Source organism: Neoarius graeffei, chromosome 3 (assembly GCF_027579695.1).
Source record: "Neoarius graeffei isolate fNeoGra1 chromosome 3, fNeoGra1.pri, whole genome shotgun sequence".
NCBI classification, from domain to species: Eukaryota; Metazoa; Chordata; class Actinopteri; order Siluriformes; family Ariidae; genus Neoarius; species Neoarius graeffei.
Genome location: NC_083571.1, coordinates 1,958,302 through 2,021,585, shown reverse-complemented (window position 1 = coordinate 2,021,585; position 63,284 = coordinate 1,958,302). Strand labels below are relative to the sequence as shown.

At 45.3% G+C, this 63,284-nt stretch overlaps 1 protein-coding gene and 1 long non-coding RNA gene across 2 annotated transcripts; both read left to right on the top strand.

Annotated features, from left to right (window-relative positions):
• Positions 1–4,966: 4,966 nt before the first annotated feature.
• LOC132882668 (uncharacterized) lies at positions 4,967–22,999 on the top strand. The gene is made up of 3 exons (XR_009654213.1): positions 4,967–5,072; positions 22,675–22,774; positions 22,859–22,999. It is a non-coding gene; the product is annotated as an uncharacterized LOC132882668 (long non-coding RNA).
• A 28,306-nt stretch (positions 23,000–51,305) lies between these two features.
• Positions 51,306–52,048, top strand: LOC132882478 (fatty acid-binding protein, brain-like). The gene is made up of 3 exons (XM_060915595.1): positions 51,306–51,368; positions 51,796–51,897; positions 51,998–52,048. Exons 1-3 carry the CDS (start codon positions 51,306–51,308, stop codon positions 52,046–52,048), a joined length of 216 nt encoding a protein of 71 aa, XP_060771578.1.
• Positions 52,049–63,284: the final 11,236 nt, after the last annotated feature.

Sequence of the window (63,284 nt, the reverse complement as noted above, 5' to 3'; positions counted from 1 at the left end):
TTCCAATCACCTGTTGACATCACCTGTTTCAAATCACATCATTATTTAATTGTTTTAATTATGGCATGATGGTGTAGTGGTTAGCACTGTTGCCTCACAGAAAAAAACATTCCGGGTACGAACTTCATAGCCGACGGGGGCCTTTCTGTGTGGAATTTGCATGTTCTCCCTGTATCTGCGCGGATTTTCTCCCACGTCAAAGACATGCAGATTTGGTAAAAATAATAGTAATAATAATTTACTTGTTGTACGTCACTCTGAATAAGAACATCTGCTAAATGCCTGTAATGTAATGTGATGTTTTACCTTATTACTCGCTCTACATTGCCCCATATTAACTTTTTTTGTAATGTGTTGCAGGCCTGCAATTAAAGAATGGATGTATATTAACAAATTAAATGAAGTTGACCAATAAAATATGAAATATCTTGGGTTCATTCTACCTGCAATGAAATACAAGTCAAAATAAATTTTGACATCACTACTTTCTTTTTGAATTTGCATTTACCGTCCCAACTTTTTCTGATTTGTGATTGTATTATGGTAAGTCATAAAGAACCCCAGGGTAACATCTACAGACCTACAGGCCACTCTTGCATCGAGTAATGTCAGTGTTCATGAGTCCACCATCAGACAAATGCTAAACAAGAGCATGACTGGATAGCTAAGAGGAATCCACTACTCTCCCAAAAGAACACTGCTGCCTGTCTCGGGTGTGCTCAAGATCACATGCACAAGCCAGAATCCTATTGGAAGAATGTTCCATGGACAGATGAATCCAAAATAGAAGTTTTTTATTTAAATGCAAAGCTTTATGTTTGGTGAAAACCAACCACTGCATTGTTGCAGAACAGTCTCATCCCACACGTGAAGCATGGGGGTGGCAGTATCATTGTTAGGTGCTGCTTCACTGCCTTGGCTCCAGAATGGCTTGCTATTATTGATGGACCTATGAGTTCTGGATTGTACAAATCCTACAGGAGAATGTCAGGCTACTTGTCCCTGAACTGAAGCTTAACCATAAGTGGGTTGTGCAGAACGACAATACCCTGAGTACACAAGTATGTAGACACAAAAACACTAAAAGCAGAAGAAACCTAACATTTTGGAATGGCCAAGTCCAGACTTTAACCCAACAGAAATGTTGTGGAAGGACATAAAAGAGTGACTCATACAAGGAAGCCATTGGTAAGACTGCCCAAATTCTTGATTAGAGTTAAATTAGAAAGGCATAATATTTAAAATTTACATAAAACATGGCTCTGGCTCTGGCACTGGCTCTTGTGCTGGCTCTGGTTCTTGCTCTGGCTCTTGTGCTGGTGTTGGTTCTGGCTCTGGCACTGGATCTGGTGCCTGGTTCTGGCACTGGCTCTGGCTCTTGCTCTGGTGCCCCCCCCCCAAAAAAAAAAAAAAGTACTGGTGCTCATCCTTTTCCAGAGACTCAAATAGATACCAGAGCATGATGTGAAGTGACTGCCAGTCATGCAGGCAAGGATGTTCCACTCTAAATAATCAGCCCATTGGCATGCTCATCCCATGAGCCAGTGAATCATACAGCTGACCCAGACTGGCTCTGGAGGCTTGGGCTCCTCCAGGTCAGCATAAAAAAAGCACATTGGAAAGGGAACCCCCTTGGGCGATATTCCCGTCCATCTGTTCATGACAACTGCAGTCCTACAGTTGTCATGGCAATTGTAGTCCTCAGCCATCGCAGCAAAACTGTTTGTATTACGTGTCTCAAGCCATCTTCTAAGTGTACCTTTTATATTAAGTTGGTGTCTCCCATTTGGCTTTGCTGAAACTTACAACTGTGTCCTATCAGCCTAACAGTGGAAGCTAATACCATGCTTGCAAATAAGAGTTACTGTGTAATCAGAGAACTTACTTCTTATTTCTAACTTACTATGTGGTCCTTGTACAAGTACTTCTGTCCTGTGAGACTTAAGTCAAAGGAAGTTAATAGGCATCCAGTATCTAATGTCTTTCACACATTCCTCACATTTATTAAGCTGGTGTCTTGCACCTGGTTTTGCTGAAACATGAAACTGTGTGTCATCAGTATAACAGTGGAAGCTAATAACATGCTTATGAATAATATCACCTTGTGGAACACCAAACTTTACCCCAGTATGTATAGAAAAATCACTGTGTACATCAACAAACTGATAGTGTGTAGACTTAGACAACCTTTATTGTCAATCAGTATGCAACAAGTGTACACTGAATTAAATTTTCTTGCAATTTGGCTCAGCACAGAATTAAATATGAAATGTATTAAATTAAATTATGCAGCAGCAAAAATATTATAACGTGCAATAGTATAAAGTAACCTGTGGAATTAGGAATGTTCAAGTTATAAATAGAAGTTTAGAGTTTGGATTTGGAGTTCAGCAGCCTGGTGACCTGGGGGGAAAAGCTGTTACAGAACCTGGTGGTCCTGCAACGAATGCTGTGGAACCTCTTTCCAGAGGCCAGAGGGGAAAACAGTCCATAGTGAGTAGCACTGTGAGAATCACATTCTTTGATTTCTACAGTGCTTTTAACACCATTCAGCCACTGCTACTGGGGGAGAAGCTGTGGGTGATGGGTGTCGACACCTCCATTGTCTCCTGGATCACTGACTATCTGACAGGCAGGCCACAGTTTGTCCATCTGGGTATTGTTCTATCTGACATGGTGGCTAGTGGTATAGGAGCTCCACAAGGGACTGTGCTGTCTCCTTTCCTTTTCACCTTATACACCACTGATTTTCAGTACAACTCCAGGTCATGCCACCTGCAGAAATTTTCTGATCACTTGGCTGTTGTTGGGTGTATAAGTGAGGGACAAGACAGGGAGAACAGAGCTCTGGTAGACAACTTTGTGGAGTGGGCTGGATGGAATCACCTGCACCTGAATGTCAACAAGACCAGAGAGATGGTGATTGATTTCAGGAAGAAGAGGACGGCTTCACAACCACTGCACATTCTGAGAGAGGGTGTGGAGGTGGTGGAGGACTACAAGTACCTACTGTAGGTGTTCCCATCAACAACAGACTAGACTGGAAATCCAATACTGAAACTGTATACAAGAAGTGGATGAGCAGACTCTACTTCCTGAGGAAGCTGAGATCCTTCAACATGTGCAGCAAGATGTTGGAGATACTTTATCAGTCTGTTGTGACCAGTGTGCTTTTCTTTGTGGTGATTTGCTGGGGGAGCAGCATTGGAGCCAGTGACACCAACACTCTCAATAAACTGATAAAGAAGGCTAGATCTGTAATTGGCTGCAAACAGGACACATTTGAGGCTGTGGTGGAGAGGAGGACTCTGAACAAACTTATCCATCATGGATAATCCTGACCGCCCTCCCCACCACACACTGAACAGACAGCAGAGAACCTTCTCCAAGAGACTGTTACCACTTCGCTGTCCGAGGGACCATTACAGGAAATCTTTCCTGCTCCAAGCCATCATACTCTACAATAACTCACCTCTGTGTGACAGAGAGAACTCTGACCTCTCTACTGTATAGTCCTCTTTATAACCCTGGTCATCCTGTAATGTTGCACCATCAGAGTTTAATTCTTGTTTTTAGCACTATTCATGCACATTAACCTGTACAAAGCATATCATCTTGTCTCATTATCTCTAACTGCTTTATCCTTTTCTACAAGGTCACAGGCAAGCTGGAGCCTATCCCAGCTGACTATGGGTGAGAGGCGGGGTACGCCCTGGACAAGTCACCAGGTATATATATATATATATATATATATATATATATATATATATATATATATATACCTGGTGACTTGTCCAGGGTGTACCCCGCCTCTCACCCATAGTCAGCTGGGATAGGCTCCAGCTTGCCTGCGACCCTGTAGGATAAGCGGCTACAGATAATGCATGTATGTATGTATGTATGTATGTATGTATGTATGTATGTGTGTATATATATATATATATATATATATATATATATATATATATATATATATATATATATATATATATAACATTTTTATTTGTATATTGTGCAGTTGGCTTGTTCTTGGGATTTTTAAAAAAATTCTATTTTATGTTGTACAGTGTGTCTTTTTTTTCTTTTCGCATGTCTGACAACTTGCTGCTGTAACATAATTTCCCAGATTGGGATCAATAAAGTGAATCTATCTATCTATCTATCTATCTATCTATCTATCTATCTATCTATCTATCTATCTATCTATCTATCTATCTATTGTGATCAATTAAATAAGACCTGAGCCAGGAGAGGGCTGTTCCACTACATTTTCTCATCTATCCAGGAGAATGGTATGATCAATGGTGTTGAAGGCTGCACAAAGGTCAAGCACCACAAGCAGGAACGCACAGCCCTGATCAGATGTCAATCGTAGGTCATTTACTACTTTAACCAGGGCTGTCTCTGTGCTATGATGAGGTCTAAATCCCGACTATGGCCATTCATGAGCAGTACCAGATAAAATAATATACTGAAATGTAAATACTGAGTAATATTTGCTGGGGTTTTTTCTCTATGATTTTTCTATATGTACATTAATTTTGTTGGTTTTTACTGTCACAGTTTCAGGGGTTTTACTGGTGTGAAGATTTGTCATTGCCAAAGGCCGTGAAGTTTAATACATTGGGAAAGACACAGTGACAGAAATGATGTGGACGATCTATATATATTTTTAGTAAATATTTAATACACCTACTTTATTGTCTATTTGTGCAAAATGCCATCATGGAGTAAAATAAATGCTTTCTTGTTTTCTGCAAGAGGTTTTTTCCTCATTTGACCAGTAGAGGGCAGAAAATAATCCATCAATTCAAGATATTCAATCCTTTATCCAAATGCATTTCCTTAAATAAACCAGGAACGTGGGAAAATCCAGGAAAGACTGATTTTATTCCCACAAGCTGGGGTATAAATAAACTTCTCCCACACATCACACTGTGCAGTTGACTGTAGAATCAGTGTGTATTCTCACTAGACATTAGTTTAATACTACATTATAAACATGGACGCCTTTTCTGGAAGCTGGAAACTTGTGAAAAGTGAAAACCTTGATACGATGATGGCAGTACGTGGTAAGTTGTTTTTTTTTCTGTGTTGAAATTCTTTTTGTAGTTTTTTTCCCTCCAAATTTCCTGTCCACTTTTACAAGTATTAAAGAGGAAGTAAGGCAAATCGTAGATGTGGTGAAACCAGTCATCACCTTTTCCCAAGATGACGGCAGTCTGGTCTATAAAGTTGACTCTGTCATTCTTGAGACAAAAAGCAGGTTCAGATTAGGTGAAGAGTTTAATGAAGAAGTCTTCCCTGGCATATTTCGCAAAGTAAGGATCTAAAATACATTTTATGATTTTAGTCAGCATTTTATTAAGTCAAAGTTCAGGCTGCATTTGGTAAATTTATACCAGAGTGTGGACAGTGATGAGAATCTGTAGTCTGAGTGTGATATTAAGCATTAATAGAGAATTCTGATTAGTTTTGTCATGCTCCACCCCGGACATCCACTCTGGAGATTACGGATCTCTCACGCCAGTGCTGATCCGGATCCGGGATGGGAATTCCACCTCACCTGTATTCACTTCCTGGTTTTCACCGCTGCCTATAAACATGCCGTTCTCAGACTCTGACTTTGCCAGAACGTCTTGTTTGCAACTCTAGCCGTTTCTGTGCCTTTTTGCATCTCGTGGTTTTTGCTCTAGCTGTTTTTCTGGTTCATGTTTTTTTGCACTAAGGTTTTTTCTTGTTCATGATTTTTTGCACTAGCGTTTTTGCCCTTACCTGTCTCATGTCTTTGTCAATTTTTTTGTCTCTTTTTTCCCTGACTATTTTTGCCATTTGTTTTTTTTTTTTGTCCTGTTTGTTTACCTTTTTGCCACACCTTTTTTCCCTGGATTAAATCATGTTATTTATTGGATAACTGTCTATTTTCTGCTTTTGGATCCTATCTCACCACACCTCCACCACCCCTAACAGTATGTTCTGGCCAAACATGGATCCAGCAGAACTCACCCATCTGAGAACGGCCATCTAGCAGCAAGGGACTCCCCTCGGGACCCATCAACAAGACCTCCAGCAGATCACCCAGAACCTCGCCACCCTGTCCAACTCACTTGACCTCCTCACCACACAGATGCAGCACTATCAAGCCGTGCCTACCCCTGCCCAGTTGTTTCCAACTTCAGCTCCTGCCACTGCCTTTCTCCGCGAACTGAGACTCCCAGCGCCTCAGCCCTACGATGGAGCCAGGTACTTGCAGATTGTTCCTATCTCAATGCTCACTGATCATGGAGCTGCAAGCTCTGACCTTCCCCACAGAATGCTCCTGGGTGGCATATATCATCACACTCCTCACCGGCAAGGCCAGGGAGTGAGGAACAGCGGTCTGGGACGCCGATGCTCCCTGTTGCTCCAGTTTCAAAGATTTCTCTGAGGAGATGGGGCGAACTTTTGATTGCTCTCTGTCTGGCTGGGAGGCGGCTAGGGAACTCATGGAGCTGCAGCAGGGGTCCCAGTCTACCTCAGACTATGCCATCAAGTTCCGGACATTGGCGGCATCGTGCGGTTGGAATGAGAGCGCCCAGATCGACGCGTTCCTGCATGGCTTGTCCGACGCCATTAAGGATGAACTGGTATCACGGGAACTGCCGTCAGACCTCTCCAGTCTCATGGACCTTGCCAACCATATCGATGTCCAGTTCCAGCAACGGAGGAGAGAGAAGACCCACCCCAGCTTCACCTCCTCCTCACCTCCCGCCTCGTCCGTTGAACCCATGCAGGTAGACCAGGTACGGGTATCAGCGGAGGAACGACAGCGCCGGCAGAGCACAGGGGCCTGTTTCTACTGCGGTCAATGAGGAACCATCTGCCGAGCCTGCTTGCTAAAGGGAATGAGGACACCAGCGACTCGAGGGGCCCTGGTGGGCAACGCTCAGAACCAGCCCCCTGCTGATCGACTGTTACTTCCTGTCATTGTCATCCATGACAACCAGCATCACCATCTCCAGGCCCTCATCGACTCAGGGGCGGACAGGAACCTGATCTGCTCCGCCACCACCAAGCGTCTGGGAATCCCGCTACTCGCCCTCGACGTCCCTCTCACAGTCCTGACACTCAATGGCACCAGCTTGACCACCATCACCCACCTTACTGCCCGCTCACCGTGAGGATTTCCAGCAACCACTCTGAAACCATCCAACTCCATGTCAGGAACAACCCCCATGTACCCATCATCCTAGGATTACCCTGGTTAACGCAGCACAACCCCCACCTAAACTGGGCTGATAGCACCATCCTAGGCTGGAGCCATTCCTGCCTAGCTTCCTGCCTGAACTCCGCTCTGCCTCCCACCAAACCACCGCAGCCTTCAGCCAGTGAGTTTCCCGACCTCTCTCACGTGTCTCCGGAATACCTGGACTTAAGACTCGTCTTCAGCAAGACCCAAGCAGTGTCCCTCCCTCCTCACAGACCCTATGACTGTGGAATCGACCTCCTGCCCAGGACGGTGCCACCCAAAGGGCGACTCTACTCTCTCTCTCCCATTGAAAGGCAAGCTATGGAGAAGTACATCTCCGAGTCTCTGGTAGCTGGGATCATCTGCCCTTCCTCCTCCCCAGCAGGGGTGGGATCCTTCTTAGTGGAGAAGAAGGACAAGTCGCTCTGCCCCTGCATTGACTATTGAGGTCTCAATGCCATCACAGTCAAGAACCGGTACCCACTACCGCTCATGACCACGGCCTTTGAACTACTCCAGGGAGACAAGATATTCACCAAGTTGAACTTACACAATGCCAACCATCTTGTCAGGATCAGGGAGGGGGATGAGTGGAAGACAGCCTTTAATACCACCACTGGCCACTATAAGTACCTTGTGGTCCCTTTCGGCCTGACCAACACACCCGCAGTCTTCCAGGCACTCGTCAATGACATTCTAAGTGACTTTCTTAACATCTTCATTTTCATGTACCTGGATGACATCCTGATCTTCTCTCGCTCCCTGGAGGAACATCAGGGCCATGTCCAGTAGATTCTCCAGTGCCTGCTAGAAAATAAACTGTTTGTCAAGGCGGAAAATAACGAATTCCACCAGAGCTCTGTCTCATTTCTGGGGTTCATCATCTCCCCGGCTTGGATCCAGATGGACCCCATCAAGCTTGAGGCAGTCGCTGACTGGCCCACTCCTTCCTCGTGATGAGAGCTTCAACATTTCCTGGGATTCATCAATTTCTACAGGTGCTTCATCTGCGACCAGCATGGTGGGGGGAGGAAGCAGGGAAAGCCTTCTCCATGCTCAAGCACAAGTTCACCACAGCACCCATTCTTACCATACCTGATCCGACCAAACAGTTCATCGTGGAGGTTGATGCTTCCGAGTCCGGGGTCAGAGCCATTCTCTTCCAGAGGGCCAATGATAACAAGGTCTACCCCTGCTCCTTCTCTCGCCGGCTGTCCCCTGCTGAATTAAATTATGACATCGGTGACAGATTGCTGTTGGCCATCAAGCTAGCCCTGAAGGAGTGGAGGCACTGGCTCGAGGGGTCGGATCCCCCCTTACTTATCTGGACCAACCACAAAAACCTAGAATACCTCAATTCTGCCAAACGCTTTAACTCATGACAAGCCTGATGGTCTCTCTTCTTCTCCCAGGTCCGATTCACGCTCTCCTACTGCCCAGGCTCCAAGAACGGCAAACTCGACGCCCTGTCAAGGATATTCTCTGCCCGCCAGGAGGAGTCTAGTATGCCTGAAACCATTCTCCCTCCATGCTGTCTGGTGGGGGCTGCCCTACTTGAGGTAGAGACATTGGTGCAGAAGTCCCTGGAGAAGGACCCCGGAGAAGGTAATTCAAGCAACATACCACCTAACCTGTTTGTTCCCTGTTCTGTGCGAACCCAGGTGCTGCAGTGGGGTCATGGCTCCAAGTTGGCTTGTCACCCGGGAGCTGCTCGAACCCTGGCACTCCTCCAACAGTGCTTCTGGTGGTCATCCATCAAGGAAGACATCCAGGAGTTTGTGGGAGCCTGCGACACATGTGCCCAGAACAAGACAGCCAATCAACCCCCTGCCGGCCTGCTAAGACCCCCCCCCCCCCGATTCTTCATCGACCCTGGTCTTACATCGCCCTGGACTTCATCACAGGACTCCCCAACTCAGGTGGCAACACATGCATCCTCACAGTTATTGACCATTTCTCCAAGACAGTCCAATTCATCCCTCTGCCCAAGCTTTCCACAGCTAAAGAAACTGCCAAATTACTCATCCTTCACATTTTCTGCATACATAGACTCCCCACTGATATCGTCTTCGACCGGGGTCCTCAGTTCACTGTGCAGTTCTGGAGGGCCTTCTGCAAACTCATTGGGGCCTCCTGTAGTCTCTCTTTAGGGTTCCATCCTCAAACCAACGGCCAGGCGGAATGGGCGAATCAAGATTTGGAGGTGGCACTCAGGTGCATGGCATCCAGGGATGCCGGTTCTTGGAGTAAGTACTTACCTTGGATCGAATATGCTCACAACACTCTCTCTTCATCTGCCACAGGTCTCTCGCCCTTCCAGTGCTCCCTAGGTTACCAACCACCACTCTTTCCCAACCAAGAGGAGGAGGTCGCCGTACCCTCAGCCCAGACCTTCATACACCACTGCAGGAGGACATGGGCATTGGCCCCGGAGAAGACTCATTCGTTCTGCCCTAGTATCCAAGAGGCAGGCCTACAAACACCGCTCTAAGGCACCCACCTACCGGGTGGGGCAGCGAGTCATGCTCTCCACGCGCCATCTGCCACTCAGAACTGTCTCCCACAAGCTGGCCCCCAGATACCTTCGACCCTTCCTCATTGGCAAGGTAATCAATCCATGTTCCATCAGACTGGCATTACCACTCACTATGCGACGTATTCACCCCACTTTCCATGTGTCACAGCTTAAACCTCTGGTCTCTAGTTCTTTGTTTCCACCCTCCAAACCCCCTCCCCTTCCCAGGCTCATTGATGGTGGTGAAGCCTACATGGTCAAAAAGCTGCTGAAGGTGCAGTGGTAAGGCAGAGGACTCCAGTACCTGGTGGACTGGGAAGGTTACGGTCCTGAGGAGAGAAGTTAGGTCCCCGCCAGGTTCATCTTTGACCCAATCCTCATCTCTGACTTCCACTGGCAACACCCAGTACATCCCAATCCAAGAAGGCTAGATTATTCCCACTGACGTCCTCCCGAGTGAAATTGATGTTGATATCCACTGCATTGATGTGCTTAGAGAAGGCTTCCAATTCATGGGTTTTGATTTTAACCCAGGTGTCATCCACATATCTGAACCAGTGGCTGGGAGCAACTCCTGAAAAAGTGGTCAAAGCTTTATGTTCTACTTCCTCCATGTAAAGATTGGCCACAATAGGGGATACCGGTGAGCCCATGGCGCATCCATGCTTCTGTCTGTAGAAACTTTCATTAAACTGGAAATAAGTGGTAGTCAGGCAGAGGTCAAACAGGGTGCAAATCTGGTCTGTGGTGATAATCTAGCCTTCTTGGATTGTGATGTACACATTAGACAAGACAGAAGCCTTAGCATCGAGGTCTACCGGAAACCCACACACACAGACCAGTACCTACTCTTCGACTCTCACCACCCACTGGAACACAAATTGGGGGTCATTAGGACCTTGCAACACAGGGCTCAGAACATCCCTACAATGGTAGAGGGAAAAGAGGAGGAGCAGAATCACATCAAGAAAGCACTTCACAGAGCTGTGGGTATCCCAACTGGTCTTTCTTCAAGAGCAGAAAAAGGAACATAATGGACAAGGAGGATAACAGGAACAAATGCAAGAACATTGTCATTCCCTACATTTCTGGTCTATCTGAGAAACTCAGGAGGATCTTCTACAAACACAACATTCCGGTACATTTCAGACCCAGTAACACCCTGAAGCAGAAACTGGTCCACCCTAAGGACAGAATACCCAGACACAAACAGGACAACGTAGTGTATGCAATTCAGTGCAGTGAGGAATGCACGGATTCGTATATTGGGAAAACTAAACAACCGCTCCACAGGCGCATGGCTCAACACAGGAGAGCCAGTTCCTCAGGCCAGGACTCTGCTGTCTACCTTCATCTTAACAACAAAGGACACTCATTTCAGGATTGCAACGTACGCATTTTAGCCAGAGAGGATCGTTGGTATGAGCGAGGAGTTAAAGAAGCCATTTTTGTCAACCTGGAACGGCCATCACTGAACAGAGGTGGGGGTCTAAGACATCATTTATCAGCCACCTATAATGCAGTCCTTGGCACACTTCCCAGACAACTGAATGCACACCAAAACCCAGCTGACTCACAAGAGGACAGAGAGAATTAGCATTCCATTGATCACCTTAATGGGCAATCCATTGATCACCCAAATGACTCTCGAGGCCGTTCACATCCAGTCCCCATTGACCCACACCAACAGGATGACTTAACGACACCTTAGATGAGCTTTTCATCCATGAGAGGATAAATACCTGATACTCCCTACTAGTCAGACAGAACTGAAGAAGCCTTTCGGATGAGAGGTGAAACATCTTCAAGAATCTTCAAGCAAGTCCAGTTGCTCTCTTTTACCACCCACAAAGTCTCACCTCAGACCGCTCCTCCTGGCGCCGGGCGCCGGCCAAAATAGTCAAGACCTTCGAATCTGAACGTATAGACGATGTTGTTCGAAAGAGACAGGCCCGAAAAGCAAGGCAGCAAGCCCCAAGCAGACCAACTTTTCCAGGAGGAACAACCTGCCCTAACTGCGGCCGCACATGCAAATCGCGAATCGGCTTGTTCAGCCATATGAGGAGCTACAACAACTGTGAATGAATGACATAGACAGTACCTTGCCATACTCTCCAGAGTGGCCGTTACTGTTACTACAGATGATGAAGAGGACTTTCATACCAGATCAGTCGAGGCCCAGGTTAACAACAACTGCCACTGGAACTTTTTCCCAGCAGGGAACCAGGGGAAAAGGAGGAGAAAAAGAGGTGTAAGGTGAATTCGGAAGAAACATGAGAGTAGCAAAGGCAGGAGAGTGGAATTGAAAGTTGGAACTTTAAATGTTGGCACTATGACTGGTAAAGGAAGAGAACTGGCTGATATGATGGCGAGGAGAAACACTGATATCCTGTGTGTAGGAACATCGGAGGTGGTTTCAAGCTTTTCTATCATGGTGTGAATGGGAGGAAAAATGGTGCAGGAGTAATCCTGAATGAAGAGTATGTAAAGAGTGTGTTGGAGGTAAAGACATTGAATGACAGAGTGATGAATGTGAAGCTGGAAATCAAAGGTCTGGTGATGAACATTGTCACCACATATGACCCTGAAGTGCGGTGTGAGATGGAGGAGAAAGAAGAATTCTGGAGTGAGTTGGATGAAGTGATTGAAAGTATACCTAAAAAGGAAAGAGTGGTGATTGGAGCAGACCTAAATGGGCATGTTGGAGAAGGGAACAGGGGGTGATGAAGAGGTGATGGGTAGGTATGGAGTGAAGTAGAGAAATGTGGAAGGGCAGATGGTGGTGGATTTTGCAAAGATGATGGAAATGACTGTGGTCAGTACATGCTGTAAGAAGACAGAAGACCATAGAGTAACATAAGAGTGGAGGAAGGTGTTCTCAGGTGGACTACATTTTATGTCAGAGATGCAATCTGAAGGAGATTGGAGACTGTAAAGTGATAGCATGGGAGAGTGTAGCCAAGCAGCATTGGATGGTGGTTGAGAGGATGATCTTAGAGGTTAAAAAAAAGAGGAAGAAAGAGAAAGCTAAACCAAAAATCAGATGGTACAAGTTGAAGGAGGAAGATTGTATGTTAGAATTTAGGGATATGGTGAGACAGACATTGGGTGAAGAGGTATTAGATGATTGGACAACTATGGCAGAAGTGGTGAGGGAGACTAATGCCGCTTTTCCACTACAAACGCGGCTGAGCCGTGCCGTGCCGAGTCGAGCTGAGTCGAGCTGAGCGGGGCTGTTGGAGTTGCATTTCGACTACAACCGCGCTGAACCGTGCTGGCTGGAAGTGGGTGGACACATTGGGTGGAGTTAGCGAAAGTGGGTGGATGTCACGTGATGTCGTTAAGCAGCGCAAACAGTGACATCAGTGACAGTGGCGGAACAAGTCAGAGCCGGGCCGGGGGCGGGGCAAATGACCGGGCCCTTTATTAAAGCTTATCATAACATCATTTTAGGCTACAAAATGTCCGCAACTGCGGTGTTTACCAATTTCAACACTACCGGGTGCAACTATGTTATTTAGTACATCAAGTCCTTCAAACGAACATGTAACTCAGAAACAAAAAACATTAGGATACTGTACATGGCTTATAATAAAACATCAATAGCCTATACTGCGCACATTATTTGAAGGGCATACGAATGAGCGCTCAGAGGTTGCAACGGTGACAGGAAGAGTCAGAAATAAAAGGAGGGCGGTGCAAACCTCACTGAATGCACTGTTTACCAATTTCAACACTACAGGGTGCAACTATGTTATTTAGTACATTAAGTCCTTCAAACGAACATGTAACTCAAACAAAAAAACATTAGGCGACATACTGTACATGGCTCATAATAAAACATCAATAGCCTACTGCGCGCATTATTTGAAGGGCATACGGCGAGCCTTGCGCTCCGCGAACTCGTCCACGATGCTCTGTATGTCACTGATTCAGTGAGCTTCTCAGCGGTAGTCTCACGACCCGGATAGTAAACAATAAACATGGAGGACATGGAGTCGTTAGTGTTGCTGGTCTTGGTGCTGTGGCTTGTTGTCACCGACAACGCCAACAGATACTGGCAAGAGCGTATAGATGAGGCGAGGCGCATAAGGCTTCAGAAATTCTCGTAATTCATAATTATTCTTCTTCCGGGTTTGCGGTGTTTACAGATCCCAGCGCGCTCGCGGGGCGTGTGTGGGCATGTGAGGACACGCCTCCTCACCAATCAGTGCACAGGGGAGTGTCTGCTCACGCCCCCAACCTCACTCGGCACGGTTTGGCTCGCTTCAGCCCCACTCCAAAACGGTGCGAGTTTTAGGGGCTAAGCAGGGCTGAAACGAGCTGAGTCGTGCTGGTTTTTGGTAGTCGAAACGCGAGCCGTGTCGGGCTGAAGTGAGCTGAAGCGAGCTGAAGTGAGCTGAAAAAGGGTAGTGGAAAAGGGCCATAAGACTACGTTCAGACTGCACCCTGAAACGACCCATATCCGATTTTTTTGCCCATATGCGACCTGTATCCGATTTGTTATTGACAATCTGAACGACACAAATCCGATTTTTTCACATGCGACCCAGGCCACTTGGATATGTGGTCCTAAATCCGATGCATATCCGATATTTTCACATGCGACTGGAGTCTGACCGGACAGGTCGCATTCATGCGACCTACACGTCATCAACAAGAGACAAACGTCACTATTCTGCGTTGGCTAATCCCGCCTCTTTGGTGGAAAACAACAACATTTGTACAGTTTTCAGAATTTAAATAGACTTTTATAGAATTGATCAAGCTAATGGTGGATTTGGTAGGGACCTGGATGTTTATCTGTTAGCCTGATTAAATAAAACAGTTTCTATAACTGATTTATAACTTAAACCATCCTGTATTACAAGATTATAAGATTGTTCTGAAAATTTCCAGTAATTTGACACCTTCGGTCTCATTTGATTACGTTCATTATGTCTTATATTGAATATTGTTAGTTTTTTCTTTTTTATCAGACATCTACAACCCTTTGGTCTCATTAGTCTGCTGCCCACATTAATCAGATTGTGCGCGTTCCGCTGCCGCCACAAAAACCACATCGCCAGGTCTCGCCTCATCTCCATCGCAAACTGCACTGGTGTTTCTGCACCTTGAGCCAGCGCTGAGAGAAGTTGCAGAATTCAGCTGGCTATAAACAATCTAAATAAATATTTATAAAAATGTAGAAAAAGTTTATTAATATGACGAAATAAATATGTGCAAATTATTAAGCCTGAATTAAGAGTTTGGTAATACAGCGGCCGTATCCCAAATGACTGCCTACTGAAGCTCGAGTGCACTATATAGAGTTTAAAAATCCATTACTTCCTAGTAACATGTAGTGCACTTATATAGAAATTATAGAGACATTTAGGAGTCAACCCTCGTTACCAGGCTACACGTTTTCATTTCAGTTCAGAAACAAAAACACACACGAGACCTCACACTTTAACACTAACCAGATAATTAAACAAACAAACAAACAAACAAACAAAGAAATCATTAAACATGAAGAGTGCGCTTTTTTTTGTTTACGTATTACGTAGATGTGCTTATTACATGTCAATTTGCGCATGCGGGACACTTTTGGGTCGTTTTCCGTTCATATTGGAGATTGCATACAAGTCTCATATAATTGGTAATGTGAACGGCCTAACAAAAAAATCGGATTTCACAACAAATCGGATATGGGTCGTTTCAGGTTGCAGTCTGAACGTAGTGAAAGAGGAAGGTACTGGGAGTGACATCAGGACAAAGAAAGGAAGAAAAGGAGACTTAGTGGTGGAATGAGGAAGTCCAGGAGAGTATAAGGAGGAAGAAGTTGGCAAAGCAAAACTGGGATAAAAAGATAGATGAAGAGAGCACACAAGAATACAAGGAGATGCAAAGAAAAGCAAAGAGAGCAGTGGCAAAGGAAGAGGCGTATGATGAATTATCTGAAAGGTTAGACACTAAGGATGGAGAAAAGGACCGGTACCAATTAGCAGTGCAACGAGATCAAGCTGGAAATGATGTGCAGCAGGTTAGCCTGATAAAGGATGCAGATGGAAATGTGCTGACAAGTGAAGAGTGTGTGTTGAGAAGGTGGATGGAGCACTTAGAGAAACTGATGAATGAAGAAAATAAAAGAGAGAGAAGGTTGACTGAGATGGAGAGAGTGAATCAGGAAGTATAGCAGATTAGTAAGGAAGAAGTAAGGAGAGCTATGAAGAGAATGAAAAGTGGTAAGGCAGTCGGCCCAGATGATATACCAATGGAGGCATGGAGATGCTTAGGAGAGATGAATTTTTGACTAGATTTTTAACAAGATCTTGGAAAGTGAGAGGATGCCTGAGGAGTGGAGAAGTAGTATACTGGTACCAATATTCAAGAACAAGGATGATGTTCAATGCTGCAGTAACAATAGAGGAATAAAGTTGATCAGCTACTGCATGAAGTTGTGGGAAAGAGTCGTGGAAGCTAGGCTAAGAGGAGAGGTGGAGATATGTGAACAGCAATATGGTTTCATGCCAGGAAAGAGTACTACAGATGCAGTATTTGCTTTGAGAATGTTGATGGAAAAGTTTAGAGAAGGCCAGAAGGAGCTGCATTGTGTGTTTGTGGATTTGGAGAAGACAGATGACTGGGTGCCAAGAGAGGCGCTATGGTACTGCATGAGGAAATCAGGAGTGGCGGAGAAGTGTGTGAGATTAGTGCAGGATGTGTATGAGGACAGTGGAACAGCAGTGAGACGTGCAGTGCGAATGACGGAGGCATATAAGTTGGATGTTGGATTGCACCAGAGCTCGGCCCTAAGCCCTTTCCTGTTTGCAGTGGTAATGGACAGGTTGACAGATGACACCAGGCAAGAGGCCCCATGGACAATGATGTTTGCAGATGATATTATGATCTGTAGTGAGAACAGGGAGCAAGTGGAAGAAAACTTAGAGACATGCAGGTCTAGACCAGAGAGAAGGGGAATGAAAGTCAGTAGGAGTGAGATGGAGTACGTGTGTGAATGAGGGGGAGGGCAGTGGAATGGTACAGCTATAAGGAATAGAGATGGTCAAAGCAGATGAGTTCAAATATCTGGGGTCGACTGGACAAAGTAATGGTGAGTGTGGAAGAGGAGTGAAGAGGAAAGTGCAAGCAGGTTGGAATGGATGGAGGAGAGGGTCAGGAGTGATCTGTGACAGATGCTTGCCAGCAAGAGTGAAAGGGAAAGTGTACTGCCCAGGTCAGACGGCAGGCTGCAACTAGTTTTCAACTACTTGCATCTACCTGCGATAACAAAATTGCAGGTAGATGCAAGACTGGTCTTGCGTTGATGCACGACGATGCAGATAATGGCAGAGTGTTGCAGAAGGTCTTTAGTAGAGGCAGATTGATGCAAATGGATCATGATCTGTTCGCATTTCAGCTGCGATTTGCTTCCAATTGGTGCAAATAACAGGTTGGTGCATGTAGAAGCAGGCGGTCGTGCAATGCTTGAGTGACCAGTTGCAGGTTGAAGCAGGTAGTGGTAGCTAGACACAGACTGATGCAGGGGAAGACAAGTCTTTAAAGATGGCTGTGATGCATCGCAGGTACATGCAACACTGCACCTGCAAATAGTTTACAACAACGTACGAGCAGTCTTAAGGCCTTATATTTTTTAAAGTTTTTTTGTACGCTGTGTCTAGCTGTGTTTGCTTCCGACTGGTTGATTCAGCTTAAAAACTCTGTGTCTTGCAATATGTCTGACCACAATGAAGGATTTGGCACAAAACGCCTGCATCCACCTGCGATCTGTCACCACCCGATCGATTGCAGGTCACAGCATGCGTCTTTCTGCCATCTGACCTGGGCATACAAGACAATAGTAAGAGCAGCGATGGTGTACAGTTTGGAGATAGTGGCACTGACAAAAAGACAGGAAGCTTAACTGAAGGGAGAAAAGTTGAAGATATTTAGGTTTTCACTGGGAGAGACAAAGTTGGACAGGATTAGAAATGAGAATATTAAAGGGACAGAACATGTAGGGCAGCTTGGAGACAAAGTGAGAGAGGTGATATTGAGATGGTTTGGACATGTACAGAGGAGAGATCCAGGGTATATTTGGGGAAATAATGCTGGAGATGGAGTTACCAGGTAGAAGGAAAAGAGGAAGAGCAAAGATGAAATTTATGGATGTGGTGAAGGAGAATATGAGGACAGTTGGTGTGACAGAAACAGATAAGGAAGACAGGAGGAGATGGAGGGACATTATCCACCATGGTGAGCCCTAACAGGAACAGCTGAAAGAAAAAGCAGAAAAAAATAAAGGATTTCAAACATATTTAGTTCACATTTACATACATACAGGGTTATTCCATGAGAAATCACCCAGAATCTCTCAGATCACCCCTTCAGTATTGTCTGAAAAAAATCACTGATGTACCTCTGCTAGACCTAAGAAAAGATCCCAAATATCAGGCCAGTATTTCTAATAATTTTGTATTCCAGCTTGCCAAAATTTCAGTGAACGTTTTCTCTCGCCCATAAGACTCCACAGTGACACAGATATCAAACACTCTTTAAATGCTCTAGAAAGCTCCTTATACAGCTTTATCCTTGACTTTAACTCATGAAGTCCCGGAGTGGCATATACTGAACATCCTGGTGTAGTCATGTGACAATGTGTGGATTTGTGTTGCCATGGCATCATTTCCATAATGGTAGTGTACCTAGTTGGCACATGTGGCTGAACACGCTAATTTTAAAAAGCTTGTTTTTTGTTACTCAAGGTGAGTTTTGGCACATTCAAGAATTCTAATGCTTTAATAACATGTTTAATATTACATTTAAGCAGTTTTGGCTACTGTCAGCAGGACGAAGTATTCTGTCAGCCTTGTGAGGCATACTGTCATGAGAATGCAGGTAGATTGGGGACGGATATATGTGCAGAAGAGAGTCTTTACTAAAAAGAAACAGGAAACTGGCATACAATCCAAAACAGCAGACAGATATCATAACGTGGAACAGGCAAAGGGTCGGTAGAGGCACAAACAGGTGAGACAGGGCTAGACGATATCAGAATCAGAAATACAGGACAGGAGGCAGGAAACCAGGAGGATGACATGACAACAAGGCTTGGTAATGTCTCATCTCATCATCTCTAGCCGCTTTATCCTTCTACAGGGTCGCAGGCAAGCTGGAGCCTATCCCAGCTGACTACGGGCGAAAGGCGGGGTACACCCTGGACAAGTCGCCAGGTCATCACAGGGCTGACACATAGACACAGACAACCATTCACACTCACATTCACACCTACGGTCAATTTAGAGTCACCAGTTAACCTAACCTGCATGTCTTTGGACTGTGGGGGAAACCGGAGCACCCGGAGGAAACCCACATGGACACGGGGAGAACATGCAAACTCCACACAGAAAGGCCCTCGCCGGCCCTGGGGCTCGAACCCAGGACCTTCTTGCTGTGAGGCGACAGCGCTAAGGCTTGGTAATGTGTGACTCACAATTAGAGTTGAGCCAGATACTCGGCTGAAACGAGTATCTGGTACGGATAAAGCACTTTTGCCGAGTACGAGTATTATACGAGTAATACGAGTCAATATCTGTGCTCGGACTGAATGAAAATCCTCACACAGCGTCACAGCGCCCCTCCCCTACACACAGCGCCCCTCCCCTACACACACCGCTCTGCTCCCTCACACAGAGAACAGCTCTCTGTCTCTTTCCGTTAATGTTTCGGGTTTCTTCAGCTTCAAGTTTGTTTTTATTTCAGTTTGTACTTACTTATAACCAGTAGAGTTCTGGTAAACGTGGGTTCGTTCAGACGTGGTGCTTGGTAGAAAGCGACTCACGTTGCGTCTCTGTCTGTCGGAGATTTTTTTTTCTTTTTTTAACCGTTGGTTAAAAACAGTTTTTTTGACTTCACGCATTGACATTGTCTGACACTTTCTTGCTGTAATTCATGTAAAAATAAAGGTAGTAGTGGTATAAGTATTAAAAATTAAGCTACACACACACACACACACACACACACACACACACACACACACACACACTCTCTCTCTCTCTCTCTCTCTCTCTCTCTCCCTCTGCTGGTCATCGGAGGTTTTTTTTTAAGCCGTCAGTTGGCTCTAACCAGTTTTATTTTACTTCACGCACTGAGTGTCTGACACTTTCTAGGTAGTAGTGGTATAAATAATATTACAAATGAAGCTACACACACACACACACACACACACACACACCTGGTGTGGAAAAAAAAAATCACACTGATCATAAAAAATTTAAAAGTTAAAAAAGAAAGTTATGTTGAGTATGAAAACTCTTGTTCATTACATTTCATTTCATAATTGCAACCACATGCGTTGTATTCATTGTTGCAAGACTTGTTCTGTAAATAGTTCGTTTGCTATCGTGATCAAAACCATTGATCTGAAGCTCAATGCTGATGCTGTCCTGTAAATAGTTTTCTAATCAGCAATAAATATAACAATTTCTGATCAATCCATATCAATTGCATGCTTAAAATAACATACTGGTTAAAGCCCCGCCCATTTCAAGACAACCAGACCCACTTCAGGGTTAGGCCCCGCCCACTCTGAGTACGGATATGGATACAGATAATTCATATGGCTAACGGATACAGATACAGATAATGCTGTACTCGCTCATCCCTACTCACAATGCAATACTTCATGAAGTGAATGAGTTCTCAGCGTCCTTATATGAGCGCGCTGATTATGTCTTAATTCGAGGTAGGTGTCAGTAATTAAAGGCGTGCGCTGATCAGAGTGTGCGTGAGAGAAAGTCTGTTGCGTGCACCAATACATGCGGGTGTGACAGCTACATTTCTTGAACAAATTGATATAAAGCCAGTTATGATAATATCATTGCGATATATATGTCACATTGGGCTTATAACCTGAAAATATTCACTGACGCCACACTGTGATGTCTTTGTTGCAGTAAGAAAACTGGTAATGAATGATTCAATTAATTTAACTGATTTAGTTATTCTGAATCAATATATTTTCTTTTCTTCAATTTAAAGCATATTTAAACAAATGTAAACATAAAAAGGTGATGTTGTGGTGAAGCTATGTGATACTCTCCCATCAAACCCAAACTACAAAGTATTTGCTGACAATCTTTTTTTTTTCCCTCAGCACCACTGGTGCTAAAGCTTCTTCAGCGACAGGTGTACTTTGTAGCAACACTCTAGCAATTTTGGACTTGAGAAAAAAGGATTTATTTGCCTGTTCCCAATGAAACTCAGAAAGTAGTGAACAGATTTTGATTAAATTGTACAGCTTTAGTATTATCCTAAGTTCAAGGGATTTGATTTTGATGTTAATTCACAACCCATATTACTCAATGTCTGGATGTTCTAATATATGGCTTGGCAGAGGTATGCACTCTACCGAGTGCCCTTCTAGTTTTTAGTGTGGGATCATGTTGATCAATCAAATTGCCTCCCTCTGGTTATATACACTCACTCAGCACATTAGTAGAAACACTGCACTAATACTGGGTGGAGTTCAACAACAAACCATCTCAGTTGGGTTCAGTTCGGGTGATTGTGGAGCCCAGGTCATATGATGCAGCTCTCCTTCACACTCCTTCTTGGTTAAATAGCCTGGAGGTGTGTTTTCAGTCATTGTGTTGTTAAAAAAAGATGATACCACTAAGTGTAAACCAGATGGGATGGCATGTTGCTACAGAATGCTGGGGTAGTGATGCTGGTTAAGTTTGCCTTCAATTTTGAATAAATCACCAACAGTGTCACCAGCAAAGCACCCACACACCATCACACCTCCTCCTCCTCCATGCTTCATGGTGGGAACCACACATGCAGATACCATCTGTTCCCCTTTTCTGCATCAAACAAGGACATGGCATTTGGAACAAAAAAATATCGAATTTGGACTCATAAAAAAGTACAGATTCCAAAAGGTCTACTGTCCATTCATTGTGCTTCTTGGCCCAAGCAATTCTCTTCTTCTTCTTATTGGCCTCCCTCAGCAGTAGTTTCTTTGCAGCAGTTTAACCCTGTAGTTCTGATTCCCACAGTCTCCTCTGAACAGTTGATGTTGAGATGTATCTGCTACTTGAACTCTGAAGCATTCATGTAGGCTCTAATCTGATGTGCTATAAATCGGCGATTTCTGAGGCTGGCAACTCGAATGAACTTATCCTCAGCAGCAGAGGTGAGTCTTGGTCTTCCTTTCTTGGGACAGTCCTCATGAAAGCCAGTTTCATCAGAGCATTTGATGGTTTTTGGAAATGCACTTGAAGATACATTCAAAATTCTTGCGATTTTCCTGACTGACTGAAGTGTTAAAGTAATAATGGATGCTGTTCCTCTTTATGTACAGTTCATGACAAAATATGGATCACTACAGTTGTGTAATAGGGCTATTTACTGTATTTGTATTATTTACTATTTGCTGTTTGATCTTAAATGCATAAAGAAGACAAGAAATTCCACTAATTAACTTTTGATGAGACACACCTGTTAATTGAAAAGCATTCCGGGTGACTACCTCATGAAGCTGGTTAAAATAATGCCAATAGTGTACAAAGTGTCATCAAGGGAAACACTGGATACACTGAAGAATCTAAACTATCAAACAGATTTTGATTTTTTTAAACAAACAAAAAAATTTCCCCAAGATGACAACAGTCTTTTCTATGACGTCAACTCCATCATTCTTCATGGAGAAAACAGGTTCAGATTTTGTGAAGAGTTTCATGAAGAAGGTTTCTCTGGCACATACTGCAAAGTAAGAGTCTAAAATTCACTGTTCAGCATTTTATTCAGTCAACGTTCAGGGTGCATTTGGTAAATTTATACCACAGTGTGTAAAGTGATGAGAATCTGTAGTCTGAGTCTGATGTTAAGCATTAATGGAGAATTCAAATGAGTTTTGCAGCTTTACATCAGATCTGCTTTTTAATAGTACGGTGAACCTGGAAGAAGAAAAACTCATCCATGTACAGCTCCATGAGGGTCGGAAGTTCACAACTGTCCGAGAGATCCAGGACGAGAAAATTATTGCGGTGAGAAAATAAAAATGACTCATAAATGAGACTGATGAGACTCTTTAAAGTGAACATCAGCATAATTTTCTTTCTGTTTTACAGACTGGGACACGTGAAGATGTCACAGCAGGATTTACATATGAGACGGTGTAAATGTTGGACAAAATTCCAGCTGTTTCATTGCTTCTTTGTCACTGATCTGCAGGATGAAAATATATTTCAAACTATGAGCAAGAAGAAGAAGATGGAAAACTGAAAACAGATGCATGAATGCTGATCAGTATAAACCAAACTCAATAAAGAAATTAGGAAAATACACCATGTTGATGTTATTTATTATTCAGTGTAGTTTTTATATTACAGAGTAATGCATTAATTCTTATTACACCACAGTGCTGCTGAATTCTGAATCCTGATTGGTCAGAAGGTGTTGATTAAACTTCTATCACTGCAGCTCTGACAAAAGATTCCCCTACATTTCTGTTACAGTAATTACATCCTAATTTAAACTGTCATAACTCACTGTGTATTTATGAGAACCAAATCTGTCTTTTTTTTTTCTTGTCTACATTAAAAAGTTAACACAATTACAATATGTTAAACATGTATCTGTAGCGAGGCAGCATGGTGGTGTAGTGGTTAGCACTGTCGCCTCACAGCAAGAAGGTTCTGGATTCGAGCCCAGCGACTGATGAGGGCCTCTCTGTGTGGAGTTTGCATGTTCTCCCCATGTCTGTGTGGGTTTCGTCCAAAGACATGCAGGTTAGGTTAATTGGTGGCTCTAAATTGACTGTAGGTGTGAATGGCTGTTTCTCTCTGTGTGTCAGCCCTGTGATGACCTGGCAACTTGTCCAGGGTGTACCCCGCCTCTCACCTATAGTCAGCTGGGATAGGATCCAGCTTGCCCACAATCCTGCACAGGATAAGCGGCTACAGATAATGGATGGATGGATGCATATCTGTAGACTGAGTGAACACACAGACTGGAGGAGTGGTTATTGCATCAGCACAGAGCTGTAGTTTCACTCTGTAGCCACTTGATGGAGCTGCAAGTTCAGTTCATGTCAGGGAAAGAAATTAATTAATGCCAAAAGGTCTGGTATTTAATCATGTATAAAAATTCAGGAATGAAGGAAACATTTTCATTATCACATAGAGAAAAAAGTCCCCAAGTGTTTCTGCTGGTGTTCTGGTACCTTCGTTCCCTGCTTCTAGCACAGAAGTCAGTGTAACTATTTACAGACACACTGCTGCCTCTGAAAATGGAATTGTGCTACCCAAGGCGGTCATGTGCCATTTCCTCCCATGAAGATAGTGGAATATCAAAAGCAAAAAGATCACATTTTCGTACATCTTTAAAATTCAGCTTTGGACAACCAACTGGAGGAGTGTCAGTAATTTCAGCATAAATTATATTATTTGGAAGTTTTATATCATCTTGTCTGCAAACATGGCCAGTCCACCAGAGTCTTCGAGGTCTGAGCATTGTATACATTTCTGACATAAAAGTAAGTTCTAGAATCTTTGTATTCAGGAGTTTGTCTTCCCATGAAACCCCTAGTATTGATCGCAAACAACGGAAGCGGAAAGCATTTCGGTGATGTTCCTGATGATGGTAGGTTACCAAGGTCTCACTACAGTACAAGAGAATGCTGATTATGCATTAAGTGTAGATATGCATCTTTAGTTCTATACTCAGAATATTGGTGCTCCAAACTCTTTCATGCAGCTTGCTAAAAGTTGGCACCCAGAAATTTCAGCATCCAGTGAGTTGTTATGAGTTACTATCAAGTCCAAATATGGAATATTTGTCCATGACCCCCAAAGTATGGTCACTGAAATTTATCCTTGGTGGTCCAGAGGTTCCTTGGGAAAGAACAACAGTATTACCAAGATTGATTTTCAAGCCAAATTCTCTGCAAGCCTTTGCAAGACAAGTACAAGCTTGTTGGAGATCAGCTGCTGTATGAGCAACAATTGCTGCATCATCTGCATAAAGAAGTTCATGAACCCTGATGGCACATATTTTATTGGTTCACGTAGTCTTGCTAGGTGTGAGGGAAATTTAGTGGATGAACATTCCTATTCTCTGTGTTTCTGTGTGTTGAGCTTAAGTGGCCTAGTGTACTGAGAAAGATGTTTTTCCAATGTTGTAATCACCTTTCTGTGACCTTGGTGGTAATGAGCAGGGTGCTTGAGTTCATCCTAACTACGCATCTTCTCATGATGTAACCACCTCTCCTGACCTCGGTGGTGATAAGCAGGGAGCTTGAGTTCTCCCTGCTTGCATCTACCTGCACGTACCAAAGCATGCCAGGTGCACTCATTAGCAAAGCTTCATAGAAAATCTTGAGCCAATCACGTGAAGACACAAGCAGTGAGCGAATGGACAGCCAAAAAAAACACAACTCAGAGCACACGCATACTCTCACATCACTGAAGTGGTGTCTTCTTCTCTTTTCTTCTCTTTCCTTTCCTATTTTACATATCTTTTATATGATCTACTATAATAAATAACTGAAAAGACAACTGCTAAGCGTTCTGAAGTGTTTATTAGAAATTTCCATTACAATTTGGCATCCCTGGGTGGGCCCTATGTGTCTGATCCTCGGATGACGGAACACTCCCAAGGCTACAGTGCGGAGCTGAGAACTCGGACGAGAGACCAGGCCATCAGGGCTCACCGAACCAGTAAGTGATAACTTTGCATTCTTGTGTAAAGAAATTAGTGGAAACAGTATTTAAAGAATGATACAAGAAATGGACAGAGATTGTCCCAGTATTTAAAGAATGATATAAGAGATGAACAGAAATTGTCTCAGTCAAGGAAGACTGATATAAGAGACGGACAGAAGTTTGTCCGAGCCCAGGAGGACTGCTAAGCTGTGGTACCATCAATATGTTTGCAGACAATAGATAAAACACAATTTTAAGACAATAAACTGCAAGTAGTTTATTGGGTTGTGTCAGAGAATTATCCGCCTAAGTGACGACTGGGTAATCACTCGCCTACTTGAGGAGGGGAAGTACGGGTGCGTGTTTCGACGGAGTCACATTCAGCAATTCGTAGGAACTGAATCTTGCTCCCTTTGTTCTCTGTGAACAACTGGCCCGTCGGAGGAATGGGATAGAGAGGTTCGATCATGAAAACGCAAGGACACACCGGTGTGCACGCAAAATATTGATGAATTAACAGAGTACTGTCCTCCTCCAAATTCTGAAACAGAGAAACAGATTTTGTACACATGCGTGAGTTGTCTTTGAGGTTGTTGTGCTAAATGATACCTACTTTAGTTTAAGGCAAATGTCAGATAAATTGTTTACTAATAAGAACGCACCTAAAGGATTATTGTGTCGCATTTTTGGGCATAGTCCAACCTGTTCTTCTTGTGATCCTGATAAAGAAACTCAGCCGCTGTTGTCACAGCCTATTAATATAACAGTGTACAATGGGGAACAGAAGCAGCAAGTTAGGGAAAGGAAAGGAAGAAGCAAGTAAGCCTGAGGCTACATGTGCTATAATAAGAAGTGGGTGTTCCTATGACAACCCAAACATCCAGTTTATGAAAACCTTGTATGGTGAGGATTGTTTGGCACAGTTTGACATATGGGTAAAGGACTTAGAATTCCCTGAAAAGGGCAGTTTTAGTCCCAGGCAGATAGAACAGTTAGAAGAAAAGTTGAAACAGAAGGAAAAAGAAAAGTCTGCAGATAATGTTAAGTTTTTAGGGGACTGCAGGGCATTTTCTGCATGGAAAGAAGAAACACTTAAGAGAGAGTACAAAAGAGAGAAATGACAGGCAGGGCTCTCACCCTCTTCTCAGTGTTTGAAATTTCAGATGGACCCTGACCTGGAGTCTGCCCCACCACCCCGACACACACTGCCTCCTCAGCAAGGCGGAGCATCACTCCCACAAGCGCCTCACCCACAGAAAGGGGGAGAAGTCGAGACAAAGCAAAAAAAAAAAAAACCCTGAGCCTCTGGAATCTCTCCAGCCTACCAGCCACCTCCAGCGTCAGCACCTCCCCTCACTTCTCCATCACACACAAGATCCGGTCTTGCATATGGCGACAGAAGAGACACCCTCCTGGACCTGGCCACATGCTCACCATTGGGTCCACAAGGCCGTAACCTAAAGTCTGAAGTCCTTCATCTTCCAATGGTGGAAGTGATTGGAGCTGACAGCATGATTCTAGTCCACAGACCCTGGACGACAGCTGACATGAAGGAAAGCATGGCTTCTCTTCCCAATGTGAGAGAGGTAGGAGGAAAGAGATTTGGTAATGAACTGTTGATATTTTGCAGAGAATTCCGACCGACCACCCATGAACTTCGCCACCTATTCATGACCAAGATGGGTATAGATTGGAACAAGGTTTCCAGAGAGTGGCCAGAAGCTGACCAGTGGATGGTAATAGTGAGTACAGAAATACCCTCACTTCTCTCTGTGCTTGTCTGATCTAAGCTTTTTCCTTGAACATAGACATGACTAAGATCAGTATGTGTAAGCAAGAAGATGGTGAAGTGGTGTCAGCGTTTCTCGCCTGTCTCACCACCACTCATGAGAAACACAGTGGCCTGACCAGGCTCGTGACCCTGGCTGCAGTGGAGGGCACTCCTGAGCCTCACCAAGATCGAGCAGTATGCTGTGCATGCAGAAAAGCTGCTGAAAGAGAAGGAGAAGACAAAGTCAACACAAAGAGACCAAGACCTACACGCCGCCACTCTCACTCTTCTCCAGACTGCTCAGCCTGGACAAAGAGGAAGAGGTCGAGGTAGGGGCCGAGGCAGGATGACCTGGGGTGACCCGTCCTGGATAAAAGACGCAACCTGCTACAACTGCAATCAGAAGGGACACATTGCTTGAGATTGTCTCCACAGTAGCAGGCAGAGGCCCTGTGAGGAGTACAGCAAAGCAGACTGATGGGCGGACTCCAGGAACGGGTCCCACACAGAGAACAGGGGAGATAATACACACACACCTGATGATACACATACCCATAGGCAGGAGCATTCACATAACATTAAACACATTAGTAGCAGCACCTGCATGCAACAGCAAGACTACACAGAAACGCCCGATACACCAGTCCAAATACTGTAGATACGGTACACCTGAAGTTGCATTAAGTTTGTTAAAATACACAACTACTCCCTTCTCTAAACTCCCTTGTATGCCCCTCACTGTATGTGGGCATGTGTTAACCTTTTTAGTAGATTCTGGAGCAGGACACTCAGTGATACAACATGCGGTACTTCCAGTAGACCCACCGCTCAGCTCAAATTCTATTCAGACAATGGGCATCTCAGGACGACCTGTAACTGAAACTTTCTCAGTCAACCTCCCGTGTAAAAGCGAGGGAGGAATAGTTACATCCCACTCATTCCTCATCTCACATACATGTCCAGTAAATTTGTTAGCACATGATTTAATGTGCAAATTAGGAGTAAATCTCATGTCCACTCCAGATGGACTAACTATTGAAGTAAGTGAAATGTGCGGTGTGCAGTATGGGTTTGGAAGCCCCCTGTATGTGTATGTCTGGCGGCTTTGCTCAGATCAACTCACACAAACTCCCAAACACCTTGTACAGCTCGCACACTTGAACACCTCATCAGTTGACACAGATTATATGATAGAGGAAGATTTGCATTGTACAGCACATGTTCACCAAGGGCAAGATGTGGAGTTTGAAAAGACTTGGTTTGCAGACCCCCATACATGTGAAAGATTGACCCTCAAAACTACATATTGGTCTAAACATTATTGCGCTGTGCAGGTCCATTTTACTCATTGTCCAAACAACTGCATCAATGTTCATCGCAGTGCTCTCAAACATGTTATACGCAGCCTCGTGTCAGAGGACTCTGAGGTTGGCTGCTGCCAGCATGATTTATTTGACATCATTAATTCTATACCCCATGTCTCATTAGCAAAGCCATGAGCCACCCATTGGAAAGACTTGGGGAAGTGGGTCAAGAAGTGTGCAGTCAATGGCAATGAATGGTCCTGAACAGAGGACCCTAGTGTATTGTTTTGCCAAAGGCTTGGGGTCTACAAACAAAGTCATGCTATGTGTGTGCATGTTAAGCGCAGCGTAATATTAGCCACTGATGACTGGGATCCTGGGGACCCCGGCCATAGTGGCCTGTTTGTCTCTGTTTCCACAGGCATAACTCCAGCAGAGGTGCACCTCAAATTGGCGGGAGTTCCAAATTCTGTTTGGGCGAAGGGTAAACATGATGTGGGCCTAATAAAGAATGCTGAACCAGTGGTGATCACCCCAAATCAGATTTCAGGCCTAAACAGACCCAGTACCCACTCAAACCAGAAGCAATTGCAGGTATAAGACCGGTCTTTGATTCATTGCTGGAGGCAGGTGTAATTGTCCCTTGTCCGGACTCTCCAGTGCGCACTCCTATTTTTCTAGTTAAGAAGGCAAGAAAACCGTCCCAGCCCCATGAGTGGAGGTTTGTCCAAGATCTGCAAGCAGTCAATGCTGCGGTTGTTCCGCGTGCACCTGACGTCCCTAACTCACACACCATTTTGGGCCAGGTGCCTGCTGACAGTAAGTGGTTTTCAGTGGTGGACCTAGCAAATGCGTTCTTTTCTATTCCTCTACATAAAGACAGCCAGTATTGGTTTGCCTTTATGTATGATGGTCGTCCATACACTTTCACTCGTTTGTGCCAGGGTTACTGTGAGTCCCCAACCATATACAACTAGTGCCTCAGAGACAGCCTCACTTCATTAAATTTGTCACCAAGATCAGCTTTGTTGCAGTATGTTGACGATTTAATGATTTGTGCCCCAACTAAAGCTCAACGTGAAGATGACACTGTAACGCTACTGCGACACCTCGCTAAGGAAGGTCATAAGGCTAGCCTCACAAAATTACAGTTTGCAAAACAGAAGGTGCATTTCTTGGGGCATGATATCACAGGGGAGGGAAAAACGCTGTCTGCGGACAGAGTCTCAACTATTCAGAAAATTCCCAAGCCGATCACTGTGAAACAAGTTTTGTCATTTTTGGGTATGTGTTCCTATTGCAGAGCATTCATTCCGAATTATTCTATCCTGGAAAGTTCAGTGAGAGAGCTCGTGCACGGTTCATCCCTCACCACTTCGTCACCTGTTGTATGGACACCAGAGGCTGAAGAAGCATTCCTGGCCCTAAAAGGCGCCCTGCAGACCACACCCATGCTGGGACTGCCTGACCCCAATAAACCATTTGTTCAAACTGTAGATGAAAAGAAGGGTTTTATGACCTCTGTTCTTTTTCAGAAACACGGGGATAGATTGAGACCTGTAGCTTACTTCTCCAGCAGGCTGGATCCAGTGGTGGCTGGACTTCCTGTTTGCCTGCATGCAGTTGCTGCAGCTGAAAAGGTGGTAACTGCCTCCAGAAATATTGTGGGGTATTCTAACCTCACCCTTTTGGTCCCACATGCTGTCTCCCTGCTTCTGTTGGAGAAAAAGACGTCACATTTGTCAGCACAGAGATGGTTGAAGTATAACACTGTCATACTTGATATGCCTAACATCATTGTGAAATGTTGTACTGTTCTGAATCCTGCCTCTCTTCTCCCTACAGAGGACAATGGAGAGCCACATGACTGTGTTGCTCTCACTAACAATTTTTGTTCCCCAGGGCAGACTTAAAGAGCGACGCTTAGGAAATCCAGATATGGTCCTCTATGTGGATGGTTCAGCCTCCATAGATGTGAAAGAACAAAGTAGGTTTTGCTGTAGTGTCAGATCACGAGGTCCTCAAGGCGTCATGTCTGCCCTCAAACCTGTCGGTGCAGGCCGCAGAGCTCTCTGCCCTTATCGAGGCATGCAAATTGGCTGCAGGGCAATCTGTCAATATTTTTACAGACAGCAGGTATGCATTTGGCATAGTGCATGATTTTGGCACCATTTGGAAACACAGAAATTTTCTCACTAGCACAGGATCTTCCATTGCACATCATAAACTGGTCTCTGAGTTGTTGGATGCTATTCTACTCCCTAGAGCCATTGCTGTATGTAAGTGTGCTGCCCATACTAACAAGACTGATCTTGTGTTTCAAGGGAATGCCAGGGCAGACGCGGCAGCTAAGTGTGCAGCCTCAGCTTCCAGTTCACCCTCTAACCTTGCTTTTCCTCAGGTTTCTACCCCCTGTTTATAGCTAGTGGACCTTCAGAGCACTGCCACTCAGGACAAGAGACGAGTCTGGAAACAGGCCGGCTGTATCTTTGCAAACTCGGTCTGGGTTTGTCCCTCGGGCCGTCCCTGTCTACCAAAACACATGTTCCCTTTCTATGCAAAATTGGCACATGGGCTCACCCATGTGTCAAAAGGAGGGATGGTAGCAGAAGTAACAAAGAGGTGGTTCACAAAGGGGTTTTCAAATTATGCTGTGAAATTTTGCAAGCAATGCTTGATATGTGCACAACATAATGCAGGTCAAGGTATCAAACTAACTCAAGCAGCACACCCAATACCAGACAAACCATTTGATCATCTCCAAATGGACTTATTGAACTGACACCTAGTGAAGGGAAAAGGTATTGCCTGGTAATAGTTGACATGTTTTCAAAATGGGTTGAAGTATTCCCCACAGCTAAACAGGACTCAGAGGCGGTAGTCAAAGCACTCCTGGGAGATATAATTCCTAGGTGGGGTATACCTAGCAAAATCTCAAGTGACAATGGAACACCCTTTGTTAATGCAGCCCTAAAGAAAATAGGAGCATTCCTAGGGATAGACCTGAAACAACATTGTGCCTACCATCCTGCCAGTGCAGGAGCAGTAGAGAGGGAAAATGGGTCCCTTAAAAAATAAACTAAGCAAAGCTTGTGCAGAAACAGGGCTAGGATGGACAAAGGTCCTCCCTGTAGTACTCACACAAATGAGGATGCAAACTAGGCCTAAACATGGGTTAAGCCCATTTGAAATTCTGTTTGGACGAGTACCCAACACAGGGATAGGGCCAGCCCAAGGGACACTGCCAAACACCAGACTGTGTGATGATGCAATGTTGAATTACTGTGCAACGCTGTCCTCTGCTTTGAAATCTATCCACAAACAGGTAAAAGAAGCATTTCCCAAACCCGCTGAGGGACCTCTGCATGATCTATAACCAGGGGATTGGATAGTGGTGAAAGATTTCTGACGAACCAAGTGGAACAGGCCACGTTGGAATGGCGCAGTCCAGGTCCTGCTCGCAACCCCAACAGCAGTGAAGGTCACAGGCAGAGTGATGTGGATCCACACTAGCCACTGCAGGAGGGTACCTGAACCGGCTGAGCAGGAGGAAAAGGAAGGCCTAAGTGACCCGGACGCTGGTAAAGCTCGTGAGGAAGAAAGGCATCACTACATGGAACGGTGTGAGTATCACATCAATCACGCACGTACCCTCAATAGGGAGAGTATTTCAGTGTCTAGCCGATAGATAAGTCTTAGGGTTTCGAGTTTCCTCCAAGTCCCGGTTAGGTGGGACGAGGGCTGATAGGGCATGCCTGCCCTCTGAGCACCAACAAACATCAAGAAGGACAAGGGTTAACTCGGTTACATCACTGAGGCACTGAACAAGATGCGCAAGGTTGCTGAACAATTACGAGCAGATGAACATGGAGGAGTTGAAGACAGCTGATGGTGTTGGTTCAGTGGATGGAAGACTTTGATTCCATCTACCATACCGATCCTGGGCTTAGTGATTGTGATGCTATGTTTGCTCCCTGTTTTCTGTCAATGTTGTATATCTGTGTTTCAGAGGCAGCTGACAAATATCGGTTACCAGATGGTGAAAATAGACTCAGACAACTTGCCTGACTGGCCTCCAAACCCACACAAAGACTATAACCCACCATTCGATGACATCAGCACAGTTGACATGAAGCTACCATAGTCCTGACTTAAAACACTTTCATTCTGATTGTTTCCTGTTCTATTAGATTAGATTAGATTAGATTAGATTAGATTAGATTAGATTAGATTAGATTAGATTAGATTAGATTCACTTTATTCATCCCACATCGGGGAAATTCACGTGTTACAGTAGCAAGAAAATGTCAAACAGATAACAAATAAAACTGAAATAAAAATTAGACAAACGAAGGATTAAATACAGAGGGCTATTTGCATTATCTACCGTGAAAAAGTATAGAAAAATTGCCTTATTGAGAGGCTCGGAAAAATTGCACATTACAGGTAGACTCTGCCCCTCCTAGAACTGCCACCTTATTGTGGTGGAGGGGTTTGTGTGCTTGAATGATCCTAGGAGCCATGTTGTCGGGGGCATTATGCCCCTGTTAGGGTTTCCCAAGGCAGACAGGTCCTAGGTGACAGGCCAGACCAAGAGCAGTTCACCAAAAAAAACCCCTATGGAGAAAAAATCCAGGACCGTGACGTCGCCCGGTAGGACGCAGCCGGGGCCCCACCCTGGAGCCAGGCCCGGGGTTGGGGCTCGTATGCGAGCGCTTGGTGGCCGGGCCTTTGCCCATGGGGCCCGGCCGGGCTCAGCCCAAAGAGGTGACGTGGGCCCGACCTCCTGTGGGTTCACCACCCACAGAGGTAGCAGTAGGGGTCTGGTGCAGTGTGGATTGGGTGGCAGTCGAAGGCAGGGGCCTCGACGACCTGATCCCCGGACACAGCGGCTGGCTGTTGGGACATGGAATGTCACTTCGCTGGGGGGGAAGGAGCCTGAGCTTGTGCGGGAGGTTGAGAGGTACCGGCTAGAGATAGTCGGGCTCACCTCCACGCACAGCTTGGGCTCTGGAACCCAGCTCCTCGAGAGGGGCTGGACTTTCCACTTCTCTGGAGTCGCCCGTGGTGAGCGGCGGCGGGCTGGTGTGGGCTTCCTTATAGCTCCCCAGCTCAGCCGCCATGTGTTGGAGTTTACCCCAGTGAACGAGAGGGTCGCCTCTCTGCGCCTTCGGATTGGGGAGAGGGCTCTTGCTGTTGTTTGTGCCTACGGGCCAAATAGCAGTATAGAGTATCCAGCCTTCTTGGAGTCCCTGGGAGAGGTACTGAGGGGTGCTCAGACTGGGGACTCCATTGTGCTACTGGGGGACTTCAATGCTCACGTGGGCGATGACAGTGACACCTGGAGGGGCGTGGTTGGGAGGAACGGCCTCCCCGATCTGAACCCAAGTGGTGTTTTGTTATTGGACTTCTGTGCTAGTCACAGTTTGTCCATAACGAACACCATGTTCGAGCATAGGGGTGTCCATAAGTGCACGTGGCACCAGGACACCTTAGGTCGGAGGTCGATGATCGACTTTGTAGTCGTGTCATCTGATCTCCGACCCTATGTCTTGGACACTCAGGTGAAGAGAGGGGCTGAGTTGTCAACTGATCACCACCTGGTGGTGAGTTGGATCCGCTGGCGGAGGAGGAAGCTGGACAGACCTGGCAGGCCCAAACGTATGGTGAGGGTCTGCTGGGAACGTCTGGCCGAGCACTCTGTTGGGGAGGTCTTTAACTCCCACCTCCGGGAGAGCTTTTCCCAGCTTCCGAGGGAGGCGGGGGACATTGAGTCTGAGTGGACCATGTTCTCTACCTCCATTGTGGATGCAGCTGTTCGGAGCTGTGGCCGCAAGGTCTCCGGTGCCTGTCGTGGCGGCAATCCCCGAACCCGGTGGTGGACACCGGAAGTAAGGGATGCCGTCAAGCTGAAGAAGGAGTCCTATCGGGCCATGTTGACCTCCGGGGCTCCTGAGGCAGCCGACGGGTATCGGCAGGCCAGGCGTGCTGCAGCTCGGGCAGTTGCGGAGGCAAAAACTCGGAACTGGGAGGAGTTCGGGGAGGCCATGGAGAAGGACTATCGGTCGGCCTCGAAGAAATTCTGGCAAACCGTCCGGCGCCTCAGGAGGGGGAAGCAGTACTCTGCCAACACTGTTTACAGTGCGGGTGGGGAGCTGTTGACCTCGACTGGGGACATTGTCGGGCGGTGGAAGGAATACTTTGAGGATCTCCTCAATCCCACCGTCATGTCTTCCACTGAGGAGACTGAGGCTGATGACTCAGAGGTGGACTCGTCCATTACCCAAGCCGAAGTCACTGAGGTGGTTTGCAAGCTCCTCGGTGGCAAGGCACCGGGGGTGGATGAGATCCGCCCTGAGTATCTCAAGTCTCTGGATGTTGTGGGGCTGTCTTGGTTGACACGCCTCTGCAACATCGCGTGGCGGTCGGGGACAGTGCCTCTGGAGTGGCAGACTGGGGTGGTGGTCCCTCTTTTTAAGAAAGGGGACCGGAGAGTGTGCTCCAATTATAGGGGAATCACACTTCTCAGCCTCCCAGGGAAAGTTTACTCCAGGGTACTGGAGAGGAGAATTCGACCAATAGTCGAACCTCGGATCCAGGAGGAACAATGCGGTTTTCATCCTGGTCGCGGAACACTGGACCAGCTCTATACCCTTCATAGGGTGCTCGAGGGTTCATGGGAGTTTGCCCAACCAGTCCACATGTGCTTTGTGGATCTGGAGAAGGCATTCGACCGTGTCCCCCGTGGTATTCTGTGGGGGGTGCTTCGGGAGTATGGGGTTCGGGGCTCTTTGCTAAGGGCTGTCCGGTCCCTGTACGAACGGAGCAGGAGTCTGGTTCGCATTGCCGGCAGTAAGTCAGACCTGTTCCCAGTGCATGTTGGACTCCGTCAGGGCTGCCCTTTGTCACCGGTTCTGTTCATAATTTTTATGGACAGAATTTCTAGGCGCAGCCAGGGGCCGGAAGGAATCCTGTTTGGGAACCACAGGATTTCATCTCTGCTTTTTGCGGATGATGTTGTCCTGTTGGCTTCTTCAAACCAGGACCTTCAGCATGCACTGGGGCGGTTTGCAGTCGAGTGTGAAGCGGCTGGGATGAGAATCAGCACCTCCAAGTCCGAGGCCATGGTTCTCGACCGGAAAAGGGTGGCTTGCCCTCTCCAGGTTGGTGGAGAAGTCCTGCCTCAAGTGGAGGAGTTTAAGTATCTCGGGATCTTGTTCACGAGTGAGGGAAGGATGGAGCGTGAGATCGACAGGAGGATCGGTGCAGCCTCCGCAGTGATGCGGTCGCTTTACCGGTCCGTCGTGGTGAAGAAGGAGCTGAGCCAAAAGGCGAAGCTCTCAATTTACTGGTCAATCTACGTTCCGACTCTCACCTATGGTCATGAGCTTTGGGTAATGACAGAAAGAACAAGATCGCGGATACAAGCGGCTGAAATGAGTTTCCTTTGCAGGGTGGCTGGGCGCTCCCTTAGAGATAGGGTGAGAAGCACAGTCACTCGGGAGGAGCTCGGAGTAGAGCCGCTGCTCCTCCACATCGAGAGGAACCAGCTGAGGTGGCTCGGGCATCTTTTTCGGATGCCTCCTGGACGCCTCCCTGGGGAGGTGTTCCAGGCATGTCCCCCCGGGAGGAGGCCCCGGGGAAGACCCAGGACACGCTGGAGGGACTATGTCTCTCGGCTGGCCTGGGAACGCCTCGGTGTTCTTCCCGAGGAGCTGGCCGAGGTGTCTGGGGAAAGGGAAGTTTGGGCTTCCATGCTTAGACTGCTGCCTCCGCGACCCGGTCCTGGATAAGCGGAAGAAGACGAGACGAGACGAGACGAGGTAGACTCTGTATATATACACACATATATACATAAATAATATTTATATATATAAATATAAATATATGTATGCATAAAAATAGCTTAGGGCCTATATTATTGCACATAATAATTGCATCAATGAGAGATGGCAGAGGTAGTAGTGGTGAAGTAGTGCAAATTAAATGACAAGCAGGTTATTGGTGCTACGTTACAAGTTGTGGGTGTTATACAGTCTGACTGCAGTAGGTATGAATGACCTGCGGTATCTCTCCTGCTTACACTGTGGGTGTAGCAGTCTACTACTAAAAGAGCTGCTTAAAGCCCCCACAGCCTCATGTAGGGGGTGAGAGGGGTTATCCATGATAGAGGTCAGCTTGGCTAACATCCTCCTCTCGCCCACCACCTCAATGGAGTCCAGAGGACAGTCCAAGACTGAGCCAGCCCTTCTGACCAGTTTATTAAGTTTCTTCCTGTCCCTCTCTGAACTTCCACAGCCCCAGCAGACCACAGCATAGAAAATCACTGATGCTACCACAGAGCCATAAAAGGTCCTAAGCAGTGTCCTGCACACACCAAAAGACCTCAGTCTTCTCAAGAGGTGGAGACGACTTTGGCCCTTCTTGTACAGGACATCTGTGTTGTTAGTCCAGTCCAGTTTGTTGTTGAGGTGGACACCCAGGTATTTGTACTCCTCCACGATCTCAATGTCCAAACCCTGGATGTTCACTGGTGCAATTTGAGGAACCATCCTTCTGAAATCGATCACCACCTCCTTTGTCTTGCTGGCATTGATGCGCAGGTGGTTCAGTTTGTACCAGGCAATAAAGTTGGTGATGACCTCTCTGTATTCCAGATTGTCCCCCTCTGACACACGTCCAATGATGGCTGTATCATCTGAGAACTTCTGGAGGTGGCAGCTGTCCATGTTGTAGCTGAAGTCAGATGTGTAAAGTGTAAAGAGGAAAGGAGAGAGCACTGTACCCTGTGGAGCCCCTGTGCTGCAGACTACCACATCAGACACACAGTCACGGAGCCTCACATACTGCAGTCTGTTAATGAGGTAGTCGATGATCCATGCAGCCAGGTGGCAGTCGACACCAGCTCCCTCCAGCTTCCCCCTAAGCAGTGATGGCTGGATTGTGTTGAAAGCACTGGAGAAGTCAAAGAACATGATTCTCACAGTGCTCCCAGTGCCCTCCAGGTGCAAAAGTGACCGGTGTAGCAGGTAAATGACAGCGTCATCCACACCAATCCCCGGTCGATATGCAAACTGCAGGGGGTCCATCTCACTGTTCACCAGGTGTCGGAGGTGGGAGAGAACAATCCTCTCCATGATCTTCATTAGGTGAGATGTTAAAGCTACTGGCCAAAAGTGGTTGAGCTCCCTGGGGTGTGCAGTCTTGGGAACTGGAACCACACATGATGTTTTCCACAGAAGTGGAACTTTCTCCAGACTGAGGCTCAGGTTAAAAATGTACAGAAGAATCCCACAGAGCTGATCTGCACAGTCTTTAAACAGTCTGGAGCTGATACCATCAGGGCCAGCAGCTTTCCTTGTCTTGATCCTCCTCAGCTCCTTCAACACCTGATCAGCTGTTATGGAGATGCAAAGGGTGTAGCCGAGGTGTGAGTCCTGTAGATTAAGGTCGGGGGTGGAGTGTGTGGATTGGTCTGGCAGGGATCGGAGGGGGTGATGTGGTGTGAGGAGGGAGCTGTTGGTGTCAGAGGTATTATGAGGGGAGGGGGTGGTGGTGGAGTGATATCACAGACTGGTCAGGACTATGGTGAGTGGGGGAGAGTGGGGTGGCACAGTCAAATCTGTTGAAAAAGAGATTCAACTCATTTGCCCAGTCTTGGCCCCCAGATACAGGGCCCCTCCCACTGTCCTTTGTGTGGCCAGAGATGGTTTTCAGGCCTCTCCATACCTCTCCAGTGTTGCTCCCCTTGAGGCACTCCTCCAGCTTCCTCCCATAGCTGTCCTTGCCTCTCCTTATCCCCTCTTCAGCTCCCTCTGCACTCTCCTCATCTCCTCCTTGTTGCCAGATTTAAAAGCCCTCTTCTTCTCGTTTAATAGGGCTTTTAATTCAGAGGTCACCCAGGGTTAATTGTTGGGAAAACATTGGACATGACAGAGTGCATGTGACAATATAAATGGTAGAGGAAGAAGAAAAAAGAAAAAGATGTATTGCATTGCTACATACTGCAGTAGTGCGGTGTATTATGGATGGACAGGAGGGTGAGTACAGCAGCCTGGAGGAGGACTTTGTGAAATGGTGCAGGACAAATCACCTGTAACTGAACACAGTCAAGATCAAAGAGATGGTGGTGGACTTCAGGAGATCCAGCCCCCTCTGCTCCCAGGAGGAGGGGCTGTGGAGGTAGTCAGGACATACAAATACCTGGGGCTGCATCTGGACAATAAACTGGACTGGTCAGTGGATACTGATGCACTCTAACAGGAAGGGGCAGAGCTGGCTCTATTTCCTGAGCAGGTTGGGGTCCCTCAACATCTGCAGCAAACTCCTCCTGATGTTTTATCAGTCTGTCATGGCTAGTGTCCTCTTCTATGCTGTGGTGTGCTGGGGAGGTGGCACTAGGAAGATAGATGCTGGGTGACTGGACAGGCTGGTGAAGAAGGCTGGCTCTGTTGTTGGCATTGAGCTGGAGCCCCTGACATCAGTGGCAGAAAAGAGGACCCTGAACAAGCTGCTGTCAGTAATGGGCAATGACTGCCACCCTCTGTACAGTACATTCACCAGTCAGAGGAGCATGTTTAGTGGCAGACTTCTGTCGTTGTCATGCTCAACAGACAGGTTAAAGAGGTAAAGTCCCTAGGCCCATCCAGCTGTTCAACTTAGCATAGAAGGGGAGGAGTGAAATGGACTTTTGACCATGAGTCTGCCTCACTCTGTTCCCACCACATCATGCCAGCCTACAACCAGACTGCCTTTTTTTTCCTTTTACTGGCTACATTAGTCCCTACAGGCAAACTTTTTTCTCATTTTTAAATCTTGACTGCTTGTATTGTCCTAAATTTTCACGTTCTTATATCTTTTACATTCTAGTATTTGTTTACAGAGTATTAAAGGATTTGTAGAGTTAATTTGTATTGCTGTTTACATTCTTATATTGGTATATTGTGCTTTTGTATTTTGTATCAGATCGAGTAATTGCACTGGTATATCCCTGCACTGTTCACTTTTTACACTACCACCATGGTACACATTCTATTCTACCATAGTGTTCTACTGCACCACTAGAAGCTTCCACTATGCATACAGCCGAGAATCTGTGATCATCTCACAATTGTCTTCTGTGACAATTTTTTGTGCTTTTTCTATTTGTATTGTGTGTGTAATATAAGCTACTGGATAGCTTAATGTCCTTGAGGATTAATAAAGTATCTGTCACAGTCCGGTCCAGTCCATCCATGGCTTAGATTGTGGGACTTCCACATCGGCTCCATGCTGGATCTAGGACAGGAATTCGGTCCTGCCTTGCTGAAGGCCATTTCCTGAAGCATCACTCCCACACCTGCTACCACTCCTCTCCCATCAGGCAGGGCTTTTTAAGAACTGTTTGGTGCTACTCCATTTACCAGACTATCTCTTGTAGACTTTCCTTTCCTTGCTGCAGCTCATTGGTATTGTGTCTTCTTGATTCCCCCACCTGAATTTTTCCTTGTTTTTCTGTCAAGTTTTTCTGTCCTTGTTTTTGCCTGCTTGTTCTTTTGGATTGTGTCTTTTGCTACCTCTGCCTGGATTTCCCTTGTCCCTGTGTTCATCAGTTTTTGTGAAGATTTTTCTGTCCTGTTTTTTTGTCCCTGATCATGTCTACCTGCTCCTGTGGTTTTTGACCTCCTGGCCTGTTTTTTGACTACTGATTTTTGCCTGAGCCCTACTGTACCTTTTTGCCTTTCTGCCATCTACTTCATTAAAGAAGTTTTCTCTTTTACTCTGCCTGTCTTCTGAGTTTGCTCTTGGGTCCTCACTTCACCTCAGCTTGCCATTTGTGACCATATCTAGCTATCTTCCAGCACCTAGTACTTTATTTCTCAGTGTGATGTTAAATGTCTTCAACACATCCTCATTTTTCAGCTTGGATGTATCATACTTCACTCTATTTCTTTTCTTTTGGTGGTTTCCTCAGTCTCAGCTTAACAGTTGTACATGCAAGATAATGCTCACTTCCACTGTCTGTAGACTCTTGTATCCTTCACTGAATTTCTGAACTGTTTTCCAACACTATCTATCTGGTTCTTTGTCTTCCTGTCTGGAGAAACCCATGTTGCTTTGTGAATAGTCTTGTGTGGGAACAGTGTTCCTGTTATTACTAGCTCATTCATATCGCACATCTCGAAAGTCTTTCTCCATTATCGTTCCATACTCCCGGCCCCGTCTACCCATGATTCTTTTGTAATCCCGATTTTGATCTCCTACATCACATTCATGTCTCCAGTGACAATTAACATATGTGCATTCCTTTCATTTAATACATCATGCAACCTAGTGTAGAATTCAAGAAGTAGGGGTGTAGAAATCTTTGACTGCTACTGTATCAAGATGTGAAAAATATAATTTTTTTGAGAAACATTGAATAAATCTTTATTGTCCATATGTACAAAATGCCATCATGCAGGAAAATAAATGCGGAATTTCCTTGTTTTCAGCAGAATATTTTTCCTCATTTGACCAGTAGAGGGCAGCAAATGATCCGTCAATTCAGTATACTCAATACTTGAGGCAAAGATTTCCTTTTAAAATAAACATTGGGAAAGACACATTGACAAAGATGTGGAAAATCTATATATTTTTTAGTAAATATTTAATACACCTACTTTATTGTCTATTTGTTCAAAATGCCATCACGGAGAAAAATAAATGCTTTCTTGTTTTCTCCAAGAGTTTATTTCCTCATTTGACCAGTAGAGGGGAGCAAATAATCCATCAATTCAAGATATTCAATCCTTTATCCAAATGCATTTCCTTAGTGCCCTGTCACACTACGACGTTCTCACCAGCGTTCGAGTAACGTGTTGCGAAACGCAGAGGAACGTCGAGAACGTTAGAAAAAAGTTACAAGAAAGTTAGACGAGCGTCGGCAAACGTTGGGGAATGTCGAGGGACGTCGGCGAACGCTGAGGGTGAAAAATAGTTTTGGGTGTGCACAAAAATTCAGGACGTTCTATCAAAACGCTACTTACACGTTAGAGGAACGTTACACGAAAGTTTGCGGGCGTTACTCGAACGTTACTCGAAAGTCAGGACGTTCCCTGGACGCTAGGCGGACGCCGGCCCATCAGGGTCGAGTGTCCAGCGCGTGCCTAGCGCTTGGGTAACGCTTGCCTAACGCCTGTGTAACGTCCATCGAACGTCTGTCCAGCGTGTCGCCAACGTTTTTCAGCGTTCGTCAGCGTTCGCCGAGCGTTCTTAACGCTCATGTAACGCTCTTTCAACATCTTTCTAACGTCTGTCAGCGTTCTGAATTTTTCCAGCGTCTGTGTAACGTCCATGTAGCATCCTTGTAACGCGCCTGTAACCTACTGGTAGCGTTCAGGAGCATTTGGCAGGCACTTGCCAGAAATATATTTAAAAGGGGCTTGCAGAGGCCACCGACAGTCCTGTTGGAACTTTCACAGAGTGAAGACTTCCAAACAATGACAGACCAAGAGAAACACCAGTATGCTGTTGCTGCTCTCATGCATCACAACAACCTCCTGCAGTTGGCATTGCACCAGGTTAAGATGTCCAAGGCAGAGGCAAAGAAGAAAAGGAAGAGGAGAGGGAGAAAGAGCTGGGTGAGACCCTGGATAGGAAGGCGACCACAGTTTGGTGTTTATGACAAGCTGATGGCTGAACTCCGAGCTGAAGACCAAGCCTCCTTCCACAACTTCCTGCGCATGCCAGCAGTGATGTTTGATGAGCTGAGACAGAGAGTTGGTCCCAGGATCACCAAGAAGGACACTCGCTTTAGACCGGCCCTCGACCCTGGTATGAAGCTGGCCCTGACTTTGCGACACCTTGCCTCTGGTGACAGCTATGCTTCACAGAAGTTTGCCTGGAGAGTACCTCACAACACACAGTCACTGGTGGTCAGAGAGGTTTGCCATGCCATACTGGACGAGTACCTGGATGAGATGCTGACCTGCCCCAGTACGCCAGAAGAGTGGAAGGAAGTTGCTGACAGATTCTATCAGAGGTGGAACTTCCCCCATGTCCTGGGAGCACTAGATGGCAAGCATGTGGCCATTAGGTGTCCTGCAGAGAGTGGCTCCTTGTATTACAACTACAAGGGGTTCTATTCCATCGTGTTGCTGGCCCTTGTGGATTCTGACTACAAGTTCCTGTGGGCAGATCTTGGAGGCCTGGGATCAGCATCTGATGCCCAGATCTACAACTCCAGTGAGCTGAAACATGGAGCTGAAGAAGACCTGCTTGGGTTTCCACAGCCTATACCTCTCCCACAAGACACTACAGATGTTCCATACTTCTTCATTGGAGATGACGCCTTTGCCCTGAGAGCCTACATGATGAAGCCCTACAGTCTCCGTGGTCTATCACAGGAGGAGCGCATTTTCAACTACAGACTGTCGAGAGCCAGGAGGGTCGTGGAGAACGCCTTTGGGATCCTTGCCAACAGGTTCCAGGTGATTCTTGGCACTATGCAGCACAAGCCAGAGACTGTGAAGCTGATAGTGAAGACCTGCTTGGTCCTTCACAACTTGATGAGGGTCAGATATCCAACACTGCAGAACCAACAGCTGGACCAGCCAGAAGGTCCAGAAGAAGACTTTGTGCCTGGTGCCTGGAGAGATGGCTTCAATATGGAAGACACACAGGTTGTTGCAGGCCCCAACACTGCGACCAAAGAAGCCAAGAAGCAGAGGAACCTCATCAAGCACTGGGTCAACTCCTCAGCTGGGGCACTGGACTGGCAGGACAGGATGGTGTAGACCTGGACCCTAGTGTTGCAATGCAGAATGGACTTAATATAGACTATACTTTTTGGTAGAAACTGAAATATTGTATGTGTAACTTAATTACAATGACTTATTTGTCGATAACAGTAATAATAAAAGTAATTGTGTGTGTCATTTCGAAGTAATTATTTTTACTGATCGCCCTACTTTTTTAGCCAATCTGTTCTAGGCATGATCTCTTTTTCAATTATTTATTTTACTGAGTTCCCGGTCGACCCCTTTTCACGTAACCAAACGTATAAAACAGTATTAATAAATGTCATAGTTTTATTTTGTATTGTTTTATTCTTTTTCATTTTTTTAACTTTATTTTTTTTGGGGGTATTTTGTATTTTTTTATTATATTTTTTATTTTATTTTAGATTTTACTTTTTTTTTTATTTTAAAATAAAAAGTAAACTCAAAAATAAAATAAAAAATAACATAAAATAAAATAAAACAGATAAAATAAACGAAAAATATAAAATAAAACAGATAAAATAAACGAAAAATATAAAATAAAACATATACAATAAACGAAAAATATAAAATAAAACAGATAAAATAAACGAAAAATATAAAATAAAACATATACAATAAACGAAAAATATAAAATAAAACAGATAAAATAAACGAAAAATATAAAATAAAACAGATAAAATAAACGAAAAATATAAAATAAAAAATATATTTTACTTTTTATTTTATTTTTTATTTTATCTTTTATTTTATTTTATACTTTTTTTTTACTTATTTTATTTTTTATTTTTTTTTCCATTATTTTTTTGGGGGGGAAAATATTAAAAACAAGAAATTGAAAGTTTCACGCAAGAACCAGGCAAAGTTCAAACTATGTACAACATTTATTTACAGATTCCTAAACAAAAAGTTCTACGAGTCAGTCTCTGGGTCCACTGGTGGCTGTGGAGTGTTGAGCGTGTCAGTCAGAGAGGTAGCCGTGGACGGGGTGGCAACTGGACCTGGACTGTCCAGGGTGCTGAATAAGTCGCTGACACTGGCTGCTGTAGACACTCCGGTGGGGAACACGGTAACGTCCGTGGCGGCACAAGTGACAACCAGGGCTGGAGAGCTGCTGCCTTGGTTGCTCTGGTCCATGGTGTGTCTGGCAGAGCTGATGGCCGTAGAGACGGAGGCATGGGTGGTGGCTGGTGCTGTCAGCGTGTGGAAGACGGGAGAGTTCCTACTCTGTGGCTGGAAGAACCTTTGTGGCTGGTAGTAGGAGTGAGGCTGCTGGAAGGACGAGTGAGGCTGCTGGAAGGACGAGTGAGGCTGCTGGAAGGACGAGTGAGGCTGCTGGAAGGACGAGTGAGGCTGCTGGAAGGACGAGTGAGGCTGCTGGAAGGACGAGTGAGGCTGCTGGAAGGACGAGTGAGGCTGCTGCTGGTGGTATCTGGCCATCCACTCCCTGGTCTGTGACTGCCAAGGAGTGCCAGTGGGCGGGTTGTCTTGCCACTGGCTAGGGTCCGGCTGAAACATGTCGCTCTGGGCTTGCCTGGTGGTTGTGATGCCAGGAGGGGGGGCCGACCGACATGTAGCTGAGAAGGTCGGCAGGTCCTCCTCTTCCTCTTCACTGTCTTCATCCATCAGCCGCGTGAGGATCATGTTGATACTGGCCCTGGCCTTCTTGAACTTCCGGCTCGACATTGTGAGAAGGCTGTCCCTCACGTAGTTCGCAAAGGTTGACTCAGGGGTCACTGCTGGAGGCTGGAACAAACCCCTGAGTATAGCCTCTGACTCCTTGACCTTCTCCTGCAGGGTAGCCAACACGTCATCCTCAGTGGTGGTATCCTCATCCTGTCCAGATCGTCCGGGCCTCTTGGAACTGCTGCTGCTGGAGGCTGCTGTGGCAGGTGTGGAAGATCTGGAAGGTATGGCAGCACACTCCGTGATAGAAGGTCCAGATACCGGTAAATCCTCCTGGACAGTTGCTGCAGCTGAGGCTCTGCTGGGTAGGATGGGCTTGGCTGGCTCCGGTCTGTGTCGCACTACCTCCTGCAGGAACCTGAAGTTGTTGAGCACCCACTCGTCCCTCTCTGTTCTTCTTGGGGCACCGTCACCGCTCTTGTGTTTCAGGAGTCTGGTGTTCTTATCCCGCAGTGACCGGAACCAGCCCTTCAAGTGCTTCACCGTCTTCTGCATCTTCTCTGCCTGGGCCTCCCACAACTTCTCCTTGTTGGTGATCTTGTGGTAAGCCTGGAGCTTAGAGTCCCACAATGTCCGGTTCTCTTGTAACCACTCGACCATGATGGCCTCATCAGATTCAGAGAGGCTGTAATTTATCCTGTCACTCTTCTTCCTCTTGCCTCTGTCCTGTGAGGAGGCTGCTGACAAGCTTCTGGAGGAGGAGGAGGAGCAGCTAGACCCTGGAGACCCTGGAGAGGCTGGAGATGGCGACTGGGACCTGGAGGGGGTGACTGTTGCCCTCTTGTTCTTCGGCTGCTTCTGCTGCTGGCTGCCTGCTGGCTGGCTGTCAGCCTCGCTTTCAACAGGAGGGGGATGGACCTCTGCAGTGATGGAAACAACCTCCTGGCTGGGAGAGGATGCTGCTCGTCGGCCCCTGCTGCTGCCCCGACCTCTGCTGCTGGCCCTCTTGCTCTTGGGAGGCATACTTCTTTTCTTTTTCTTTCGTTCGTTCTTCTTCGTTTTGCGATGTTGACTGCGCGGTGGTTGAAATGGAAGTGATGCACTCTGGCCAAAAGCCCCCCCTTTTATACTGCGCGTCCAGCCGCAGGTTGGCGAAACGTCACAGGAACGTCACACAAACGCTCCACGCGTTACTCGAACGCTACAGGAACGCTAGGCAGACGCTGTGGAAACGTCGAGAACGTCAGCTAGATGCTGGACAAACGTCGAGAACGTTACCTGGACGCAAGGCAGACGCTACCCAAACGCTATGATAACGCTATCAAAGCGCTGTGGACGCTATGAGAACGCTAGGTTTTGCTGCTATTTTGGACCACAAACGTCGCCTGACACTGAGGGAACGTTGGCTGAGCGTTACCCAAGCGTTACAAGAACGTTACAACATCGTTGACCTAGAAACTTAATTTGAAGAACGTCGACGTTCCCCGGCGTTTCGCAAATTTTTAAAAACGCAACCAAACGTCGAACAAAACGCTATAGTGTGACAGGGCCCTTAAATAAACCAGGAACGTGGGAAAATCCAGGAAAGACTGATGTTCCTGCCCCAAGCTGGGGTATAAATAAGCTTCTCCCCCACATCACACTGTGCAGGTGACTGTAGAATCAGTGTGTATTCTCACTAGACATTAGTTTAATACTGTATTATAAACATGGACGCCATTTTTGGAAGCTGGAAACTTGTGAAAATTGAAAACTATTATAAGTTGCTAACAGGATGTGGTAAGTTGTTTTTTCTTCTGTGTTGCAATCTTATAAATGTTCTATTACTCTACATTTACTGTCCATTTTTATAGGTTTTGAAGAGGATGTAACACGTCTAGGGCGGCACGGTGGTGTAGTGGTTAGCACTGTTGCCTCACAGCAAGAAGGTTCTGAGTTCAAGCCCAGCGGCTGGCGAGAGCCTTTCTGTTTGCATGTTGTCCGCGTGGGTTTCCTCTGGGTGCTCCGGTTTCCCCCACAGTCCAAAGACATGCAGGTTAGGTTAACTGGTGACTCTAAATTGACCGTAGGTGTGAATGTGAGTGTGAATGGTTGTCTGTGTCTATGTGTCAGCCCTGTGATGACCTGGCGACTTGTCCAGGGTGTACCCCGCCTTTCGCCCGTAGTCAGCTGGGATAGGCTCCAGCTTGCCTGCGACCCTGTAGAAGGATAAAGCGGCTAGAGATAATGAGATGAGATGTTATGCTGATGACACACAGTTGTATGTTTCTGCAAAACCAGATAAGAGACACCAGCTTAATAGAACTGAGGAATGTGTGAAGGACATTAGACACTGGATGCTTATTAACTTCCTTCTGCTTAACTCTGACAAGACTGAAGTACTTGTACTCGGAACACATGCAGCTAGAAGTAAGTTTTCTGATTCCACAGTAACTCTGGATGGCCTTTCTGTTTCTTCACGTGCAGCAGTAAAAGACCTCGGAGTGATTATTGACTCCAGTCTTTCCTTCGAAACCCCACATTGATAACTTCGCCCAGATAGCTTTCTTTCATCTCAGAAATATTGCTAAGATAAGAAATTTAATGTCACTACATGACGCGGAAAAACTAGTTCATGCTTTTGTTCCCTCCAGGTTGGATTATTGTAATGCCTTACTGTCTGGATGTTCCAATAAGAGCATAAACAAGCTCCAGTTAGTTCAAAATGCAGCAGCAAGAGTCCTTACTAGAACTAGAAAATATGACCCCATCACCCCTGTCTTATCCACACTGCACTTGCTCCCAATCAAATTTCATATTGATTATACCGTAAAATACTACTGTTTACCTTCAAAGCACTGAATGGTCTCGCACCACAGTACTTGAGTGAACTTCTGCTCCTCTATGACCTGCCACGCCTACTTAGATCAAAAGGTGCAGGCTATCTGCTGGTACCTCGTATAGTGAGGGCTACATCAGGGGGCGGAGCCTTTTCTTACAAAGCCCCACAGTTATGGAACAGCCTTCCAAGTAGTGTTCGGGAATCAGACACAGTCTCAGTGTTTAAGTCTAGGCTGAAAACATCTGTTTAGTCAAGCCTTGTGTTCATGGTGTTTATGAGGTAAAGGTGTATATCTGGAGGATCCTCAGACAGAGTGTTTTGGTAAACTGGGATGTATGGATGCTGTCAGTCCCCCACTCGCTTGCTCACTCGAGTTTGTTGATGGTGTAGTGGCTGCTGCTTTATGTGCCAGGGCTCCCTCATGCCTGTGTTACCTTCTGGGCTCTCCCCTTTTAGTTATGCTGTCATAGTTTTGCTGGAGTCCCTGCTTGTACTCAGTGCAAAATATATACTGTTCCTACTTATTCAGGTGACATTGGGCATACCTAACAACCTGTGTTTTTTCTCTCTTCTCCCCCCCTCCAATCTGTCCCTCTGAGTTACATGTTGGTCCTGGGATCGAGATGCTGAACCTCTTCTGCTCCTCGGACCTGCCTGATCCATCCTGGTGCCCTGTGTCTGGTTGGAGTCTCATCACATCACTCCTGTGGAGGATGGCCCCATGAGGACAGTTGAAAGTCACACTTGGAAGACACTCTGGACTCTTACAGTAATGCTTTTATGGCTGAGGACTACAGTTGGCTTGCTAACTTTGGGACTGCAATTGTCATGAACAGTTTTGCACTCAAGTTTCCATCAATGAAGAGTTTATAACATCAACGAAACTGACTTCATGTTCAAACTGTTAATGTTATAGTCACGTTGTCTGTTGTTTTCCAGGTGGGGATGGGTTCCCTTTTGAGTCTGGTTCCTCTCGAGGTTTCTTCCTGGTGTCATCTGGGGGAGTTTCTCCTTGCCACCATTGCCACAGGCTTCATCATTGGGGATAGATTAGGGACAAAATTGGATCAGATTCTGTAAAGCTGATTTGGGACAATGTCTATTGTTAAAAGCGCTATACAAACAAACTTGACTTGACCTTTACAATTCCAAAACTAAATATTCTAGAAATGCTAAAAATACTGAGGTAGCATTTAAATTGAAGCAATACAGGAATTCATGATCAGATTATAATACTTCAGTATTCCTACATGACAAGATTACATTAATACATTGTAAGACAAACATCATCCTCTAACTGAGACTGTCCTTCATCTCCCTGATAATCAGAACAATTAGAATAAATATCATCAGAGTCACTGTCACTCAAATCTCCAAACATTCCATTCCCCAGGGACCTAGCTGTTTCCAGTATGGGCAAAACAGGCATTTGTTCAGACACAGTCTCATTTTTGGTCTTTGTTATTAGTGACTTAATGGCAAGTATCACACAACACACTGCTAAACCCAGTACAATTAAACTAATCAAAATTGCTATCCCTATTTTTGCTAATGCAGCTCCCCATGTCCCCAAAGACACATTGAACCAGTCCCAAGCGTGCCAATCATGTCCTGCATTTTCTGTCACGTCAGTCCTTACATTCTGTACCTGTCAGTAATAGCACTGAAAATCTGAGTTCGGAGTAGCCTCCAAACATGGCCGCTCCGGACTACAACTCCCAAGCACCACAGTGCCCGTCATCTCCAGAATAATAGGAAGTGCACCTGTTTCCCATCTCCCTGTAATTACTTCCCTATATAAGCCCAGCATTCACAAACACTCACTATGAAGTACTAGTGCAAATTAGCAAAAAGATACACATGGTCTTCTCCAATTAAGTAAACCCTAAGACAAATTAATGAGTACATACAGTAGAAAGAGAAACAGTTCTGCTCAGGAAAAAAGTGACCTTGGGGACCAGATGGACACACAATGACAGGTCTGTGCACTCACTCAAATATCTAAATCTATATATTAATCATTTTTTTAAAAGCAGTCTCCCCCCTTGCACAGTGGTCTAAAATATGCACATAAGCAGTCAAAATACTAAACAAACAAAGCAGAGACACCAAAAACCCTTCATGGCTTCTCCACAATCCATTGCCTTCCAGTTTAGCTCCTCTCTATACCCATACGTTTTCTTGTAGGAGATCCTCATCTAGATTGCTGACCAAATCATCAAAAACTGTTACAAGTGCCACTAAAGGTGCCATCACCAGGACTTGACACCATGAGGGTAGTTTAGCTGCTTCAGCTACTGCGTTATTTCCTTTAATCAGTCATTACCCCATTTATGTGCCTGACACTTTATAATAACTAATTTAGTTGCCTACAGAGATAAATAAATTATTTGATTGAGGTGCTGCACCACCAGGTTTCTTAAACCCTCTTTGATTCCAAACTGCTCCAAAAAGATGGAACACTCCATGAGCATGTCCTGAATCAATACACATTAAAACAGGATCCATTCACCTGTACTAGACAATATCCCAGTTTTACCTGGGACACCACATGCCAATTTTTTCTTTCTAATATGAGTACTGGGTCTATGGCACTGTTCTAAAATTGGACAATAAAGTAGCAAACTACTACAAAATGTGAAATTTGATATTCAAATCTAATTCCTGTCTTTTTCTAGCACCTAATTAAATATGCAAAAATAATGCTTAAATAATATATAACCCATTTTCTTGTATAGCACGTTTCCATATATTTTGTTATTTTATAGATTTGATGTCAGTAGTGTTGGACAGTGTACAGAATCATCAAAATACAGAAAAAACAATGAATGAGAGGCATGTCGCGGTAGCACGGTGGTGTAGTGGTTCGCACTGTCACCTCACAGCAAGAAGGTCTGGGTTCGAGCCCCGTGGCCGGCGAGGGCCTTTCTGTGTGGAGTTTGCATGTTCTCCCCGTGTCCGCGTGGGTTTCCTCCGGGTGCTCCGGTTTCCCCCACAGTCCAAAGACATGCAGGTTAGGTTAACTGGTGACTCTAAATTGAGCGTAGGTGTGAATGTGAGTGTGAATGGTTGTCTGTGTCTATGTGTCAGCCCTGTGATGACCTGGCGACTTGTCCAGGGTGAACCCCGCCTTTCACCCGTAGTCAGCTGGGATAGGATCCAGCTCGCCTGTGACCCTGTAGAACAGGATAAGCGGCTACAGATAATGGATGGATGGATGGAAAAGGCATGTCCAAATATTTGACTGGTACTGTATCAAGATGAGGAAAAGTTATATATTTTTGATGAACATTTAATGGATCAATTTTCTTGTCTTTATGGAGAAAATGCCAACATGCAGTAAAATAAATGGTGAATTTTCTTATTTTCAGCAAGTTTGTTTCTTAATTTGAGCAGTAAAGGGCAGCAAATAATCCATCAATTCAATATATTCAATACTTGATCCAAACACATTTCCTTAAATAAACAATGTGTTTAAATTCAGGAAAGACTGATTTTCCTGCCCCAAGCTGGGGTATAAATAAGCTTCTCCCCCACATCACACTGTGCAGGTGACTGTAGAATCAGTGTGTATTCTCACTAGACATTAGTTTAATACTGTATTATAAACATGGATGCTTTTATTGGAAGCTGGAAACTTGTGAAAAATGAAAACTTTGATATGATAATGGCAGTATGTGGTAATTTTTTTTCTGTGATGAAATTTATTGCAGTTTTTTTTTAAATCAACATTTACTGTACACTTTTATAGGTACAACAGAGCAAATAAAGCAAATCATGCATTTGCTTAAACCAGTCATCACCTTTTCCCAAGATGGCGACTGCGTGGTCTATAGAGTACAGTACTCCATTCATAAGAAAGAAAATAGGTTCAGATTCGGTGAAGAGTTTTATGAAGAAGTTTTCCCTGGCAGATTCTGCAAAGTTAGAATCTAAAATTAATTGTTCAACATTTCTTAAATTCCAAGTTCAATTTGCATTTTATAAGTTTATACCACAGTGTGTACAGTGATGAGAATCTGTAGTCTGAGTCTGATTTTTAGCATGAACAGAGAATTCGAGTCAGTTTTGCAGCCTTCCATCATCTTTTTTTCTGTAAGAGTACTATGAACCTGGAAGGAGAAAAACTCATCCATGTACGGCTTTACGAGGGTTTTGAGTTAACGACTGTCTGGGAGATCCAGGATGGGAAACTGATCTCGGTGAGGGGGAAAAAAAGAAAAAAGGAAAAAAAAACTAATGAATGAGACTGATGAAGCTCTTTAAAGTGAACATCAGTGTGATTTGCTTTCTATATTACAGACTATGATATGTGACGACGTCACAGCAGTACGTACATATGAGAAGGTGTAAATGTTGGACAAACTTCTTCATAGCTTCTTGATCACTGACCTGCATTATGAAAACATGCTTTAACATTTCAAGCAAGAAGAAGAAGAAGAGGAACTGTAAACAGATGCATGAATCCTGATCGATATAAACCAAACTCAATAAAGAAATTTAGAAAATATCCCATGTTGATGTTATTTATTATTCAGTGTGGTTTTGATATTACAGAGCAATGCATTAATTCTAATTACACCACAATGCTGCTGAATTCTGGATCCTGATTGGTCAGAAGGTGTTGATTAATTTTCTATCACAGCAGCTCTGACAAAAGCTTCCCCTACATTTCTGTTACAGTAAGTACATCCTCATTTAAACTGTCATAGCTCACTGTGTATTTATGAGAAACAAATCTGACTTTTTTTGTCTTTTCTATATTAAAAAGTTTACACCATTACAATATGTGAAACACATGTCTGTAGTTCGAGTGAACACACAGACTGGAGGAGTGGTTATTGCGTCAGCACAGAGCTGTAGTTTCACTCTGTAGCCACTCGATGGTGCTGCAAGTTCAGTTCATGTCAGGGAAGGAAACTGATTAATGACTAAAAGTCTGGGATTTAATCAACTCTAAACATTCAGGAATGAACGAAACATTTTCATTATCACACAAACAGAGAAAAACATTTAAGGGTCATTAAAATCTCTCTCTCTCACTCACACACACACCTATGTGTTGTAATCAGCACGCCCGGATCACCGCACAGGCTTCATATGGCTTCAGCCTAGGGGCCCCCACGCCCCCCGCCTCGCAGGGGGGGCCCCCAATTGGTCAAAAGAAAAAAAAACCCTTCCTATTCATTGGCTCAAAATGAATATTTAAATAAATGGACGCTGACTGGGTGAGGCAAATCCGCCTTCCATATATAAACGTTAGACGTCACGCACGACGTCACTCCACAGTTGAACAGTGAACATGTGTGACAGAAAATACGAGAGCGGTGCTCAAAAGCTCAAGGCGCAACAGCAAAAAGCCCAACGTGACAAAGCTCTATTGAGCAATATATCAAAACTAACAGGGTTTTTTAAACCTAATGAAACCCAACTGGCAAGTGCAAGTCATCATGATACTAGCGTAGCAAACATTATTTTAGCTGCAGCCAGTAGTACTACTAGCTCTGGTGAGGGTGAAGGACCATCCCTTTCAGACCCCGTCCCATTTGTGGATGGATGTGCCACTGCCACTAGTTTCACAAACGCACACACTCACTCCGATGACGTTGACATGCATGATAGTTTCCTTCAAGCATCAACATCAAACATTTCACATCTAGATCCCCCCTCTGTTTCTGGGACCGCAAGCTCATGCAATGTTAGCTTCTCTGACCAGGCGGCTGCCTGTGACGTGTCTCTGGGATATTCTAGCCATGTCGATGCTGACTTAAATTCGGATCCAGGGGTTTGGGGTGAAATAGATGAACCTACTAGGAAATACTGGATAAAAATGGGACCTGATAAGTGCCGTAACAAAGACGCTGATAATGCAGCATCCGAAAGGATCCACAAGCAGCAGAAGAGGTATTTTTCGAAGTCTTTCTTCATGAGGAAACTTGGCAATGGCGAACTTGTGCAGAGAGAGTGGCTCCTCTACTCTCCTTCAAAGGGTACAATCTTCTGTTTTGCATGCAAATTATTCAGTACAAACTGTCCGTTGACGTGTGGGTACAGTGATTGGAAAAATGCATACTTGCGCTTGTCTGAGCACGAAGGATCAAAGTGCCACAGAGACGCGATGATGGTTTACCTTAAACGGTGTGCTAATGTTGAATGCATTGACCATGAGCTGAGAAGCCAGTTTGATAGTGAGTGTGCGTTTTGAGGAGAGTGGTTGTGGTGGTCAGGCATCTAGCGGAGCGAGGGCTGCCTTTCAGGGGGAATAGTGAAATCTTTGGCAGATTGGATAATGGCAACTTTATGGGAACGCTGGAAGTAATTAGCGAATTTGACCCCTTTCTGAAAATGCATATCGAGAAATATGGCAATGCTGGCAAGGGAGTACCCTCTTAACTTTCTGGTTGTTGATCATTAGTTTGTTTGCTTTGTCTTTATTGCCTTTCATTATAGCCTCTTCATCGTGTACTTGAGAGGTTCAGTTGCCTAAAAGGCCTACAGGCACATTCAATTGACAGTTGCATAAGTTGTGATAAGTTGTTGTCAATCTAAACCTTATAGTTTTTGGTGTTCTGTTTTTGCTGGCCCAGCTGTACAAAGTTTAATAATGAAAAAACAACAACTTTAAAATGTAGAAAATAGACAGTTCTTTACGGGTAGATGGGATAAGATGGTGGTGGCCGGGGGGGCCTACAGCAACTTGTAGCCTAGGGGCCCCGGCCATGTTAATCCGGCCCTGGTAATCAGCAATCATGTTTGATGTCACAATAATTAAAATAAAATAGCTTAAAAATATTCTGCTTTGAGAGTTTCTCTGTGTTCTGAGACACATGTCCCCAAGTGTTTCTGCCGGTGTTCTGGTACCTTCGTTCCCTGCTTCTAGCACAAAAGCCAACATAACTATTTACAGACACACTGCTGCCTCTGAAAATAGAATTGTGCTACACAAGGCGGTCTTGTGTCATTTCCTCCCATGAAGATAGTGGAATATCTAAAGCAAAAAGATCACATTTTAGTATATCTTTAAAATTCAGCTTTGGACAACCAACTGGACAAGGAGTGTCAGTAATTTCAGCATAAATTATATTCTTTGGAAGTCTTGTATCATCTTGTCTGCAAACATGGCCAGTCCACCAGAGTCTTCGAGGTCTGAGCATTGTATACATTTCTGACATAAAAGTTAGTCCTAAAATCTTTGTATTCAGGAGTTTGTCTTCCCATGAAACCCCTAGTATTGATCACAAACAACGGAAGCGGAAAGCATTTCGGTGATGTTCCTGATGATGGTAGGTTACCCAGGTCTTCCTACAATACAAGAGAATGCTGAGTATGCATTAAGTGTAGATACGCATCTTTAGATCTATACTCAGAATATTGGTGCGCCAAACTCTTTCATGCAGCTTACTAATAGTTGGCATCCAAAAATTTCAGCATCCAGTGAGTTGTTATGAGTTACTATTGAGTCCAAATATGTAAAATTTGTTCATGACCCCCAAAGTATGGTCACTGATGTTTATCCTTGGTGGTCCAGAGGTTCCTTGGGAAAAAACAACAGTATTACGAAAATTGATTTTCAAGTCAAAGTCTCTGCAAGCCTTTGCAAGACAAGTACAAGATTGTTGGAGATCAGCTTCTGCATGAGCAACAATTGCTGCATCATCTGCATAAAGAAGTTCATGAACCCTGATGGCACCTATTTTGTTAGTTCATGTAGTCTTCCTAGGTTATATAATTTGCTAGTATTTCAGGTATACAGCATAATTCCACTGGGCTCTGGGTAGGCTCTCAGAAGCAGTGCAGTAAGAAATATACTGAAGTGCATTGGTGCAAGGACACAACCCTGTTTGACACCAGTAGCAACTGGAACCTTCTCAGACTGATGACCATTGTGTTATATTGTTGCTTTCATATCTTGACGGAATGCAGATATAACTGTGAGAAGATTCTCTGGACAACCAAATCTATGGAGAACTATGTTCAGCACTGAATGACTCCCAGCACAAACAGATCACACGGTGCAACTTCTCTGCTTACACACATCACCACCAGACTTGAAGACCTTGGGAGGAATTTCATCCACACCTGGGGAATGGTTGTTATGAAGTGCACTAATGGCTTCTTTGACCTTACTGAGCGTAATACTCCTGTTAAAGTCATACAAGGTCTCAAAGTGGGGTAGTGACAACAGTGCCTCTGGTAATACTATATTGGCAGGAGAATATAATGAACAGTAATGCTTCATCCATCTTTCAAACTATTTACTTGGGTCAGGTATTACAAGACCATCTGCTGACAGTAGTGGAGCAGACTTCTGAGGGATCGGGCCAACGTTACATGGCATTTAGCAGATGCTCTTATCCAGAGCGGCAAACAAGAAGTGCAAAAGTCAGGTACACAAAGTGCCTATTCTCACCTACTGGACAGTGTATACATGGTCAGTTTTGCATATGCTCAGTCATCATGCATGGTCCACTTGGACAAAATTTCTTGGTTCTACACGCAGACTGTGCACTTGAAGAAAGTTTCATCATGTACACCATGCATGCATTGGGCTCGGACCACTGTCACTGAAATACAACCCAGATTCCAAAAAAGTTGGGACAAAGTACAAATTGTAAATAAAAATGGAATGCAATGATGTGGAAGTTTCAAAATTCCATATTTTATTCAGAATAGAACATAGATGACATATCAAATGTTTAAACTGAGAAAATGTATCATTTAAAGAGAAAAATTAGGTGATTTTTAAATTTCATGACAACACCACATCTCAAAAAAGTTGGGACAAGGCCATGTTTCCCACTGTGAGACATCCCCTTTTCTCTTTACAACAGTCTGTAAACGTCTGGGGACTGAGGAGACAAGTTGCTCAAGTTTAGGGATAGGAATGTTAACCCATTCTTGTCTAATGTAGGATTCTAGTTGCTCAACTGTCTTAGGTCTTTTTTGTCGTATCTTCCATTTTATGATGCGCCAAATGTTTTCTATGGCTGAAAGATCTGGACTGCAGGCTGGCCAGTTCAGTACCCGGACCCTTCTTCTACGCAGCCATGATGCTGTAATTGATGCAGTATGTGGTTTGGCATTGTCATGTTGGAAAATGCAAGGTCTTCCCTGAAAGAGACGTCGTCTGGATGAGAGCATATGTTGCTCAAGAACCTGGATATACCTTTCAGCATTGATGGTGTCTTTCCGGATGTGTAAGCTGCCCATGCCACACGCACTAATGCAACCCCATACCATCAGAGATGCAGGCTTCTGAACTGAGCACTGATAACAACTTGGGTTGTCCTTCTCCTCTTTAGTCCGAATGACCCGGCGTCCCTGATTTCCATAAAGAACTTCAAATTTTGATTCGTCTGACCACAGAACAGTTTTCCACTTTGCCCCAGTCCATTTTAAATGAGCCTCGGCCCAGAGAAGACGTCTGCGCTTCTGGATCATGTTTAGATACGGCTTCTTCTTTGAACTATAGAGTTTTAGCTGGCAATGGTGGATGGCACGGTAAATTGTGTTCACAGATAATGTTCTCTGGAAATATTCCTGAGCCCATTTTGTGATTTCCAATACAGAAGCATGCCTGTATGTGATGCAGTGCCGTCTAAGGGCCCGAAGATCACGGGCACCCAGTATGGTTTTCCGGCCTTGACCCTTACGCACAGAGATTCTTCCAGATTCTCTGAATCTTTTGATGATATTATGCACTGTAGATGATATGTTCAAACTCTTTGCAATTTTACACTGTCGAACTCCTTTCTGATATTGCTCCACTATTTGTCGGTGCAGAATTAGGGGGATTGGTGATCTTCTTCCCATCTTTACTTCTGAGAGCCGCTGCCACTCCAAGATGCTCTTTTTATACCCAGTCATGTTAATGACCTATTGCCAATTGACCTAATGAGTTGCAATTTGGTCCTCCAGCTGTTCCTTTTTTGTACCTTTAACTTTTCCAGCCTCTTATTGCCCTGTCCCAACTTTTTTGAGATGTGTTGCTGTCATGAAATTTCAAATGAGCCAAAATTTGGCATGAAATTTCAAAATGTCTCACTTTTGACATTTGATATGTTGTCTATTGTGAATACAATATCAGTTTTTGAGATTTGTAAATTATTGCATTCCGTTTTTATTTACAATTTGTACTTTGTCCCAACTTTTTTGGAATTGGGGTTGTATACTTGGGCATTCAGGCTACATCATTACAAATCATCACCTTTGGTTGAAGTAGATTTTCTCTTTCATGTGGATGTCTGTCATACACCTTCCACCACCCTGCAGATAAAAATTCCTCAGTAGGTTTGAGGAATGGAGAATAAGGTGGAAATAACAAGTTTGTGAACCTAGCATTATTGTCAAATCATTCATGGACTTGAATACTGTAATGGAAACTGCCACTATCCCAAATGATCACATAATACTGTTCCCCAGACCTCGAGTACATGTCTGTAAGATGCCGGCCTTTTTTTCTACCGAGAGAGCCAACTGTAGTGATTGTCACAGCTGTGTATATTCCACCCGACGCCAGTGTAAACACAGCGCTCTCTCTCCTGCTGAACACCATAAACGAACAGCATTGCGCCCACCCCAATGGTGTTCACATAATCGCAGGAGACTTTAATAAGGTCAATCTGAAGACTATACTGCTGAAGTTTTACCAACATGTTAAGTGTTCCACTAGAGGGGAGAACACTCTGGATCATGTTTACTCCAACATCAAGCACGTGTACAGAGCCATACCCCTCCCCCACCTCGGCCAGTCAGACCATCTTTCCCTCTTGCTCTCCTCAACCTGCACCCCCCTCAGATGCAGAGCCAGGCCCACCACAAGGACTATCACAACGTGGCCTGACAACGCACTCTCCAAACTACAGGACTGCTTTAAATGGACAGACTGGGACTTATTTGAACACCAGGAGCTGGAGACATTCACAGGAACGGTACTGGACTATATCAAGTTCTGCATCAGGAATGTGACGGTGGATAAAAACATCCGGGTTTTCCCAAGCCAGAAACCCTGGATGACCAGCCAGGTCCGCTCACTCCTCAGGGCTTGCAACGCTGCCTTCAGGTCAGGTGACAGAGCTCTGTACAGAGCCGCTCGAGCTGATCTGAAAAGAGGAATTAAAAAAGCCAAGGCGGACCATAGGCTGCATATAGAGTCCCACCTGTCCAGTAACAACGCATGGGAGGTGTGGCGGGGCATACAAGACATCACGAACTTCACAGTCTGTGAGCCGTCAACAGGAGACTGGAGTGCGCCGCTGGCAGAGGAGCTAAATTGCTTCTTTGCTTGCTTTGAAACATCTCAGCAGCACTCATCTGCTCCAGCCCTGCCCCCACCACCACACAGTTCCTACACCACTCCATTCACTGTACAGGAGCACGATGTCAGATGGGTGCTCCTGGCAGTGAACCCCAAGAAAGCTGCTGGCCCAGATGGTGTACCTGGTAAGGTGCTCAGAGCGTGCGACCACCAGCTCACCGCTACCTTCACCAGGATCTTTAACCTCTCCCTGGCTCAGGTAGTCATCCTGCCCTGCCTAAAATCAACAACAATAATCCCGGTGCCGAAGAGGTCTCCCATCACCAGCCTGAATGATTACCATCCTGTGGCCCTCACCCCGGTAATCATGAAGTGCTTTGAGAGACTAGTTCTTCAGCACATCAAGGACCACCTCCCCCCAGACGTCGACCCCTACCAGTTCGCATATCGCGCGAACAGATCCACAGAGGACGCCATCGCTGTAGTGCTCCCCTCTGCGCTAAACCACCTGGAGCAGCAGCAGAGCTACGTCTGCATACTCTTTGTGAATTACAGTTCAGCTTTTAACACAATAATCCCAGACATCCTTATCAGAAAACTGGACACTCTCGGCCTCCCCCTCTCACATGTGCCTGGATAAAGGACTTTCTTACCAACCGGTCCCAGACTGTGAAACTTGGCCCCCACTTCTCCTCCACCTGCACGTTGAACACCGGCTCTCCACAGGGCTGTGTGCTGAGCCCCCTCCTGTACTGCCTCTATACCCACGACTGTAGTTCGACCCACAACAACAACCTCATCGTCAAGTTTGCTGACGACACCACAGTGGTCGGACTCATCTCAAAGGGAGACGAGCCAGCCTACAGAGAGGAGGTCCTGAAGTTGGTAGCCTGGTGTTCAAAGAATAACCTCGCTCTGAACACCAATAAAACCAAAGAGCTGGGGGGAGGTGGTCCTTGATGTGCTGAAGAACTAGTCTCTCGAAGCACTTCATGATTACCGGAGTGAGGGCCACAGGACAGTAATCATTCAGGCTGGTGACGGGAGACTTCTTCGGCACTGGGATTATTGTAGCTGATTTTAGGCAGGGCGGGATGACTACCTGAGCCAGGGAGAGGTTAAAGATCCTGGTGAACGTAGGGGCGAGCTGGTGGGCGCATGCTCTGAGCACCTTACCAGGTACTCCATCTGGGCTGGCAGCTTTCTTGGGGTTCATTGCCAGGAGCACCCGCCTGACATCGTGCTCCTGTACAGTGAATGGAGTGGTGTAGGACCTGTGTTGGTGGGGGCAGGGCTGGAGCAGATGTGGGCTGCTGAGATGTTTCAAAGCGAGCAAAGAAGCAATTTACTGGTAGCTTCTCTGCCAATGGCGCACTCCAGTCTCCTGTTGACGCATCACAGTCTCTGAAGTTCGTGATGTCTTGTATGCCCCGCCACACCTCCCGTGTGTTGTTGCTGGATAGGTGGGACTCTATATGCAGCCTATGGTCTGCCTTGGCTTTTTTAATTCCTCTTTTCAGATCAGCTCGAGCGGCTCTGTACAGAGCTCTGTCACCTGACCTGAAGGCAGCGTTGCGAGCCCTGAGGAGTGAGTGGACCTGGCTGGTCATCCAGGGTTTCTGGTTTGGGAAAACCCGGATGTTTTTATCCACTGTCACATTTCCGATACAGAACTTGATATAGTCCAGTACCATTCCTGTGAATGTCTCCAACTCCTGGTGTCCAAATAAGTCCCAGTCTGTCCATTTAAAGCAGTCCTGTAGTTTGGAGAGTGCGTTGTCAGGCCAGGTTGTGATAGTCCTTGTGGTGGGCCTGGCTCTGCGTCTGAGGGGGATGCAGGCTGGGGAGAGCAGGAGGGAAAGATGGTCTGACTGGCTGAGGTGGGGAGGGGTATGGCTCTGTACGCGTGCTTGATGTTGGAGTAAACATGATCTAGTGTTCTCCCCTCTAGTAGAACACTTAACATGTTGGTAAAACTTTGGCAGTACAGTCTTTAAGTTGGCCTTATTAAAGTCTCCTGCGATTATGCGAACACTGTCAGGGTGGGCTCGCTGCTGTTTGTTTACGGTGTTCAGCAGGAGAGAGAGCGCTGTGTTAACACTGGCATCGGGTGGAATATACACAGCTGTGTTAATCACTACAGTTAGCTCTCTCGGTAGAAAAAAAGGCCGGCATCTTACAGACATGTACTCGAGGTCTGGGGAACAGTGTTTGTCTATAATTGTTCCATTGTTACACCAATTGCCATGCACTTAAATACAAAACCCCCCTCCTCTGCTCTTACCGGAGTTCTCAGTCCTGTCCCAGCAGAGCAGAGTGCGTCCTGCTAGCTGTTAGCTAGCATTGGGCATTTCCGGATGAAGCCAGGTTTCGGTGATAATTAAAACACAGTGCTTTCCATACTGTGAACATAGCGATTTCCAGCGAGTTGTAATTCCAGATCATCCGTTTTATGCACCAGGGATCTGGCATTGGAGATACAGGCTCGGTAGAGGTGGCTTGTGTGGTTGTTTTCTTAGCCTTAGCATAGCACCGGACCTGCGGCCCCGCTTCTGCTTCCTCTCCCTCCTCTGTCTGTGCCGCCTCCTAGACCCGACAACAATCCACGGAGAGCCCGGCAGTCTCGCTGTGTCATCTGGGATGTTATGTGTGTAGTGAAAGTCGCTCGAAACAGATATCTGGTGTTGGTCACCGATGGCCAAAAGTGTCTGGCGGGTGTACTGGATGTTCGCAGAACCGATGGTGCACAAACAAGCAAGAAATAAATATAAAAACAAAAAAAAGAGCACTGAAAAGGAGAGCCGTGAGCCACTGCAACCATGCACACCGCCATCTTGTTTACATCAACAACGAGTATGTGGAGAGGGTCCACACCTTCCGGTTTCTCGGCGTCCTCATCTCCGCTGACATCTCCTGGTCAGAGAACATTACAGCAGTCATTAAGAAGGCTCAGCAGCGGCTACACTTCCTGAGAGTCCTCAGGAAGCACAACCTAAACTCCAACCTGCTCCTGACCTTCTACCACTCATCCATCGAGAGCCTGCTGGTGTACTGTATCACAGTATGGTACGGCAGCTGCACTGCTGCAGACAGGGAGAGGCTCCAGAGCATAGTAAAGGCAGCACAGAAGATCATCGGCTGCCCTCTCCCCTCCCTGATGGACATTTACACCTCCCACTGCCTTAGCAGAGCTAAGAACATTATCAAGGACAGCTCCCACCCTGGCTTTGATCTGTTTGAACTGTTGCCCTCAGGAAGGTGCTACAGGAGCATCAGGACAAAAACAAATAGATTCAAAAACAGCTTCTTTCCAAAAGCCATAACCGCCCTGAACTCGAATATGCTCTAACTTTATAGTCTAACCCCCCCCGTGCAATACTTCATAATGTGTAATATTTAATTTTATAACGTGACTCTCTTCATGCAATAATTTATAATGTGCAATATTTTATAATGTGACTCTCTCTGTGCAATACTTTATAATGTGCAATACCTCACTCCATAATGTGAAACACAACACATACGCCTCAGGACTGTGCACCTTACCCCCCATACACCCTCACATTTTTTTCTTTTTCTCTACACGCTGTTTGCACTGTTATTGGAGTTGCTTTTAATCTCATTGTACATGGGTATAGTGACAATAAAGGCATTCTTCTATTCTATTCTATTCTATTCTATTCTATTCTATTCTATTCTATTCTATTCTATAAGACTGCTCTGGCTGTCCCTGTTTTTGATGTTCCAGTTCCATCAATGCATCTCTAAGATCACTGATAAACATCAGTAGATGTGTAGTGCTATGTCATGAACCAGTAACTGATCAGTAATTCTTGCTCTGATGTCTTCTGTAATTTGGTGTCATCACCCTACTCCTCCTCCTCTTCATCTTACCCCTTGACCCACTCCTCTCCTTCACCACCTTTCCCTTGATTTCTTTTCTGGTTCTTGAGCTCCATTTTAGCAAACAAAGCACTTACCTGAGGCCTCTTTTATGCATGCATTCGATTTGTATAACAGTCCCTCAGTGGTGCATACATGATTCAACAATTAGAAAAATATGCTGAGAGTTACAGTTTTTCCCAATAGATTGACACATTTCCCACAGGAAAAATGCCATTCTCATGACTGTGAAGAGTTTCTCAAAACAGAACTACAGCTGTGTAAAAGGCTCTAAAAAAAAAAAAAATTACCACATGCACCAAAATGCACAAAGTTGATCAGTCACTACAATACTGTGACCAAATGGTTAGATTATGTTTGTCATTTATAAATGTTCATACCACAATACTCCATCCATTATCTGTAGCTGCTTATCCTGTGTGTTGTAGT

What these genes read in the sequence shown, in the direction of transcription:
- LOC132882478 (XM_060915595.1), top strand. Translation starts at nt 51,306, where the DNA reads ATGGATGCTTTTATTGGAAGCTGGAAACTTGTGAAAAATGAAAACTTT. An exon ending in ACTTTGATATGATAATGGCA is followed by an intron (nt 51,369 to 51,795) that starts GTATGTGGTAAT and finishes TTTTTCTGTAAG; the next exon opens with AGTACTATGAACCTGGAAGG. An exon ending in AGGATGGGAAACTGATCTCG is followed by an intron (nt 51,898 to 51,997) that starts GTGAGGGGGAAA and finishes TCTATATTACAG; the next exon opens with ACTATGATATGTGACGACGT.